The sequence below is a fragment of the Diuraphis noxia genome, unplaced genomic scaffold (assembly GCF_037042655.1).
Source record: "Diuraphis noxia isolate RWA-SAM2 unplaced genomic scaffold, SU_Dnox_SAM2 contig0001, whole genome shotgun sequence".
Taxonomy (NCBI): Eukaryota; Metazoa; Arthropoda; class Insecta; order Hemiptera; family Aphididae; genus Diuraphis; species Diuraphis noxia.
Genome location: NW_028301711.1, coordinates 22,781,416 through 22,853,504, shown reverse-complemented (window position 1 = coordinate 22,853,504; position 72,089 = coordinate 22,781,416). Strand labels below are relative to the sequence as shown.

The window sequence follows — 72,089 nt, the reverse complement described above, 5'->3', positions numbered from 1 at the left end:
GTGTAGCCAGAATTCATTAGTTATGTTTTATTCACCAGAATCTCTTATTGTGTGAGAGGGAGACATATATAATATATATATATAGTAATAGCAAACTCGTTGGGATCTTCGCCCCATCCATACATTCTGCACATATACATTTTTATAACTCTAACTCTCCACACATCATTACAATTTACAGTTCATTATTATGTATAAAAATTAACTAAATTAAATATTATGAATAATACCGTAGTATATAGATATCACGATACACGTCTAATGAGACATATTGTACAACAAGTTGTGAAAAACAACGGACTATATACGAAGAGGTGCGTTTACAGTATTCGTACATCGTACAAGTACAACCAGTAGTCGGAGTACTAATAACTCAGCCTTCGCCCGAAAGTTTTAGAATTAATTTTTTTTATTACGAGAAAACTAAAATTTAGTGTGACATGTCAATTAAAAATAATAACATGAATAAAAATTAATGGTCTATTAAAATGCATAATATATTTTGTTATGTTCAGGTGTCGGGTCATCAAATATGAAAAAATTAACCCCAAATTTAGGTCTAAGTACGCCACAGTATACAACAAATTAAAAATGTAGAATTCGAGTCAAATTTCTTAATAATGTGTAGGTATTAGGGTTAATAAATCAATATTGAAGATGACGATTAATGTGAATGTGAAATTGATAATTTATTTATTTTGACTGAATTTATACATATTCTGGCAAAATAGCGTAAGTAATAATTGTAAATTTAATTTTTAGAAAAATGTCGATGGTTAAAAAGTTTATTGTAGTCAATTTATTTCTATTTTAATGTTTTTTAAAATATCAAAATTTTTTGGTAAGTACATATAATATTAATTTGGAACCTAAATATCTAATAACTTTTTTTCAAAATACTCTTTTTGGAAATTTTAAAACAAAAATAAATCTATATTATTCAATTTTTCTTATAATTTTCATACGTTAACTATCATACATATGAAAAAAATGATCTTCCTAATGTCATCACTAATTCTAATATCCTTCTATTTGCTGATGATGCAAAATTAGTAAAAATTATTAAATCAGAACAAGACGCTTTTAATTTGCAATTAGACATTAATAACCTTATTTTTGTGGTGTAATGAGAATAATATATTTTTAAATATACAAATATGTAAATTTATGAAATTTTACCTAATTAAAAATCCCGTTAACTCTCATTACTCAATTTCTAGCACAAATGTCGAGCTTGTTAATCAATTTAAAGATTGGGGTATAATGTTTGATCGTAAATTAAATTTTTCTCTACACACTGAAATGATTAAAAATAAAGCTTTTCGTAACTTGGGGACTTGGGGTTTATTAAACGTACTTGTGCTGCATTTTCAGATGCTATTCCCTTAAAAATCCTTTACATCTCTCTGTCCGTTCTAATCTAGAGTAGGTATATACTGCCCACTCATCTGGATAAAATAGTACGTCGAAACAAGCTCTTACGCTGGAATCTGTCCAAAAAATTTTTTTACGTTTATCTCATTTAAATCATAAGCAGACCTACCCACGGCACATATAATAATGTTTTAAATTTTCTTAATATTTCTCTACTCTCTGACTGTCGTACACTTTTACTCTCAACATTTTTACAAAAATTAATATTAGGTTCAATAGATTGTCCTGAAATTCTTTCTTTAATCCGTTTTAAAATTAATTACCTTAATACTAAAGATCCAAAACCCTTTTTATTCACTTCTTTCAACAACAAATTATACCTTGAATTCTCCTGCTAACCTTCTTATGACTGCAGGTAATACTTTTGTCTTTAATTATATTTTTAATATTAATTTGTACATTTGATTTGTATTCTATATCTACTTTATCATTATTAGTTTACTCAGTCTCTAATTTTAAGTATATATTTAACTATAAATTATGTTTTACGTATAAATACGTACGTTTTTCACGCACAATGTAATACTATTATGTTTTAGGACTGAAGTCCGTTTATATATTAAATACATATTTAATTTGTCAAGTCATCTGTTTCATCCGTTATATTATGATATTAACTATACAATATAAGTTGATTGGAGGTTAATTCTCCAATTCTCTTAGGTTAATAAGAGCAGATTTTCTTGAAAAGTGGCCAATAACAGATAAACAGCTATATAGGTACCTATATTATTTTTGTTTAAGAAAAAGTGAACTGAGGTCACTTTAATGATATATGTTATGTCTGTACTGTAACTATAACTGGCTGACCTGCTACTTTAAAAATTCTATGCGTACATGTAGGATGAAGCTCGGCTACTTTTCAACAAATCTTATTGTTTAATCGGGTGGTTCAATTTTCCTCCAAAAACGAGATACCGTTTTCCTCTACAAAAGAAGGTTGGTTTTCATTTTTCTTCACATTATTTTTGACTAAAATTATGACTATTTTCCTCCAATATTTTAGCCAGTTTTGTAGTAATGTAGTATTACGCTCCACATTATAAAGACATAGTACCTAAAGCTAGGATCACAGTTTGCGCTTATTGGTTGATGATTATATTCAAGTATCAACTATCTATACCAGCTATCAAAAAACGCTAGTCCGAGCAATTACAAAAAGTAAAATAATTATTCATATTATATCTAATTTTTCTTTTCTTTAAACAGGTATTCATTTGTGGCTGAAATGTTCTATAATTATAAAAAAATATTACATTACAATCGATTTATTTTTGCTACGTATAAATTATTTATACTGAATATTTTACTATTTTATTTATTATTTATTAGAGAAAAATGGTCAAGAAATATTTTTTGAAGGAAAATGGCTACGGCTGTTTAATCTTGATCCTAGAAATAGGTACCTATCTAAAAATTGGAATATTGGTTTTCAGCATAGGTATATATACCTATCAATATTTTAATTTGTTTTCATTGATGATTTAATTTATAGTTAATTAATGACAATGGAAATACTGCATAAGAATACTTACTTGTATTGTATCTTTGTATCTTATGTACATTTTTTTTTACCAATGAATCCGTGCATATGTCCTTAATTTATATTATTATTGTATTTATTTTTTTGTCTTTAATATAACTTACCTATAAGCTAAACTTTAAGTAAAATAACTATTAAATGAGAAACGTAATTCCGCATATTATGTATGTGTTTCTGCTAGCGATTAGTTACGACACGACAGCATACATCAATGATCATTTTACTACCGTAATACTACCACTGATAATATTATTAATATTAAATAGGTATTTTTGAAATTTATTTTTATGTTTTTATAAATTTACAATACATATTGTGTATATACGAGTGGTGAAAACGTATTTGATTATAATATTATGTATAACGTTCTAACTGTTATTTTTCAAAGAATTTTTTTTGTCATGGGTTGCCAATAATAAAAATAAAAAATTACAATTACGGCAATCTCACAAAATAATAGATCATTTTTAAATGTAACTATAACAAAATTAAATTTCAATTCAAATTATAAAGATCTGAAGTCATCGATGATGATATATTTATGTAATTTTGAGCATTTTCAAAAATACGTAACCTAATAGGTACAAACCAATCGAAATATGAAATAGCAGTAAATATTAAAAACTTTTATTTAGCTTGAAATATTTGAAATAATACTAAATTATATTTATTCAACACTATCCAGAAACCTGAAACAATTGAAACTTGTAAAATTAGGAAGAGCATAATAAAAAGTTAGAATTATGAATTGAATTTCACGTCTTTCCTATCTATTATATAACGCTCCTCAATGTACACACATACTCGTAATAGCCGCTCACCGCTCGCCGAGCGTCGCCACCACTGACGCTGCCGCTCGACGCTCGCCGCTCGCCAATGTACACGCGGCCTTATGTTACACTTGCGTTATTAGAAAAAACAGTTACATAATATGACTAAAAACTAACAATATCTCCAGTGACATCATCTGATAAAAGACGTACACATCAACCACAAAAAAATGCAACAATGTAACATTCATTTAATTACTATAACTATAGTCATTAAGCGGATGAGAATCAAATTAAACTAAAATAACTAAACTAACATTAATAATTGTGATACATTAGGTACCTAATTCGATAAACATTTTCTCCACAATAGTATGAATATATGATTAATGACATTCATTCTACAGAGTGATTCTTTTAAGTGGGTAGGTACAGAGGCGTATTTAGGCACAGGCCCTATAGGCCCGGGCCTAGAGCGGCAAATTTCAACAATGATTTTTTACAAAATTATAAAAAGTATTTTTCATTTGATGAAATCCAACTCAACTAATTTTTGTTCGCTCAAAATGAATCAACTATATATCTACATGTATCTCAATGTATCTTTTTTAGTATAATATTATAATATAATAAATTGTATATTTAAATATGTTTTATAAATAATTATAGGAAGGATGAAGGAGGGAGGAAGGCGGCGAATTGGAAAGTGCCTAGAGGCGGAAAACCTTAAATACGCCACTGGGTAGGTACACTAATTATCTCGAAAAGTATTTACTTTTTTCAAAATATTTTTTACATGGTTTCAAGTTGTTAAAAAACAAAAGTTTTTATTAAAAAATTATATTTTTAAATATTTTTTATCCTTATAATTTTTTAAGTTTTTTACTTTTTTGAATGACAACATAGAGTTTTAATTTCACTTTCCTAAGCAAAAATCGAATTTAGGACGAGTAGTTTATGAGTTATAAGTATTTAAAGTTTAGACAAGCGGAGTAGTGGACAAACATTTTGCGGGGTAACCCCGTACCACTCCACTCTGCTAATCTAAACTTAAATACTTATAACTCAAAAACTACTAGCCCTAAATTTGATTTTTATGAATCAAAATACTTAGAAAAATATTCTGCTTTGGAATATGAAATTAAAACTTTATGTTATCATTCAAAAAAGTAAAACACTTAAAAAATGATAAGGGTAAAAAATATTTAAAAAAATTTTTTTTTAAATAAACACGTTGGTTTTTTAACAAATTGAAACCATGTAAAAAATATTTTGAAAAAAGTAAATACTTTTCGAGATAATTAGTGTACCTACTTAAAAGAATCACCATGTATATATAGTTTCAAAACTCAACGAATAAAATAACTGGACCTTCTTAGACATAGTGTACCACCTTAAACAAATAAAACATAAAAGTATAATATGTAAAAAGTCACTACAAATGCTATATTACATACAACATACCTTAATACCTACCAATCTATATTTATAGGTACGATATTTTGTATTCTTATATATTATAAGTATAACCAACAGTAGGATAAAAAAGAGAGTTCAAACACCTCACCCTCACCATCACCCTCACCCTGACCCTCACCCTCACCCTCACCCTCACCATCACCCTCACCCTGACCCTCACCCTCACCCTGACCCTCACCATCATCCGAGTGCGCCGCCGCCGGATCGCGTACGTGTGAGACGTATATTATCGTTATCATTTATTATGTTATCACTTATCAGTTATCATATAATTGTTATCACTTATCACTTATCATTAAGATATTTACATATCATACATACGCCCGCCGCCGCCACCGCCACCGCCACCACCGCCACCACCGCCACCACCGCCACCACCGCCACCGCCACCACCGCCACCGACGCCGCCACCGCCTGACACTAGCGCTACCAATGTTTCCCACTTTATATTGTCGATCAAAATCGTTAGTAGTTGAGTATCCGTTCTAGCAGCAAGTCGTTTAAAAGTGTGTTTTAGTGTTTAAAAATTATTTTAATCATGGCTGGATCAATCAGAAACATGGAAACAATTTACCAGAAGAAGAATTTTACATATATTCCACCAACACCGCCTGCAGAGCTCATCGACTGTAGCAATTTTACACTAGACTTCACCGGCCGTAAGTTTTTGAATGTAGGTCTTGATCCTACAGATGATTTCAACACTATAGTGCAAATAATAACACCTTCACGATATGTAAATATGTCTACCGAATTTCTAAAACGTATTTTCTCACTTATGGGAAATATATTGTCGTTTATACTCGAGCAACCTAAAAAATACAAGCGAAATTTATTTCTGGAAACAGAAATTATTTCGCTATCTAACATGACGTATCAAGGAGAAAATGTGTTAGTGATTGAGTCGAAAAGACAAGCCGGGTGTCGAATATTGTTAAATAGGACAGATTTAATGAAAATGCAATATTTAGAATGGTCAATTCATGAAACGGTCGTTCGAAAGTCAACCATCATACGGCCAGTTGTCTTACAACAGTTTGAGGTTATTGGAAATTATTTGGACCAGGAATTCACCAATGTGAAATCACCACCGAAAAACAACGATGAAATGATCGTTTTTATCAAAAATTTAAATGACGATAAAATAATTGGATCAACTCCTAAAGGAGACATGAACTTCATCAGTCAGCTCAAAATAAATGCTACTACTCAATTAGCTGAACAATGGGCGCAACGATGGAATGGTGAAACGTCACCCGAGGTAAACCTTTAAATTATATCGTTTGTAAAAATATTTAACGTGTAATTATTATTTTATAGTTATTCACCGAATCCGAAGTGAGGCTCATTTCACCTCCGAGATACTCAGCCATGTCTCCAATGCTATCACAAGCAGGGGTAATTTATAACTTATTTATATTGAAATAATACAAGTATTAATTATAATAATTATTTTAGGCAGCTGACGAGGATCGTGGTATAGATGATTTTTTAAACCAAATCAACCTTACACAGGCAACATGGGCACCAGCCAAGTCATTGGTAACATTTAATTTTTAAAATAAATATATATATATTAACAAATTATTATTTTTGTATAGCCTATTTATGATCCTGGCAGTCTACCACCGTCGATCACAGACACTCTTCCCCAATACTTTGATCCAGCGCCTCAATATATTGAATCTAGCCCTACAGTTGATGAGAACGACGGTCCGACGTCTTTTAACCACTCGCCATCTCTTCTCGGCTTCACGGGTCAAAAGTTGACAAAAAAATCAACCAAGCGGAACGCTAAACGCAAATTATTTGAATAATATTGTTTAAATAATTTTTGTGTAAAATAAAAACAAGCGTGATACTTAAACAAGTTTTTTCATTTATTAGATTAAGGTTTACAATTTATATTTAAAACAAGATATTTATAAAGTATATAAAAAAATTACAAAATATATACAAGGTTTACAATTTTCTAACATCTCCACTAAACGGATTGTAAGTTATAATCTGGTCATGTAGTATTAAACAATAAGCTGCAGTCTTTTCTGGAATGACGGTGTCCGTTTCAAAGTCTATTCGTAGGTCCACGGTCGATGATTTCACGTTATCATTCTGGTACGACAAATCAACAACGACGATTGGCACATAGTTTTGAAAAATATGTTTTGATAACAATGGTTCACAATAATCTCTCTCGTAATACGATTTTTGAAAGTCTGTATAAGCTTTGTAGAGTATGCTGGTGGTATTATTTTTAAAATCAGCTCGAAAGTCTTCATATGGATACACCTCGGAGTTTAAGTGTACTTTAAGATTTTTTAGTTGACAGTGATCAAATCGCCCAGCGTCGACTTCGATATTGTTTTTTCTACTTGTTTGTAATCCAAACAAAACAAATCTAGGTTTTTCGAGTAAGCTGCTAGACTTTACAGTCCACGAATGAGAAGTGTTTCTAGGGAGCACGGGATACTCGCATAGATCCCAGGTCCTGAACGCACACGACAGTGTTTTACGAGAATCTAATACTTTCAATAACTTTAATTTTTCTTTATCACTGACTTTGATAATAGGCATCTTCCAAGTCACCTTAGTCAGTTCAATAGTAATTTTCTTATTTTTCTCAACGTTTTCGGTGGCTCCGGTACCCACAACATGTATCGCATCGAGGTCGGTAGATGCGCGATTTAAAATCAGTTGCTGATTGCAATTGAGTAATATTTTCTTATAATCTTCGCAAAACCCAAATACATGTTTTAGTGGAATGCATCCAGAAAATACATTGTTGGTCATAAAATTTTTATTATCTTCGCTGTCCATTGCCGAGTCCCAAGCCGCGTTCTCTAACGCATTCAAATCGTTCGGAGTATACGAGCAGTATGCTTTCAAACATGATGACACTCCAGGTGATTTCAATTTCTGTATTTCTATCCCGTTTATTTCATATCGCATCTCAGAGAATAAAAATGCCAATCCGTTATTTGAAAAACGAACTTCACCAACTGCATCGGCAGGTTTATTTATTTTCCCCTCGATGTAAATATAACTCTCACACGGCAAAGTGTAAGAATCCATGTTTTGAACATTAATTCTAATTTCTTCATTGTACGATAGAGCGGCGCTTGAATACGGTGTGAACGAATGGTAACTCTTTTGAGTTATTTTACAATCGTCGACATAGTCGGCCGTCACGTCTAAATATGAGTCATCCATCATTGTAAAGAACGAAGAAAATTTAAATTATTTTTCGTGAGCTTGATATTTTTCGGTTTAGATGTAGACTTCTTAACGGCAGGCAGTATACTGATAGGTTTTTTGATTGAAGCTCTTTTTATATTAAATTTGAGCGCCATATCCACGCGTTATTTGTAAACGAATTGTTATCGGTTCACCACGCAGATTAATCAGACAATCGTTCTGATCTTTTAGCACGATATTTACTTTAGTTATTGAAGTCGTGTTGAGGCCGTAGAAAACTGGATGCCTAGGTACCTCGACGATTTTATATCCCGCAGGTACAGTAGGATAAAGCTCGTGTATGATCTGGCTCGGTTCTCCGTCACAGAATGAGCCGGTGATTAAATTACACTCTACTTTTATACAGTTTATTTTCATTATGTTGACTATATTTTCAGATTCGTGAGTAGCACCAGTAGTATATAGTACATTTCTAAATCCTAGCAATTTCGCTATGCTATTCTCGACTCCTAAATCGACTTCATGGCTGCACGATATCATACACTTTAATGTTCTGCTGTTTGCTTTTAATTCAAAAAAACTGACATAGTCGGGCATCATTTTTTGTATAATAGACTCTAACTGATCCAACTCATACGTCCCCGTAGGTATAATTACGTACTCATTGTTATTGATCAAATTACGGAAGGCAATAGTATTGCAACCAGGTTCTATGTTTGGTATAGAATTATTTGTCTGTAAGCTTAAAAGACATATCTGTGCAGTATTTTCTACTTCCAGCGGAGGAAAGATCTCGCATGACAAATCACTAGAGTTTCCGTTTAACGTTAATGTGAACATGACAAAAATTTTAAACACAAGTGTCCACAGTTTGTAGTATTATATTTCTGCTCTTTGCTGTAATTGAAATGTATGTTGCATCCGTGAAAATATGTTTGTACTTCTAGTGGAGGTGGTAAATTTCCAAAGCTGTCGTAATATACGACTTTTTTTCCGATTTTTTTATACGCTACCCAATGCGTTCCCGTACCGGTTTCCGCGTCCAAATTAATAATCGCTGATTCCTGATGTTTAGGACGTAGAGGCAACTTATCTCTGGTAAACACGCCGATGAAATGAGGTAATTTCATCATACGAGCATATTTTATAAGTTCGTAATCGTACAACGCTCTACTGGGTAACGTGGCAATTAGTTTTTTGACTTTCTATACTTTTTCGCTTTTGGACCACTTTTATGCGGTGTTTCTATTTTATACGAGTTGCCTTTATACGGCGTGAGATATAAACCTTTACCCAAATGGGATGGAGTGTTTCTATTAAACTCATTGGCAACCTTCACAACGTTGGCTACGCCGCCAGTCAGGGCACCTAGAGCTGACAACCCGGCGAAAATCGGTATGAGTGGTAGCACACCGCCTTTTTTCGGAATATTTATTGTTCGTGGAACTTTGGTCTTCTTAATTTTGAATGTTTTTCGCGCAACGGCTACACATTTTTTAGTCAATTTCATCAAGTTTTTTTCACCGACATTTTTCTTGATAACATTTTTAGTGGCTTTAAGTGCTGCTTTAAAACCACAACCACCACCTACTTTACGTTTTGCTTTCATGGCGGTAGTTACGCCCCAAGCCACAGCTTTTTCTTTTAGACTGGAATCTTTTGACTTGAATCTATCCCAGGCACGCTGCTCTAATATATAATCAGCTTTGTTACGATCTGCGATAGATTTACTATGTTCGTACGCAATATCGTGGTCTCTACAAGCAGAGTCCAGTGGGTTTATACCTTTATCACCGCGAGCTAATCGTTTTTTTAAATTTGTACCAGGTCCACAGTATTGATAACCTACAAAGAAATATTATTATTATTTAAAATAAAAATTATTATTATTATTTAAAATTCTGGACTTACCAGGCACGTGAACTTCCAACGGCAATTTGTTTATAAGCGTGTTGATCAGACCACTGCCTTTATTCTTGTTGCTTCTTCGAGCGAGTGACATTGTGTACTGATTACATTCTCGTCGTTGCTCAGTTATTTATAATGAAGTTCATCAAACAAGGAATAAAACTCACAGTTGAAAACGTGGATCCACCTACAACGTTTATGAAACAAAGACATGGAGCGCTTCTACCTAATACGATACGTGCGCTTATCGTGGGCCCTTCTGGCTGTGGGAAAACTAATTTAATATTTACCTTATTAACGCATATAAACGGAATACGATTTCACAACGTATACATATATTCAAAAACATTGGATCAACCTAAATATAAAATGCTAAGTGATATACTATCAGATATTGATGGTATAAAATTATTTACATTCTATGAAAACGAACAAGTTATTGAACCTGAGAAAGCTTTACCGAACTCTGTGTTTATTTTCGACGATATTATTACTGAAAACCAAAAGATTGCGAGAACTTACTTCTCCAGAGGTCGTCATAATTTAGTCGATGTTTTCTATCTGGCTCAGAGTTATTCAAAAGTGCCAAAACAACTTTTGCGCGATAATGCTAATTTTATTGTATTATTCAAACAAGATGAGACTAATTTAAAGCATGTATACAATGAGCATTGCTCTGGTGACATGTCATACTCGGAGTTTAAAGACTTTTGCACTTCGTGTTGGCGTCTGGGGAGATTTGAGTTTATCGTGATAAACAAAGACTGTGAACGCGACAATGGACGATATCGTCATGGTTTTGACACATTTGTAGTTATATAAAGTGATGTCATTGTAGAAATGATTCATTCACAGTCATGGCTGCCAGTGGTGATGTACTCGGAGAACTGGTTAAAGCCAAAGAAAATATTAAACGCAAGTATACGGCATTAAAACAAGGAAAAGCAGAAATTCATTCATTAGTATCGGAAACATTAAGTCCGATTATCGAGCCATTGAAACAACGTTTCGATCCATCAACATTTCAAGCTCCATCCGTTAATGAAGACAGCATAGAACATAGTGTTGGGGATTCATTCAAAATAAACGACTGGTATAAGTCTTACGATATAGACAAAACGTATGGGCCTAAAATACAAACAAATGGAAGTGTACACTTGGGTAAAAAAGATATTAAACTCGTTGATAATACGCTAACTATTGAAGATATGTCATATCCACTAACACAAGGACTTGGTAATTTAATATTTTCAAAAAACCCTAAGCTGTATACCAAAAACGATTTAAAAACATATAAATCAATATTAATTCAAACGTCGGCCCATCTCACAGCAGACGGGACAAAAATTAAAAGAGGTGGGAATAAATACACGGATTTAATCCAAAATCTGTTTCCATCGGGCGCTGGACTGTCAGTCAAATTACAAAAACATAATTTAGTATACTGGAACGACCCTAACGAGCTAGTCGAAAGGTTGAAGTTACTATTAGCGTCAAAAGCAGCTGGTAATACAGGAGTTTCAAACGAAATACTCTCGATTTTCGAAGAATTGCGTGAAGCAGGGATAATAAAACATATTCCAAATGTCTAAACGTGAAATCTCAGTCGAATTACACAAACCAGCTAGAAAAAATTATACAAGGCGTAGGGTTAATGTTTATGGCAAAAACGATCTATGGCAAGCCGACTTGGTCGAAATGATACCATATTCGAAAAAAAATAAAGGGTACAAGTATATTTTATGTGTTATAGACTGTTTTACTAAATTTGCATGGGCAATAGCGTTAAAATCCAAAACTGCTAAAGAAGTTTCCAGTGCAATGTCTAAAATACTGCTCAAACGCTCACCAAAACTATTACAGCTCGATAATGGTAAAGAATTTTACAATTCAACATTTGACGCGTTGATGGGGAAGCACAAAATACACAAGTATTCTACGTACAGTACTATGAAGGCTTGTATTGTAGAACGTTTCAACCGCACATTGAAAGAAAAAATGTTCAGAGAGTTTACGGCACGAGGTTCACACGAATGGGTTTCTATTTTACCTTCATTGATTAACGAATACAACAATTCAAAACACAGGACCATAGGCATGACACCAGTGCAAGCTGATGCTAATCCTACGTCAGTAAAAATTAAACAAAGAAAAATTATTACTGGAAAAATTAAATTTAACGTTGGTGATAATGTTCGTGTAAGCACATATAAAGGTGTATTTGCAAAAGGCTATTTACCGAGCTGGTCTACAGAAATATTTAAAATTGTTAAAATTAATGAAACATTACCTACTACTTATCAGCTACAAGATTATACTGGAAAACCAATTGCTATTATAAGATAAATTAAAATATACAATTAAAAACTTACTCTATAGAGTAGTGACCGTGAGCCAGTGTATGTATTTTATCATCTAGTACCACTCTTTTGTCATCATAGTTGTTGTATGTCAATTTATTTGTTTTGATTGTCATTAGCTGGTGTTTAAAGGAGCGTATGGAGACATTTTCTGTATATTTATCGAGACTTTCATCTCCGAACAAACACTTAACATGATCCTCCATCGTCATACGGTTTTTAACCACATGCTGTTTTACACCCTTCGCCTTGATCTGTTCTCTCACCACATCCTCTTCTCCTGTATATATGTTGTACGCATATGATTTTGCACGTAGTGCACAAAACTCTGTCATTATATGTCCTTTTGCTTCATCAGAGAAAAACCCGGGCACCTTCTTCCTAGCTGTAGTGTAGCACGGATGGATAGGAGGCAAGTCCGCCGTGTCTAATCTATCCATCAATATGGGATTCTCAATCAAGTCTTTGTAAAAATCTTCAGTTTTAATATGGTATACCAACGAATCTAGAAAAAGAATGTTAAATTAATATATTATATACTTGAAATTAGTTTTAATATATTTACCAGTATCAGTATACATAATTTTGATATTATCACCATAGTGCTTCTGCATTACGTTGTAGTGATAATCGTACATCATCGTCTTGGAAATGTCAAGTACAGCAAATCCTATACAAAATATAATATATAATATAGTGACTAATAGAAAATTTAAAGTATATTTACCGATATAGATAGGTTTATCAAATTTAATAATTTTGTTCTCAAGCTCCACAGCGTTGAGATTATCATTATACCTAGTACAGTGCTTGAATGTAGTCTTATTGATCAACTTCTGCAACCTCCTCTCACACGATACTAGCTCCATCTTCATTTGCTTGCGTTTTGATTCCATAGTTTTCCCTGTACAAAGTAAAATTTTAATGTTTTTATATGTTTAGAATGTTTATTAGTAACCTACCAAATACAGCGTTATTCATTAGCTTAAAGAAATCCCTCTCAAAATCGTTACCAGCCTTCTTCCTCATCTCAGTGTTAAGTTTAATATAATCTGCCAACCACGCTGACTGGTTAAACTGTATCACTCTATGTACCTATAAAAAATAAGAGAAATGTTAAAAACCTGTTTGAAATCTTATAAAATGCAGATATTTACTTTTTCAACTATTAAACCGTTTTTAATCGCCTGCTGCAGGTTTCTATAGTGTATAACGTAGTTTGTTTTCTTTTCAAATGTAGCCATCAGTTTTCGTACCTTTGATCCACGCGGTATACTATTTTGTGGTAGGAAAGGCAGGTCATTATGGTTATCGTGCAACTCTTTCGGATAGGATACATCTACTTCATATACCCGTCCTATATCCGATGTTGCTGTCAAACCGTCCAAACCATCCAAGTTGGGTTCAACCCAGTTGAACCCACCATACGGCATGTATTGAGACATTGCCCATCCGTACAAGTTGTTACCTATAAAGTTTATAAAAGTTATAAAATATTTTTAAAAAATAAAATATTTATACTTACAGTCCTGGTATATCAACCACGATTTCTCCTTCGTCTCATCATAACCAGGTGTCTTAGCATTGTTGGCCTTGGCATACCGCATGCTGGCCTGTACCAATCCACCACGGATACCTAAAAAAATACAATATTATTATTATATTCATATTTTATAAATAATATACTGACCATTCTCATACATCAAGAGCATATCGTAATCTGTCAGAAGTTCCAACTTCTTACCCGTATACTTCAACATTGCGTGGAAACTTAAACCGGGTGCAGTGAAGTAGTAAGCGGCATCCAGGTTATAAGTCCTCATACAAACATCGCGAAAGTTTTCAAAAACGTCCGCCAACAGTAAGACGTCGATTTTTAGGTATAAATCACTGTAATCACCTAAAGTCTTGCAATTGAAGTGGTTCCAGACCTGTAAAACACAATAATTTTAAAATATAGATCTAAATAAGCGCAAATCGTATAACATACCTCCTTGGCGTGATCGAACTCTTCCTCCTTTATCCCCGACTCAGTCAATGTGCTGTAAAAGTCTCTCTTCCGTGGTAATAGCCTATCGTTCAACTTGTCCCAGCTATCGGTGTACTCATACGGGTACACCCCTTTCCGCGTCACGAGTGGCATATCATCTTCAGTGAATACTTTGGCGGTTTCTCGAAAGTTTTCAAGAGCTGGTGTTATCAGATTTTTAGCGAGTGAAGATAGACTCGTTGCCATGAAACGGAAAGTATCAATAAACCGAATCGAAAATTTGCTTGACACATATTTCGTAAACGAAATATATTTCTCCTCACTGTTGGGTATTACTTTTATAGTTTGGGTGTCATGACCAAGTTCTGTGACTATCAGGTGTGCGTCGTAGTTGGACAAGTTGTGGAAAAATATCGGCACAAAGTTTTGTGTTTGCAATTTTTGGTTGCATACATTACAAAGTGCTTGACGATATTTTCCTGTGAGATGGCAATGGTCAGCTGTCTTGCGATATAGTATCTCCGAGGGTGGGCTAAACTCTATTTTACATAAATTGCAATGCGTTGCTGCTTCGTGAGTCTGGACGTCATCCGCGGACATGTTTATGGCTATATTGGTCTTTAGTAATTTTTCAATCTTTAACGATATATCCGTCACGGTATCGACGAAATGTCTTGCCACATCAGGTCGACTCTCACTTCCTCGGTAGATAACTGGTGCTGTTGGTATCTCGTGTCTCGCTAATAGCTCTGTCGGTACATCTTCACTCGCCTTCACAATGAGCCCATAGCTCATCGCTTCATGTTTGTGAACAATCTTCGTATTTCCCCCCTTCACTTCGTCCTTCTTAACTAGCAGTGTCTCAAAATCAGCATAGATGGCAAATGGGTGTCTCTCTGTGTTTTTCCACGCATCAAATTGCAGACACTCACCTTCTTTCGGCATCACCGGTAATATGGGCTTATGTATTCCACATATTAGTTTATGCTGATTCATAGCCTCCTGCCCGCTCAACTTGTGTTTATATATTTGATTGTCGAAACTCGTGAAACACCGCTTACAAAAAACAACTTGACCGTTATGTCTAGTTTTTTGATGTCTCATAAGTCGTGAAAAATTTGATATAAACACGTAGTGTGTGTTGTCGTCGTCCGTCACCGACAACAAGTCGAAATGGTTCGCCTTCTCTTCATCGACTACGCGTAGCGGGTACACCTCGTATGTCGGATATTTCTTAGGTGGTTGAAACTTATTTTCGAGGCCGTAAACATTGACAGACACGTTCGGATTATTTCTTTCAAAAATCTTTACTTGGTGAAGAGGTGTCGGGAAGGTGATACCATCAAAATTATATTTTCCTTCGTGTTGACGATAATTTTCATTGACACGAAATTTATTTTCTCCTACAACATGTTTTGCTAATATAGCCCACTTGAAACATTGCTGATCTGAGTTTTGAGGGTTAATAGTAGCCCGTTTATATTCAATACATGGTGGTAGTTGAATAAACGAAGAGCCTGACAATGGAGAATATTTATATATTCCCAACAAAATGCCGTCGATGTTTTGGAAAGAAAATCCAGAGCCCTTACTGGTATATTCCTCCTCCTCACGTTTCAATTTATTAAAACAATCTTCTAAAATTGACGATAAATCGCTATCTGCAAAAATCTCCCTGGCTGAGGTTTTAAAAGCTCTATTCTCGGAAGAATTTTCTACGTTAGGTCTATTATATGTAGCCTCTATTTTCAAATTAAATTTAATCGGCAAGCAATGTTTGTTAATGGTCTCTACTAATGCGGATTTGATGGACTTGAAGAATTTTGAATAATTGTGTACATTATTAATATTTTTATAATAATACCACACAACCTTACGGTTGTGTGTCGATTGAATTTCTATGAAACCTAAATTGGTTACTGCTTGAAGTCTAACTTTTTTTAATTTCACTGCAGTTTCAGTATTTTCTGCATGTATACGTTTATTTCCTAGCTGTGTATAATAACCTAAAATTATAAATATATTGATATACATCATTATATAGTTAAAAAAAAAAAAAACTTACCTTGGATATCATACAGTCCAAGATTTTCAACGTTATCAAGCACTTCCAAACACATCTCGTCGTCATCATCGTTGACTGCTGATGTACCGGCCGGGACATCGGGAACAAATATTTGCGGTGCTATCTGGATCTGAGGAGCGACAGGAGGCGCAACCTGAATAACGCTCTCTCCTGGAGCGGGTTGACGAAGTATGGGTACGTTTACGATATCTTGGAAAAATTAATATTATGAATGATTAAAAATAATATTATATAAATACGTACCATGAAAATTTTTATGGTGTCTATGAAGATGTGACTTGTATGAAAATGTCGATGGACAAACAGCGCACGGGAAACGTATACCAGTATGTGTTTTTCCGTGTCTAACCAAATTGTCCTTACGCGTAAACGTAGATGCACACTGATCGCACTTAAACATTTTAAAATTTTATAAAGTAAGAGCGAATGAAAGAAAAAATAAATAAAAACACAGTGTTAGGTGGAAATAATGCTTAAAAATTAATACGCAAAGAAATAAACACTGAAAAAAATACTTTTAAATTCACAAAAATTTATAAAGACGGAGCGTATACGTGAGCAACGGTTTAAGGCAGCAGACGGACTAAACGCCAAACGGCTCTTTTAGTCAGTAGTCACTATAATATGTGGTGGGCATTTTTCAATATTAATGGATTTTCTGGAATGTAATAAATTGATTGAAACTTAATGTCAATACATCTATCAATATAAATAGTTTTACAGTGTGTAGTATATTTTTATTTAAATAAGGATACCTATATAAGTGTCTTTCAATATAAACGCCCATTGTGGCTATTAACGACATCCTGGCGACTAAATCGATCATTACTAAGTTATTCACTAATAGGTATTTTAATATCGAATAATCCAAATGACAGGAAATATACGGCGGTGGCGGTGGTGACAGCGGTGGCGGTGGTGGTGGTGGTGGTGGTGGTGGTGGTGGTGGTGGTGGTGGTGGTGGCTAGCGGCTATTAAGAGTCCGCGACATCCAGGCGACCGATAGGGCACATTAAGAAGGCATTTATTTGTGATTATTACTGCCATTTGGCAGGAAAAAATCACTAATGTCCAGGTGGAATGATTTAATTGAATACGGATAATATATCTATTATTGTAAATAATCGAAACAGCGCTAAAATATACCTACTTAATGTATCTTATTGTTAATACGACGCCCAACGTGCTTAATTTACTAGTAGAAACGGCTATAGCATATTTCAATAATAATGTATAACATTCGATTTCCACTGGGTTAAATAAAAATATAACTGATAACTGATAACAAATGATAAATATAACAATTTATTTGATAACCGTGGGAGAACGGCGATGTGATAACGGCGGTAAAAGATAATCATCGTATATGATAACAATAATATGTGATAACAAATGATAACTGGTTAAATGTATCTCACGTACGCGATCGGGCGGCGGCGCACTCGGATGATGGTGAGGGTCAGGGTGAGGGTGAGGTTTTTGAACCTAACCGTCATATATCAATTTCACACTTGTTCGGATATATATGATAACAATAATATGATAAGTGATAACATGATAAGTGATAAGTGATAACAATTATATGATAACTGATAAGTGATAACATAATAAATGATAACGATAATATACGTCTCACACGTACGCGATCCGGCGGCGGCGCACTCGGATGATGGTGAGGGTCAGGGTGAGGGTGAGGGTCAGGGTGAGGGTGATGGTGAGGGTGAGGGTGAGGGTGAGGGTCAGGGTGAGGGTGATGGTGAGGGTGAGGTGTTTGAACTCTCTTTTTTATCCTACTACCAACGTTTTAATTTATTTGTAACTTTATTTAAGAAGATCCTAGATTTTTTTCTATACTCGCCTAATTTTTTCATTATTGTAATCTCGTTAAAACCGAACAATATTTTTTGTGTGGTTATATTTTAATGGGATCTTTATTAAATGTTAATTTATACTTTCCCGGATATTTTATTTATTTATTTATTTTTATGAACATCATTATAAAGGATATTATTTTATTATTATTATTTTATTTTTTAATTTTTTGTTAAGCATCAACTGCACAGGTTTAAGCTTTTTACAAAAATTTCACATTTTTACAATTTACATTTTATTATACAAATCGATATTTTTTAGTTATAAGATTATATTATGGTAGTTGGAAAATGGACCATTACTTCGTACAGGCTGTCAGGGATGTCGAAGTGTTTCCTAGCTTCATTGAAGTTTGGGCAGTGGACGATGATATATTTGAAGGAGTAGTTTTCATTGCATGTTGGGCATAGGGATTGATCTGTCTTTGCCATAAGGTGTCCATGTGTAAATTTCGTGTGTCCAATTCTGAATCTATGAAGAATTACCTAAAGGATATTATTATGATGATTACAGTTAATGAAATAAACAAACAGCAACGATAACACATTTTCGAGGCGTTGTGCAAAATATGATTGCTTAATTTTAAAATACGAATAACAATAAGAACGGGTTAATACTAGTACTTAAGACAACAGAATGGGAGTGTATCAAATAAAAATAAACATTTTTTTCAACCAGAAAACGTATACCGAGGTGGATAATATATAGGTAATATTGATTTCGATTAAATGTTAATTTATTATATTATAAATTAATGAACCAGAAACGGACAAACAGCATGTGTGTGAACATAACAGGCGTGTTACATAAATAAGATAAGAAATGGATTACGTAGTAAAGGTATATTTATATATTTTACTATTACTATTTTCGAAAATAAAAAAAAGTCACGTATTGTTTTTAGTTTATATTCAGAGATTTAAGTTTGAAAAAATAAAAGTTATAATACCTTAGTACTCAAGCTGTTTCTTTTCTTCAACGTCACTTATTAATACATTTTGGTAGGTATTATCAATCTTTTAATTAATTAATTCAAATACCAGATGAATTAAAAATAAATAGTACCTACCTATAAGTCCATTTAAGTATAAAACAATTAAAAATTATTCAATTTTTTAAAATTCCCCTTACAATTACTTGGATTTTTCTTAAATAAAATTGTATACGAATACATGAATTTTGCATTTACACTTAGATATGATTTTTAAAGATTATAAAATCTATGAGCGTTGAACATGAAACTATTATTATATATTATCAGGTACTTAAAAAATAATAATTACATAGTACCTAATAAGTAATATAATATAATAAATTTAGTAAATATTTCTATCATAAATAATATGTATTAAGTATACTATTATAAGTTGGTACATAAACATGTGTATAAAAATATAAAAAATAAATTTTTTTTCAAATATCTACCTAATCAAGGTTCAACTAGGTATTCAAGTGATCTAAAATTTAGAACTTTAAATTTTAATCAATTAATTTAAGAATAACAACTAAAGCTCTGTGGTATATCAGTAACCTTACTTTATATAACGACCTTAAGATCTGCACTATACCAACTCTACTCCACATTTTATTATTCAAACTTCCACGCGAACACACATAATCACCCTAACGGCCTAACCCTCTAATTTCTAAACTTTCTTCTACCACCATTCCTAACAATCCTCTTCGCCGTCTAAAACGTAACTGGTCACGTGGTTTACTTATTTAATTATTCAAAAAATATAAAAAAATTTATTTTTTAAATAGAACATAAAAAAAAGAATTATTATTAAAGTAGTATCAACTCTTCTTTCACGCCCCCAAGTCTTGTAAACATTTCCCTAAAATCTATTTATTGTATTGATTGTATACAGATTGTAAATATTTTCTAATTAAAAAATAAAAATTGGCACGTAATTAATAATATATAAATTCGTTTTTGTGGAATTGTTTCGAAATTAATTATTGACAGTCGATAGGCGCTACCTTGTGGTAGGTACTCCTGCCAATAGTATGATAATATAATGATACAATATTTATAAAACAAAATATGCATATAAATAAAATGCTAAGCAACCATTTAAAATAAAGGCCCCTATATATTTTTGATTTTTATGCAATTGATATTTGTTAATTATAATTTATGAAAGTATATTTATTTATTTAAATTTAATATAGCCTAGAGGTTGAAGTCAGTATACGTTTTATTTTAACGAGAAAATACATAATGGTAAGATATTTATTTGTTTGGTATGGGTGTATGGCGCAACGAACACTAATTTAAATATTGCAGTAAAGTGTATAAAGTAGAAACATAAAATTAAACACTGAATACCTGTAAAAATCACGCTCATATGCATGCCATAATTTAAATCGTGTAAATTATATTTAACATTCATTATTTCACCATAACGAAACATTAAATATTTTCACAAGGTGGCATTTAATTTTAATAGGTTTTCTTTCATAAAACGGATGTATTAAATATTTCGGTAGACCTAGTTTTTGATAAAAGTTAAACAATTTTGGAGCAATTTAAAAATGTTCCGTATGCGTGCAGCGAGCACATATAAAAGTTGACTCGAGTAATCTACTTTTATCGGATTTCGTTATTTCGCACCTACTTACATACCTAGTGGGAATATCATTAATTGCATTTGTTTTTTATCAGTGATACTAAAACAATCAAAATATATACAATTTATGTGTGTAATTTATACTGTCGTGTAGCCCATATATTGTTTGTGTTTAATAGTAAAATGTTTAATTCCATGACAACCGACATAGTTAAGTAAGACAATAGTTATACTACTTAAGACACTCTTCTGAGACGATTTTTCCCTTTTTTCGTTTCATAGTTGTGTTAATTTTGACCATGAAGTAAATTCGGTTCTTAAAAAACATAAAAGGAATCCTTATTTGCAGATTATAATAAATATTAATTAGGAACTCATGCAAACATTTTTTTCAAACCCATTTTTACTAAATTTTCTTATGTCAATAAAAATTCCACCAAAAGAAAATGAATTAGCATATTAATTGATATACATAAATAAACTAATAATTATTATAATTTATATTAAAGTATTTTTTTCAAGTATCTAATATATTTTTTATAATACATTTAAAATGAATACCTAATAACTAATTTGCAATGTTGGGTAAGTTATTGAAAATAATTAACTGTTGCAAGTTAAATAAATTAAATCCTTCGATTAAAACTGAAGAGTTATCAGAAAATAAATTAATAATAATTATAAAGTTAAGGTGGAAAACAAAACTAACTAAACTTAATTAAAAAAAAATTTATTTATTTTTAAGCTAGAATATTTTTAAGACATAAAACGCCCTAGTTTATACTTTGCACGAAAATTCACCAAGATTTTTAACACTGTTCAAATATTTAAATGAAAAAAAAAATCGAATAAGAGTCAACGAATCAGTAATAGTGTCTTGGTTTTGCATGATACGAAAAGAAAATTAAGTTAACAGCACAATAATGATAATTAACTATAAAATGTAAGATTACCAAAAAAACAATTTTTAATTGAATGAGTTTATAAGTACAAAATAAAAATAATTTACTAGTTAAGACTGTTAAGTTAACAAGATAAAAATTAATTTTTTAACGTAAGAAACTTTCTTTTTGACTACCTAGTTAATGTCCACTTTTGCTAATTGAATGAATTATATTATTATGTCAAGGATACTAGTGATGACGAAAGCGATGAAAACATAGAAGATATTAATGGAATGAAAATATATTTAAATAATTTAATGAAAAATGTTAACGAAACGGTATTGATTGATATTCGACAAAGCTTTCTGAAATATGTTAATGGAAATGTAAAAGAAAACCAATTATATGATATTTTGAAACCATACAATATAATTTTTTCGAAAAAAAAATTCCACCCAATGTTCTCTAAAATAGATGTAAAAAAAAAAGGTACCGTCAACTTTTTACAATTTATTTCTTATCTAGCATCAGAATTTGAAATAAAGCGTAAATATAAAACATTTTTATCAAACGACGACAATGACTTATCAAAATTAATGCCTAAATTACTACCGAACAAATTGATCGAACACGGAGAAAATCTCATGATTCAGTACATAGATATAGTGTTCTTACCGAAAAAAATAAAACAATCACAAAAAGAACCTGACGATCCGGAATACATAGCTGCTAGTCGATCAGGGAAAATTGTTCGTTACAAATCAGACATGCAATGGAAAAGTACACATCAAGTTGTTTCGGTAATATATATTCAGCTGCAAATTGCAATACCTACTTACAAATATATATGTAGATGCAAATTAGGTATTTATAATTTATATATATTTATTTATATGCTTAAGAACCGAGAAAAATGCACAAAGAATATCATTATAGGCTTATTTTTCACAATCACCAACGGACCTTGATCATTTTACCTAACCTATGAATGTTAAAATATAAAAGATTTTTTCTACCTGTTAGCTTATTAGTATAGAGCTAGATTCTGTTTTAACTAGTTTCTGATTTTTATGTAAAAAATATTAATTGTTATGTAGGTGTGTGGAAAAAAATAATTGTTTTTGCATATTTGGATACCTAAATAAAACGCGTATTTTGCAATTTTATATTGCATATGAATACTAGCTCTGATTATAACTATTATAAGAAACAAATTTTATAAAATAATTATTATTTGTTTTTTATCCAGAACTCACGGTATCTATTTATATGTTCAGATTTCATGATGCATACGATACATATATATATATATATATATATATTCCAGCTCGCTTAGTGCGGCGTGTTTCCGTCTAGGACTCCGACCTTGAATTAGTCCTTGGTTAGTAATCTCCAATTTCTCAATAAATACATAGATTAAAAAGAAATAATGTCAACAAGCTTAATTATTATTTTAATATTACTGATTTTTCATCAAACCGATTAGAAAATTATAATCTTGCGGAAAACATGATTTTTAAATTGTTTATTTTTGTTCTTTATATAGTCACCGATTAAAACTAAAAATTAAAACTAACAGTCTCGGCAGACACAACATAGATACACTAAACGATTTTAGTTTTTACTTAAATCAATAATTGTGTTGCATTCTGTAAGCTTGGCTGACACAGTTCTTATAAACGTGACTCTATTTGATTTTTTATTGTCCAGCTTATCTATTACGTGATCACTCATCTGTTAAAATAAGAAATTATGTGAGTTAATAATTAATTTATTGACCATTAGTGACCCTAGCGTCTATTTCATGCATTAGTCATTGTACAACGTAATTAATTATTTAATTATCTTATAAAATACCAAAGAGGAGGCTACTTTGATAACTACCCTAGAAACCCTAAGATTATCTTATATTAAAATTTTTTATATAAACAGCACGTCCACCATGTAGGTCACCCGAAAATGTTTCTTTTCATATTCATGCTTTAATAATTTCACATTTAAATACTTTACTAATAAAACTCGATTTTTTTGGGGGGGTTTAGTTACGTAGAAAAAAAATAATTTTATCAATTTAGCATAAATTGAATATTTCGTCACATAAATCACGTCGCCTGCCATGCAGCCGCCGGCGGCCTCAAGAATATTTATCATGGGTACGCCAAAGACATTTTTCAGTGTCATTAATCATTATATATATACTATTGAATTTGAAAAAAAATTAAAAAAATTAAAATTATGTTTATTACATCAAAAAAATTGCAATATTATTCCCACTACGCCACAGCGTATTTTCAAGATCATTATTGTAGCACCACGGAAAAGTTAATAATATAAATCCAAATTAATTTACGGCAGCCCGCGATCATATGGCCTCCTATACGAATGATATGGTGCGGCGGTCTAAGAATTATCAATACCTAATTATTATTATACGGACGCCGGCGGCCGCATGGCAGTCAACGTGTTTTTAAAACTCATAGAATTACACGATATTTCGCTCGAATTCCATTGCGCCCCCCCCCCCCCCCCCCGGAAATAACGACCAAGTCCCGGTCTACCGTCATCACAAATCTAAAAACATCGTTTTCTGTAAACACAATTCAAACGACAAACATTACATTGTTATAATACAACAGAATGTATCGCCGATCGTGGTCAACGGTCTAGTTGGCATGCCCGAGTTCAGCGTCATTTGCTTGTCGTTCGTGGGCGGCCAATTGATGTTCTACGACATTTCGTCGGGCCAATTCAAGCTGTGCCTCATCGTCGAATTGTGGGCATGCACGTTGGCCACACATCTCGCGTACGTGCACACGTTCTGCGAACGCAAGAAGATCGGTACGTCGAAGATAGCGGTCGGTGACGGCCACGGCAGCGTGAGCGTGATCGAGTTCATATCGTCCGAAAAGTGGAACCCGTTCAAGGGCAAGTCGGGCGACGCAAACGAGACGCCTACGTACAACTTCGAACGGCTCGTTGAGGGGACGCAACCAACGGCGCCGACCACGGGACCGTCGGCCAAGCGCCCGCCACTGATCCGCGGGTACAGCTATCAGGAGCTGCACACCAAGCAAGTCGAGCAAGTCGTGTTCTACAACGACGGCAGATCGTTCGCGTCCGTGTCGATGGCGAATCACAAGTCGATGGCCCAATGTCTCATGCAGCCGGAACAATGCGAACCACGCGGTTCGTCGCGGCCACCGACGCGGGCGACTAATGCCTTTCCGTCCATCCATTACACGTCGAACGTTATGGGGTTCGCTTGCGTGTGCGCGATCCGTGACACGCACTTGGCCACCGGCAGCATGGACCGGACCGTGAGGCTGTGGAACGTCACCGGCCGCCATGCGTCGGGCCCCGTAGACTGCACCGCGCTGCTCGGCCACAGTTGGGGCGTTCAACGCGTCTCTTACAACACGGCCAACGGACACCTGTACTCCGTGTCCACGGAGTGCGTGATCAAGGTGTGGGATCTGCGCAGGACCACGTGCCTGTTGACGTTTACCGGGCTTACGATGGCCGCTGAACCGAATAACAGTCAACAATGGCCGTTCGCCGTGATGCACTTCAACTGGTACGATCAGAACATCGTGGCCGTGGGCAGAGATAACCAGTCGTTCATGACCGTCGAGTGTACCAGACCGCTGGTGACCGATCAAGAGGTGTCTCGCCCACACGACGATAAGTCACACGACACGGCCGTGGTCAGGACGCTGTACAACGCGCTGTACCAGGTACTGATATCCGTATCATCCACCGACTCTTCCATATCCGTGTGGAACTTACGTACCGGCGAAGTGATCATAAAATGGTCTATGGCGCACACCGAGGAGGTGTACTGCGAGGTTCTGCCGGTCGAAATCACCGTCGCCAATTTCGACCCATCCGGAGGGTTGCTCGTCACCGGTGCGGTGAACGGTAGCGTTCACATGTGGGACCCAAACAACGGCGTATGTCTGAACCGACTGCGGATCCCGTCCGGAGGCCGGATATCTGAAGTATTCTGGTTGCCCGATAAGGTGTGTATTATAGTAAAATAAATTGTATACCATTATATTGTTATAAATTAGACTTATTCTTATCTTTTTTTGATATATTTGTGAAAAGTTGTATAGAGAAGATTTTTCTTAATGACCCCTGCCCATTTCTCAAACTTGCGTTCAAGCTTCACTAATATATATATATATATATATATTTATATCTCGGTATCGCAATTCCATCAACAACATTTCAAAACTATAAAATAAAATATTGACAGAGTAAATGATTCGCCTAAGCTACAAATAGTACCGTGGAAATAATTTTGTAATTAGCTAAGAGTATATTATACTTATACAATTTTGTTCGCACTCTGTTGTCACAGATACTGGTGACCGGTTCAGATCGACGGGTGACCGAATTCAATGACCCACTGTTACTGTCTAAAGGAAAGGTGTGGCTGTCCGGCCATGAAGAGGCAGTGTTGAGCGCATGCATCAAGCTACCGTCGCTGTTTGTGACTACGTCCCAGGCGGGCGTGATGGGTTTCTGGCGGCTGGAGACGGGACAGCTGATCAAAAAATACAAGGCACGTATGAGACCAGACACCCGGAAATCTAGAAACTCATCATCGGCGAGCAAAAGCCAGATGGCCTCATCTACGGTGGCGAGCAAGAGCCAGATTAGTTCCACATCGTACGTTGGCAGCCGAGTAGGAGAAACTGGCGGCCTGGAAACCAGGGAAGAGAAGCTCAAGAGATTGGATATCAAACATACGCCCCGTGAGCATTACGCCGCGGTCGCCACACACTTCCTGCGGGCTCGGCCAGAAGCCTCCAACGTCGGAACCCTACTTTTGGCCACACGTAATGGCGTGGTGCAGATATGGTGTACGTACAAAGTGCCCAAATACATTAGCCAGTTCACTGCCATACACATCACCGATGATTACGTCACATCAATGGTGTCGGACAAAAACAGCAAATACTTGATCACAAGCTTAGAAAGCGGCTATATTAAGACGTGGTTGGTGGACAACTTTGGTCAGCCGAGACACAAGATCTGCAGCGTGGACATGCCATCTCTTAGGCTGCGTTTTCCGTACCTAATAAATATGTTCTTCATGGGTCGAGCCGAACGTGCTGCCTCGAAAAACATGAATGGCCCACTGTTGGTCAGTGCGTATAGGGCGCACTTGCAGCGTATCAGTCACATTGATTACATCGAAAAACTTGAGCTTGTAGTTAGTAGCAGTGTGGACAAGATGATTCGTATCTGGACATTGGCTGGTCATTACGTAGGGACTTTGGGTAAGTGCATCGTGGTGAGTTATACTATATGATGACTTTAACGCGACTATAGGAAAGGTATTCTAGTTATAAATTAGATAACTGGAGAAGGTAGTTAAATCTTATAAACGTACTTATATATAAATTAATATAATATATATATGCGGTGGTGAGCGTGGCTAGGAGTAGGATCTTATATTTATTTAAATAACAAGATCTCAACTCTTAGTTTCAATTAACAATACGTTTTATTCCTCACTGACGATTTACCAATAGTATTAGGTACTTACAACGCATAAAATGAATAAGATTTATATTTTAAGTAGCTAAACATAAATCTAAATGTATGAAAAATGATAATATGAAAAATATTTCAATGTTAAAAATCTCTCAATTTATGTATTTTGTATTACAAAGCTGGATAATTCGTTATTTTACATGAAAAATGCCAACTGTGTAAATATTTGAACTTAAATCGCTCATAAAAAGTGTAATACCTACGAATTCACGCTAAACTATTTTATCATTCAAGCACCCTGCAGAAGTGTTTTTTTTCTTTTTAGATTCTGGCCGGAGCGAAAGAACGTATTGGTTTTTACAATGATGGCTGTTTTTTTGTTTTTTCTGTCTACAATCACCTTTTAGGGGGTAAAAAGTAAGAATACTCATTATAGTAGTATTAAAATGTGTCGAACAAAATAAAATAAATAAAATTAGAATTTTGTGTAACTTAAAAACAAAAAATTTGGATAGGTAGGTACTCAACATTTTCACAAATGTTTAAACCTATGACCATTAAAAAAAAAATTTAACTCTTTATTAGTTATTAAATTTATAGCAATGATAATTTTTCAATTATTGTTTGTAAATAGATTTTGCAGTATCAAAAGCTTAAAGATTTTATTTAAAAGTTTTTTAAGTATCAGTTCGAAAACATTTAAGGCGTGTATGGATGATATTTTTTTATAATGATTTTAATTTTGAATTTTGATTTACATAAAATTCATTAAAATAACAAAAACTTGAAAATTATTTTATATAGAATAACAATTTAAGTTATTTGTTTTTAATTTAAAAAACATTATTCGTTGGTTCTTGAAACTATTCTATTACCTATTACAAATTAAAATTTTTGACAACAATTAACAATTAACAATTAATGAAAACTTCTGTGTTACTAATCGTAACAAAATAAATCACATTATAAGCAATAATAATATCACAAGATATAGGTATACTTATATAATATTATAGGCGACAGACCTTCACTTAAAACCGTTATTGGTATACAATGATTTTTTATTATTGAATTCAAATTTGACACATTTACAATGATTCACGCGATACCTAATGTACAGGCGTACAGCAAAGCTGTACCTACTTTCTCATCTTCTTTCGTGGATATAAGAATTATTAGTCATTTTTTTTTTTTTTACTATAAATGATTTAAAATAGGGGAAAAAATAGTTCAATTTACAAATTCAAGGGTGACTTATGATACCAAATGTGATATAGCTAAAAATGTAAATATTAACTATAATATAGTTGTATTAAATGTTCAATCATAATATGTGACTAAAACTGACTATACATTGTTAATTTTAAACTAATATTTGTGATTTTGATGATTTTTTTGGACAATTAAACTTTAAACACTAACAAAAAAATATTGTGCATATTATTTACTTTTAATATTTTTAAATAGTTAAAAAACAACTTATTTGTGGAATCTTGTATAACATTTCAAACTATTTTCCCTATCCAAACATAAAAAAAAAAAAGAATTTATTCAAATTCTAAGGTATGCTATTGATAATGTAGGTAACTTACATAATATTTAAAAAAAAAGTAATTTATACTGAGATTTATTGATTTATATATACTTTGATTGCACATCACGAGGGAATAAATAAATAAATTTAGCAATTTAAAAGATAGTGGAATATCTCAAGTTTTTATAATTATTGAATTAAAAAAAAAAAAATAATAATTTGAGAAAAAATTGTTGATAAATAAGTCAATAGTGATTCAGTTTCGGAAAAGTTAGAACGTCAATCGTTTATAAAAAATGTAAGCCGCTTTTGGCTAAACTTCTTTTAATTTATAGTGCAAAGAACTTTTATCCTATCTATTTTATAAAATATATTCTATTTCATATTCAAACCTGAGGTGTTAAAACTAATAATGGTATGACTTTTTAATGACAATTAAATAATTTATGTATTTTCATGGTTTGACAAATTTCGTACAAATATGAAATTTAAATAATTCCTATAAAAACATTTTGACTGTACATTTTATAACTACCAAACAATTTATGAAACTTTAATTTTCAAGTCCTTACAAGCAACAATTATAAGAAATGTTTATAAAAACTATTCCCTACCTTACAATATGTCACTTAAAAAAGTACAATTAGAATTCATACCACAAGCAGTAAATACGTTTTTCTTAATTTATTTTTTGTTTTCGCCGTTTATTTTGAAACCTACTGAGAATTTACTTTTCGGCTTTTGCACGCCCTCTTCGCTTAAAAATGTGTCAACTATATCAATTTTATTGCCATGAACCACCCTAAACAGCAAACGCTAAAGATATTGAAGCTATTTATTGCTAAGAAAATGAGATACAGACACTAAAAAAACACATTTAATAAATTAATCATGAAACCAATTCATTTATCTCCTCACTCAACAATATCTAAAATTGAAGTTCTCGGTATCTCGCTTTTCGAAAAAAAAATTGCTTGTGCATGCGCAAAATACATTTGAGTTACAGATCAGTAGTACATATTGAATTTTAAGTTAAAAATTAAATCAGAAAAATGAATTCCTCAGAGTCTAGTTTCATATACAGAAAACCGAATTCAAAATAATTTCCGCGGTTACATGGAATATAAATATAAAATAATAAAATAAATGAATGTATATGTTACATATTTAGGAATGACATGGCCACACATACCGAAAACCCGTCCGGTGAATGTTTTACAATTTAAGATACCTGCGGACATTCAACGGGAAGCGTCATTCACTACGATACAAGTTTTAAAGGATGGCGTCAATTCAAGCTTACGGTCACCAGCAGTATGGGACAAACTCGAATTGTTAAGACAGCAACGAGACATACGAGGTAAAAAAGGCAAGAGGAAACTACACGACGAAAAATGCCCAGATCTACCATTACATGATATATACAACGACTATGTAAAAACTAAAACTACTTCGATCAGACGCCCAGTAGTGATAAAGATAGACGAAACAAAGCCTAGAATAAAAATTCATAAACATGTTCCGTTGTGCGATCTTGATACTATCCCACAAATATCCAAATTGGAAAAAACGAAACAAGAATCTACCGCTCATAGAGCAAAACTAGTTTTTTTCAAAAAATAGTTTTACGTATGTATTTATTTTTATTTATTTTTTATATATTTATGGCACCAAACTTATTTTTTTTTTTTAAATGTATTTCTGCAATAAAATCACAATTAAATAAAGTAATTAAAAATTAATTTCAAGAAGGACTTGTTAAGCTCAAATAATTTCAGAACTCAGAAAATTATGACTCTATTATGTCGGATGAAATTGTTTTAAATGGATAATTACTTAAGGAGTAGATTAAGTAAATATACATTGAGGAAAATGTACATGAAAATGTACACAAAACAAATGAGTTTATGGTGTGAAAGATACCTAATAGATATTATTTTGAAGTTCAAATATATAAATAAAATCTTATATGATTAAAAAAAAAATAGATCTATTTATAAGGACAATAGTACTTACACAAATAAACATCATGTAACGTGGTTTATTAATTTAATTTAAAAACAAATTTCTTCATATTTTCAAGATTTAATCGCTCAAATTAGAACAATAACTTGACATTTAAAAAATTTGTTTACTAAATATTAGAATTCATTTAAATAATAATCAATTGAAAAATGTGTTAAGCGATTATAAATTGTAATGAGTATTTTATTTTTTTCTATACATGTCATGGAGGTCGGCGTTTTTATTAAGGGGCAATATGTAGGCAATATGCAATATCGTGACTGTCGACCATATTATGACATTTGTGTTAGTCGCGTCATTCGTCAATGATTATTGCATAGTGTGAATGTGTAACGATATTTATAGTTGACTGACTCGTCGTTTATGCCGCACTTGGTAAATTTGCTTAGGTTAACAGAACATATAAAGGAATGTAGAGAACGAGCAAAATATTATATATTTGAATATTCTGCAGATTGAACCACAGGTGGAAACTATCATAATATAACAGTCGAGAATTTATTTTCAAACAATATTATTAATATTTGAATTTACTAAAGGTATAACAACCATTAACCAACCTCATATATAAATCATAATAATTCAGTTGTTCAACTCGTTGCTACTCCTGTGATCTTCAATATATTACCCGACTCGAGAACAGGGTTGCTCGGTTACTCAGACGTACTCGGTGTACTGTAGTATAATACAATTATTATTCATTCAATTAATAAACCTTTTATACGTTTCCATATCGTGTTCAATTTTATTAGTTTATGAACGCAGGTCATAATTTCCTAGGACTTTTCCTAAACTTTATAATTGTATCGATCCAACAACCTGGTTCTCAAGATCGGTTCGCGTAGTAGGAATAGCCTACCCGACTACTCCCTAACTGGATAGGATTTGGTTTAAATATCGACAGCCACTTGGTTTGAATAACCGAGGTAGGCGACAGGCGTGCTGCAAGTATGACGTATGCAGGAACCGAGATATCCTCGCTTGCGCCACATGGTCACAGTCATGTCAAAACGGCATCGCCGACAAAAATGAAACGCGTGAATTTTTGCTCAAAACATGACATAATATGCTTTACAGTAACAATGATCGTACATCGTAAAGTAATTCTGATTTTGTTTTATATTTTTGTTAAAAAAAAAATATTATAATTTTCTACAGGGCGCATTGGACTCCGATTTTTAATTTCGTTGTTTAAAATAACCATGATAAAAAAAATAAAATAAAAAAGGCTTGTGAAAATTGACCAAATTCAAAATCGTAGGTATTATATGATGGTTTAAGAAAAAAATTTTGAAAATCCAAGTCCAATGCACTATGTAAGTAGTGTACCTCTTATAAAAAAAATTCTTCGAAATCGGATTACTCTACGAGTTTGAGTTTTTCCTGTAAAGTACATTTTTTACCTAATTTCTTTTTGATAAAATCTATTTAGTTATTTATACATTTGATTCGAATATTTATTCAAGTGTACCTACTAGGCTGACACATCATCTCGGCTCAAAATGTTTTTCGTATTCAATGATTTATCATGGAATTCAACACATCCATTACAATGACATACTTGGCAATAACCTACTGGCTACTATACAGCATAATGGTACCCACTTGTTCATCTTATTTTTTTTTTACTTTTGAAGTTTTAATTCAATGCGAAATTGGATACTAATATATAATACTAATACATAAAAAATAATGATTTTAGTTAATATAATTCAAAAATATAAACTGTAAAGGTATGAAACTTTCACCATTATGTAAATAATTAATTTATATACATGACGTCATGATGACAAAATATACACAATGTAATTTTTTAATAAACAATTTAATATACAAACAAAAGTGGCAATTTATTAACAATAATATAGTATGATAAATTATTATAATATATGTAGGCGTGGATGAATTTTTTAGTCAAAATTAGTTCAACCTACCACATGCAAAGTTTTAAGACAAATTACTGATATGAAAATAAACCAATATAGTCTCCTATTCAGCTTTAACATTTTTATTGTCATTTTAATGCAATTTTTTTAGGCATTTTAGTTAATCTACAAGAATACAAAAGTGAAAAGAAAAACAATGATAGCACAATACAATACATAAAACAGAAACGTTAGATATCATATTATGTCAGACTAATGGATATTTAATAAGTAATAAGTAGTAACTGCAATGAAATAACTTATCATAGTATAGTACCGAAATCAAAAATTTGAACACATTTCAAATATATTTGTGACATAACCTATATTTTTTTTCGGTATAAAGTCCAAAAACGCGTTATAACACATTTTAATGCCTGTTTGGCTGTTCCTATCTAAAAATAAAGATAAAAATTAAAAATATCGTAAAGACTAATAAAAACGATATTTTATGATCGTGGTAATAAACTAATAAAACTTATTATCGTTTTTCCACCGCGCCGCATCGTACCTATACGCACTGGTGCATATTATTATCGGACATTTTATCACATTACACTATTTCAGGGGTGACCAACATGGGTCATGGATACGTCTACGAGCCACATGGATGAATACAATGATATAAAGAGCCAAAATGTTTAAAAATACTTTCTATAATTTTTATAATTTTATCGTTAATAAGTAAATATTGGTATTTTTTAAATAAATACGACTATGACGAGAGCTGCTAGTTAGCCATCCCTGCACTATATCATCATTTATGATTTATCACGGAATAATGAATAACATGGATGAGTTTTTGATTAATTTAATAATTTAAATTATAATGTACCTACTACCTATATAACATACAGGATACAACTACATTCCAAAATTCATATAGAAGAAGTTATAGGTACTTATCTTGTTAGGTACCTATCTACTCAACAGTCGTGGTATATATTTAAAATAAATTTATTAGCGATATCGTTAAATTTTTATTCTTCAGAGGCCATGGCACATAATAATACAATAAATTGAGTTCCACCCTGCGTGCACAGGCCAACAGCTGAACAGCACACTAGCAGTATTAGCACACATGGCAATTTTGATTATGTGCAATATTTCTATTGTAATAGTTAATGAGTACTGCTAATCTAATGTAAATGTGTCATTTGAACCTTTTTTTCGGTTTATTTAAATTCAATCAAAATAACCTATACCTGCATAATATCAATATGATATTATATTGTATTTAATTATATTATTAAAATATATAATTTTTAATTCTTAGAAAAATATGAAATATTATATAATGATGAATCAAATTACCGTGATTAAGTTTTTCAAATGTTATACAAAATTAAAATCTAAATTACGTGTTAAGCTTTAAAGTTTGAGTAGCAGCACAAAATATACAAATAATTTTTTTTTTATTTGAAAGAATGTTCAATATTGTAAGGACTAAGAATAATATGGGTTTGACATTTCTACTCACATCATTAAATTAATCTATGACTATATAGGTAGTAATGAGGAATTTAAAAAAAAAATGTGACGTCATTGCCACTCATTGGGCCAGGTTAGTAGTATTGCTTATCTTATATAGGTACGTGCAAATGTTCTCTGCATCTTACGCACAATAATTTTCCTTCCTTTAAAGTATATTTTCTTATTTTTGTTGTACGTAGTGATGTGTTTTTGTGTGCTGAAAATGTAAGTTAAACTGGAATTTTTCAGTGTTAAGGTTTTTTTTTTTGAAATATTTAAAATGTGCATCAAAATAAATCGATGCGTTACATCGTTGTAACTACATTATGTAGGTACGTCTCAAAAAATACCTCTTTTAGTATTTTTAAATTTAAAAAAAAAAAACTTTTATACTTAAATACTGATACCTCTATCGTATTTAGCATAACAAATCACGTATTTCAACATAAACTAAACATAAAAAAGGTTTAGATTGGTAAATTATTGTATAAAGAGAGTCACTTTTACATGCGTATAAGATTTGCGATTATGCCGAGTCTGGCTCAATCGTGTCACGTAATTATTCCATATTTTCCAATACCTATCTTCTTAAATAATATTATTTTTAGATTGAAAATTGTTTTTAATGTCATGTGCTCATTTAAGGCTTTACCCATTTCATTTACCTAAGTCAAAACTATTTTATTATTTAACAATTCTTCCTTAATGTTTTTATAATGTAAGTATAATAATATAAAAAATATCGTATATGTTTACAATGTGTAATTACATATTTAAATAACAGTCAAACACTTGAGCTACTACATTTAAACATATCTACATATCTATATGAAATACTGAATACAGATGTAATATATTATGTATATTGTATATTACGAGTATATAAAAATCATTGTCAATTCATCTGATTTGATAGAAAATAATTAAGACACCACCAGACCACCTATTCAAGGTTAAAGTCAAGAAAAATAATTAAATTATTGAAAACATCACATATATGTATTTAGGTATATAATATTTCCTTTAATTGTTAATATATTTCTAAATAAGTCTTCATATTAAATCTATAAAATTTGTATATTTAAGTCTCTAGCGATTTTTTGACCATCTGTGTATAACCACTTAAGTATATCGCATTTATATGTAGGTATTTATTGTTAAATATGTATACAAAAACAAATAATATTAGTAGTAGGTAGGTACACGATACAAAATTAAAGCTACGTCATTTTTTGGATTTTGTTTATTTTTTGCTTTGTGAAACTATCTTAACCAATACCTGATTAATATATTTTAATTATATGATAAAAATAAATATTTGTCTTATAGTAAATAGTTTTCAAGTTATAACTTTTTCTTACCTATATATTATATAACATAAATACTTGTCAAACAATAAAATATTAATAGATAATACAATTATTATAGGTACTATCACATATTATCTCTTTATTTAAAAACTATGTACTATATAATACGATTATTGATGAGGTTTTAATTTATTAATCTATGCTATATATTGTTATAAAGAGATAAAATTGTTTATTTGTAATGGATAAATCCTAAAACTATTTAACTGAATTCAAAAATTATTTCACCTATATACAAAGCTAAGACTGTAAAAAATATTTATAGATCCTTATGAAAATAAAAATAACACAGTGTGAATCAATATTTAACTTACGAATAAATAATATATTTTTGTTTATTATAGGGCTGCTATTTATTGGCTATAGAAAATAAAGTAGTTATTATGATTGAATTTAATTTTAGACTTGTATTTTATATTTGGTAAAACCCATCAAGATCACTGTGTTAAAATATCTTCAATGGCTATGAAGGTGCGAGATAAATTTACGGACATTAATAAATTAACTGCAGGAAACGGTTTATTTCAATATATTATAGTGGCTGGATATAATTTGAAATAATGTACTACAAAAACATCAGTCATCAATAGATTTTAAAAAAAAGTCAAGTGTACAATACACCAAACTTTTATATTAAAGCCATAATAGATCAATATAATAAGTATAAAATTACAATATGTACCTACAGATGTACAATAAAAACAAATAAAAATCAAAGTTAAACTTTCATAATTTTTTTAAGTTCTGAAAATCACTACAGCGGATATTATGTAAGGAATTTAACATAAAGTTTGAATTATCTAAGTAGTACCTAACGTTTTTTATTGGCAACGACGTCAACGGTGGACAGCTATTTTATATATATATGTATATATATATATATATATATATATATATATAAGCGAATGTATGTCCGGTCACGATGAAACTTTGGGAAGTAGTTGTCAGTTGAGTACACTATCGCGAAAGTTTCTGGCATATTACAATCAAAATTGGGCTACACCAAAACCGAGATAGGTACACTAATGTAACGCCATGTCTTGTATTGATCGATAATTTTTTCCTGATCGAAGTCAAGTTATACCGACAGCTATAATATCAAAAACCACTGGATGGCATATATTGTATATATTTTGTGTCCAATCGACCGTAGATTGGATTAAGCGAAAACGACAAGCTTTGTATATTTTTGAAACTTAAAAGTTTGAAATTGAATATTTATACGTGTGCACCTCATGGAGTCGGTAGATGTGCTTGATAATTGATAAGTATGGTGTTGTAAGTATCAATAATATTTCAAAAAACGTGAAACATTGAGATTTTTTGTAACACAAAATATTAATAATGATTATTTATCAATAAGCTAACCAAAGCAAACTATCATCGCTAATGAGTATAGTTAGTGATTGTTTTAATGTTTTCCCTAATATTATAAAATTGTGAAAGTAGGTTATGACAATTATAAGTAAAAACAAAACTTATGTTAAAAAAAAAAAATTATTTTAATGCTGAAATATTTTACATATTTAAAATATTTCATAAAATGTTTCACAAATTTATATTTCATGGAAATTTTCAAACACTACTGATAAGTTAAAATAAACTGCTCGCATAATCACAAACTATAGTCTCTGCACGGATAACGGCAGACGGGATGATATATATACAGCAAAACCTCGAAAACGCAAAAAAAAATATCGATTTATCGAAAATTCGACTTACGGAAGTTCACACGTATCATATATATATTGTAAGACGGGAACCAAGGCATCCTTTCGAGTTATAGAAAATTCGACTTATAGAGGTTCGAGTCATCGATGTTCCACTGTATCAGCTATAATATAATTGAACGTGGCTTGACTAACTCATCGGCAGATCAACGTAGAGCCTAGAGCCTATACACAATGATAGCTTGAGGTTTGTAATTTTCACGGTCCCTATACCCTTCGTACTCGCGTGTATATTTATGTGCACTTGGAAAGCATTTTTCAAAGTTTTCAATTTTTAATTGGTGCTTGTACAAGTTCTTTTTATTGAGATCCAATAGGGCCGTTGAAAAGTTTTAAATGTTGAACATGATTACACCGAATATTAAATAACAAATTGAACTAAGTTTCAATCATATAATAGAATTAGCGTTTTTAACAGGCAACGAAGTGCACGGGTTTTCAACTATTTTTTATCTAAAATATTGAATAGGTATATAACTTAGCATTAAAACATTATATAAATTCGTAAATAATTATATAGCCTATAGGTTTAATGGCTTAAATAAGTCATGAATTATATATTTACCGACGGGGTTTGTTGATTTTTCTTTCACTTTATTAAGATATGTACCTATAGTATAGGAATTAGTATAATTCATACCTAACAAGAAAAGTTAAGTTGTCATTATGTATACGTATAGGCTATATTATATAGGTATTATAGGTATATCGTACATCTAGTCTGAATTTATAATAATTGGTACGTCATTTATACTTCAAATCTTTTGTTGTTGTATTTAAATTAATAATGATTAATTAATGTTGTCCCGAAGATTAGAACCAGCCGTGCATAATTTACGACGAAATTTTGATTTTTTTTTTTATGTAAAACATCCGTTGGCCGTCGCGATACATATATTTAAAGTAAAAACTGTAAAAATACTACAACAGTTGTGTTTATGTGCTGAAAAACACACATCAAAACATATTGAAGCACAAGTTAATCACGCATATAAAGCATGTATGAGTATATAATATATCATTAGGTGTACATTACGCAAAGGTTGACTTGGGGGGGGGTAGGATTGAGTACCTCATCTAATATTTTGGATACGCTAGCGTACCCCTACTTCTTCTTTAAAGGGGAACACATGGGACGGATTGTTATGTAAACTTTTAACTTACCTATTAATTAAAATTAAATACAAAATTGTATTTGAAAATGTGAATTGTAATTTTATTGTATTGATATTTGATATCTAATTCTAATATGAAATGAACCTTAGCTACACGGTTATTACACCTAATAAATTATGATTCATTGATACGTGTTTCTTAATAATTTATTATGCTTCTTAAAAGGGACCATAAAGGGTGGTGTGGGGTGACCCCCCCCCCACCAGAATGGTTATGTAAGTTGTATTAAAATGCTAGGGACGCTACATATATACATATATATATATATATACGCAAACATATATGATAGGTAATATATACAAAATACAAATATACCTATAAATGCTAGCAATAAAATATTAGTTAGATAGGTAATAATTATTATTAATCACCAAAGCCGATTTGCCACATTCAAATAATAGTAGGTATAATTATGTTATTAACGAAATATGTAGGTAAATTTCAGTCAACTGTTACTTTTGACACCACAACTAATTCTACGACTATATAATATGTATGTATATATGCGTCATTGTCTCCAAATGTAAACGCTAATCAATGACAAACATTATCAGAAATCAGAGTAATTTATTGTAATAAATACATCAAAATTATTGTTGACGGCAGTCGGGAACGGTTTGTTCATATTTCTGCTTCAAATTGTATTGTTTTTAATTCTGCGTGGGCTCAGGACTTCAGGTGCTATACAGGACTTTAAAATATGCAATTAAATATGCGTCATTGATGTTATCATACTATTATGTAGAGAAATATAATATATGCAATAACAGTATAACACAACTAGCATGACAGCGTATTTAGTATAAAAAACATTTTTTTTTTTTTTAAATATTCATATAAATCTTAAGCTATTTTTCGACAAACCTATATAATTTGTTCTATACATTTAATAACTTTAATAATATTAAAATAATGTTTAGTTAATAAATAATAAATATATGATAAATTAATAACTAATAAGTTTATACGATTTGATTTTGACAAAATCGGTTAACTTATCGTATATTACTAACAGAAAAATTACTATTTCTCCAAATCTGAGCAAATGTTGTTTATATCTTCGGTTTGTTTTTTTATTTATACAGTTAAATAAATAATGAATGTTATAAAACGTTTTATGATGATGAAAATTACATATATCATGATTCACCAATCAATAATCATGCATTTTTAAACATTTAAAAAATATGTTTTTGCTACTTGAGTGTGATCACCCTTATTTTTTAGAGTTTTAAGTTTTAAATACTCAAAGATCATTGTTTTAAATTCTTGGATTATTTTGTACTACTTAATGAATGACTTGTGGTAACACAAACTTCTATTTTTTAAATGAGAATCCCCCTCCTCCTTCGACTATAAATTATTTACAAAATAATTTTTCTGAACAATTTGACGTGTCTGAATCAAACAAGAAATTTTTGAATTATTTGACACTGTATACTAACGATAAAAGGTCCGTGATAAATGATAATGGATCATGACATGAATTTGTAATATAATATAATATGGGAGCTATGGTGATTCAAACATTTTTTTTTAAGCAGAATAAATACTAGAATAACTAGATCAAACATAACATATTTTTATTTTTTTTTAAATCCACTTTAAAGAACTATTATATCTTTATAATAAATATATTTATAACTAAGAATCTACTCATTTGAATTATAGATTACCTATCTCAAAATTTTCAAAAAAATGATCCGCTAAATAATTTTTAGTAAAGTGGGGGAGGTTCTCGTTTGAAAAACAAACAGTTTGTATAGCCACAGTATACTCCTTAGTAGCACAAAAAAATTCAAGAATTTGATAAAATTGTATGAGTATTATTTAAAAATTTAAAAAATTGTAATTTGAATGATTTAATTATTAAAGCAAAAATGGGTTACTGGGCATACTTGATGAATTAACTATGGTAAAATTGCGTTTAGTAAATTTCGTAGTATTATTTTTATATAGACAATCAAATATGAATTCCATTTAAATAAAAAAACATTGATAAGTGTATATAAATATAATATAGAGGTTATTTTTTAGGAGAGCTTCAATCTTTAGTGTATTATACTTACTATATAGGTACTCTAATAATATATTATAGTGACATTGCGTAAACACTTTGTATAACTCTGTAGCTTATTCTTATTCAGTATTCAGAGTTGAAAAATAATGTAAATAAATGAATTGCAGTTACCTTATTAATCTGTACCATCATGGTAGTTCCGACTAGTCTATATATATATATATATATCATAATATATTATACACTATATGTATACACTTTTTGACAGTAGGTCAACCCGCCTTACGTATCACGAACATAAAAATGAAATTTATTTATTTATATAACTCGTTTATCGTTCAAATCCAATTACCTACCACATGAAAAATAAATTTTAGTTATTTCATACTATAAAAATTCGATTATAATGAAAACTATCTCGATTTATTTTGTATTTGTGAAGTAATTATGCTACAGTTATACCATAATTATACAATTTTTGTATAGTTAACGTTGGTGAGGTAAATAAGTAGGTAGGTACTTTATTAATTATAATTTTTCAGGTTAATCCTATTTTTCATTTTTCAAATGTTCTTTTGCGTATTAAAACTATAAAAAAGTATCATAATAAGCAGGCTGAGTGAATTTGTAATTTATATATACAATATACTTTTATAATAAACCAATGGTGTGGTGAACTAAAGAATTTTCAGAGGCAAATATATTTTTCTATGGCCACCCACCTACGAGCATCTATTCGTATTCTTAAACAATGAACATTGCAGGGTTTATATCACCCTCTTAACAGTGTCCTATAAAAAATCATTACATGTGGAAATTGCCTCTCTTAGGCAATTTTAGAACCATATTATAAGACTAATTAACATAATATTAAATGTTATTTTTAAAAATTACCCCCTTCGCCACGCCACTGTATACACCATATAATTATTGTTATGATTGTAAATAAATAAATATATAGTAATATAGTATATATCATTATATACCAAATATCAACATTTGATATTGAATTATGGACAATGGTGTACTAAAAATTGAGTAGTAAAAAATAATACATTACTTCAAAAAGTTTTTAAAAAATCGCTGTTTACACGTTCAGTAGAAAAAGGAACGTAAATTGTGCAAATATATTAAACGATTCAAAAGGTTTGAAACATAATAAAACCTTGCATATTTTAACTAAATATAGCATAAAATATAGATAGTATAACTATACCTACTTATTATTCATAATAATTATTTAATATTAACAATAAATGCTTAAATTATATGAGAATAATAATAATAAGGTTGTGTTTTATTTTCAGATTCTGAACGAAGTGATGAATGTATTGATTTTACAATGATGTGTGTTTTTTTTGTGTGTGTACTCTGTGTCTCTGTGTACAGCATAACTAGTCGAAATAATGCTTTGGTTTCAAACTTTGGGGGGGGGGGAGGGTTTCCGATGTAAAAGTGAATATCCTTGGTGCATTATACAGGTCAAAAGTAAACATTTTCCAACAGTTTTCAACAAAATCGAGAAAAACAAAAAAAAAATGACAGAAAAAAGGGAATTTTTACGCAAAACCAGTTTTCGACCAAATCGATTTTTTATATGGTTGTAATTCAAAAACTAATCATTATAAATACTTGAAATTTTCGATTTTTTGAGAATGTTTTTTTGAAGTGTCGGTAAAAAATGTTGGACGACCAAAAAAACTTGAAAATTTAACACAAGGTTCCTTATAAGTTGTTCTTATTGTAGCTAAAAAAAATTAAAAATCGTTAGTCACAATTTTTTTTTATAACCGTTTATACTTCAAATTTTTACGAAATATGTCGAAAACGCGAAAATTTGCAAGTAATTTTGAAGTTTAAAAATCATTAAATTTTTTCTGTTAATAACTAAGGATTAAATATATAACACTAAGTTTTCCATAAGTTTTCCTTCAAATAGCTATAGTAAAAACTCGAAGCGTCGTTATAGGAAAAATTTTAAGTGCGTTTGAATTTTAAATTTTTTCGAAATAGCGAACGATAACGATATATCCTCAAACGATTTTAAACATTTGTTATTATTCAAAAAGTATAAGTCGTAGATACTTGGAAATTTTACCAGTTATTTAGATTGGCATTTTCTTTACATGATTTAATTTTAAAAATATTTTGACTTTATTTGAGGTATTTATATAGACAGAATCAAAAATTTTTTTGGCCCTATGAAAATACTTGAAAATTTAATACAAAGTTCCTCATAAGTTATTCATATAGTGATTAAAAAATTATAAAAATACATAGGCACGATTTTTTTAAATTATGATTTGAAGTTCAAATATTGACTTAATACGTAAAAATTACGGCAATTTTCAAATTATCTTAGATCGAAATTCATAAAATTCATAAATGTTTTTATTTTTAATTCTAAGATTTGAGAATTTAATACAAGGCTCATAATATATTTTTACAATAGCAGTTGAAAATAAAATAAATGTATAGCCACAATTTTTATTTTACATGTATTCAAATTTTAATTTTGACAACATACGTAAAAATCACGAAAATTGGTAAATTATTTTATTCTAGAAATTCATAAAAATTTATCTTTTTATAGTTAAGATTTGAAAATTTAATACAAGGCTCCCAAAATATTTTTACAATAGCAGTTGAAAAATCAAGAAATGTATAGTCACATTTTTTTTTTAAAAGCATTTAAAGTTCAAATTTTGTCTAAATACGTAAAAATTACGAAAATTCGCAAATTATTATAAGCTAGAAATTCATAAAAAATTTTCTTTTTAAATCTAAGCTTTGAAAATTTAATACAAGATTCTTTACAAATTTGTCAATCTTTATCACAAAAAAAATGTCCACCGGAAATTCAAATTAAATTTTTATTTGAATTTGAATCATTTGAATTTCAAATATTGACAAAAATTCGTCAAAACCATGAATATTTGCAAATTATTTTGTAGTTCAAAATTCATAATATTGTTTGTATTTATATCTAAGGTTATAAAATTTAACACCAAGTTTTCCATAAGTTTTGCTTCAAATAGCTATAGAGAAAATTTGAAGCGTCATTATAGGAAAAATGTTTTGAGCGTTTGAGTTTTAAATTTTTATGAAATCGCGTAATGATATCGATTTATCCTCAAACGTGTCAAACGAATTTAAATATTATTTGTTATACTTCAAAAATTATAAGTCGTAGATACTTGAAAATTTCACCAGATATTTAGATCGGAAATTGAAAATTTGTTCAATAATTGTACCACAGATTATAACACATATATATTAGACGAGATGATTATATTGTGATTACGAAATGTTTTCATGGATATTAGAGAAGAATTTGTTTGAAAATTTAATACAAAGTTCCTCATAAGTTATTCTTATAGTGATTAAAAAATTATAAGAATACATAGGCACACATTTTTACGAAATCTGTCGAAAATGCGAAAATTTGCAAGTAATTTTGAAGTTTAAAAATCATAAAATTGTTTGCGTTTATAACTAAGGATTGAAAATATAACACTAAGTTTTCCATATGTTTTCCTTCAAGTAGCTATAGAGAAATCTCGAAGCGTCATTATAGGAAAAATTTGAGGTGCGTTTGAATTTTAAATTTTTACGAAATAGCGTTACAATAACGATTTATCCTGAAACGATTTTAAATATTTGTTATTATTCAAAAAGTATAAGTCGTAGATACGTGAAAATTTTATCAGTTATTAAGATTGGCATTTTCTTTAAATGATTTAATTTTAAAAATATTTTGACTTTTTTGAGATATTAATAGACAACTGAAATTTTCAATTTTTCTGAAAATTTTTTTTGAAGGGTTGATAAAATTTTTTCGGCCCTATCAAAATACTTGAAAATTTAATACAAAGTTCCTCATAAGTTATTCTTATAGTAATTAAAAATTATAAAAATACGTAGGCACAATTTTTTTTTATTATCATTTGAAGTTCAAATATTGACTAAATACGTAAAAATTACGAAAATTCGCAAATTATTTTAAGCTAGAAATTTATACAAAATTTTCTTTTTAAATCAAAGATTTGAAAATTTTTAATTATCTATAATATATCTTAGATTGACAAATCATCTTCGTTCAGAATCGTTTTTTGTATACATTGATACCTATCATATTGCATTCAAATCTAGCATATACCTATATATACACTTGTATGAATAATAAAATTTGATAAATTGAAAAATCAAATATATTTCATATTCTCATGATGGGCCAAAAATATAAATAACGTTATTTCCAGAAAACTCTTTTTTTGTTAAAATTAGAAGAGGTTGCATAGGATCTTCCGTTAACATTTCTGATTTTGGCAATAAAACAATAAATTGCAGTTTGAAAAAATGTTTCCTTAATATTCTGCTATCAAAAAACCTTACGAGGAACCTCGAATTCAATTTTCAATGTTTTTGCGGAATAAAAAAGTTTTTAAGGACAATAATAATAATAAAAAAAAATATTAAAATTTAGAAAGTTTATCGTGGCTATAAAGTATAAATAGAAGTGATGAGCAACAATATCAATAATTCCATATCAATACGTGTCAAATTCTTGATATTGATATTTTGTAATACATCGAAATTTTAATACTTATTTTATTTGTAGGTCTTATAGTTAATGGATAATATGATGAATTGTATCGTATACTGCAGTGTGATAAATAATAATAAATAGGTATATCGTCCGATAACATTTGGTGTCAGTGTTCAAAGTCAAAAGATTCAAATGTCTATAAAAAAGCTCAAAAAAGCGGATTAGTAGATGTCATTCTGCTGTACTGTATAGTTTATAAGTAATAATGGATAGTATTAAATTTGAATTCAATGATATACTATCATTCATATTAATTATTGTAAATTAATTAATTATCAGATTTACTTATTAACATAGATTGTAAATATATTCTTTTAGTAAAAAAAAAATTGTTAACCACCAAAGACTGTAAATTTTCATAATATTTTGAACAAATGTTGTCAAAATTTGAACTTCAAATTTAGTTGTAAAAACGTTACAATGTATTTTTAATGTTTTCCAACTACTATAATATTATAATATATTAACTTATGGAGAACTTGTATTAAATTTTCAAGTTTTATGATCCAACGAATAAAATTTTATTGAAATGTATACAATAAATCAAAAAAACGGAAAATTTCAAAGGTTTATATAAATAATTCAAAAATGTTTGAAAATATAGAAATTTATAAAATAAACATATGGTGTAAATTTAAAGTTTCTATAGTTATTAGTTTTTGAATAACAACAAAATAAGAATATTGGTACAAGATAAATTGGGTGAATATCCAATATTGTTATCCAAATGCTCATAAAAATTTAATTTGACTTTCCGGTAAACATTTTTCATTTGATAAAAGTAGACAAATTCATGAAGAATCTTGTATTGAATTTTCAAACCTTAAATTTAAAAAGATAAATTTTTATGAATTTCTAACTTAAAATAAATTGCAAATTTACGTGATTTTTACATATTTTGTTCAAATTCTAACTTTCAATGATTATTAAAAATAATTGTGACCATGTATTTTTAACTGGCATTGAAACAATATATTAGGAGCCTTGTATTAAATTTTGAGGCTTTTTACCAAAATAATAAAAAATTTTTGTTAGGTATTTATAAAAAAAAAAAAACTAAAAAGATCGAAAATTTCAAATGTCGATAAATAACTTTAAATTTTTTTAAATATTATGAAAATTTTATCAAGTAAAGATAATGCCAATAAAACATTCAATGAAAATTGAATGTGTCTATGGTAATTTGTTTTAAAATTACACCAAAATTAAGATCCAATTTAGCGTAAAAATTCCCGTTTTTCCTTAATTTTTTTTCTGTTTTTCCAGGTGATTTTGAAAACTACTGGGAAATTCAAAATTTGACCTCCGCAATACCAAAAGCGAACCAACTAGATTCACTTCACAATCAGAAAAGCTACTGAAATTGAAAACGAAGCATTATTTCTACAACTATCATGTACAGACACACAAAAAAAACACAACATTGTAAAATCAATACACTCATCGCTCCGCTCAGAATCTAAAATAACCAAAATGTTTTAAATATTATATCATGTTTAGGAAATTTGATATTTGAATATAATAATTGTTGCTAATAATTTCAAGTATACCTACATTTATTCGATTTTGAATTGCAACCTAAAACAAAATCAATTTTGTCTGTAAGTATTTATTTCTGTTCTTCCGTATTTTTTTGGTTGTTCTTTCCTTAACCTTTTCGATAATTTGAAATTTTTTGTCCAAATGTCCAACATGAAACCAAAGCTTAAAATTGAAGCTTGTTTTCGTATCTGATTACGGGGACATTTGAGACCACGGATTAATTGTATATAGTGCTAGTATATTATACTCGCGATTGTACTACATCTACACGCCCACACACACACACACACATAAATAACCAGCCGATACCTACTCATCTGTCCACTCGGATCTAAAACACAAAACTATGTTAAAAATTCTTTAGCAAGTAGATGCCTACAATAACAATACGTCGTGAGCAGAATGGCTTCAAATGATATTAGACACGTCTCATTATTATTTTCCTTCTGTTGTACCTACGTCGACATTCGGAGCATTCACTATAATGTAGTATTATTATAGTGCATCTGCGCAACGCCTCGAGTTATATTTTATTACGTGTATTATGGGGGTCCGACGACTGAAGAATATCATAAATATTTAACGAATTTATAGCCGAACAGGGCCCCATTGAAAATTATAATACTGTGGTCGTGTGCCGGGGACGTTGGCGAGTCAGGCCGACAAAATTGAATTTAATATACAACATACACGATGATGATATGAATATTGCAATATTATAATCATAATATTATTATAACTTGCTGTCGGCATTTTAATGTTTGGAATTTTTAGACATTTCGACGGCGACGAGAATGTTTTCGAGTTCATACTTCATACAAAATGATCAGATAACGGCGACATCACAATAAAATTAATAATAGTAGTATTATATACTGATTTATTAATAGTAAAGTTGTTCGTACGTACATTTTAATAATACAAAATATTATGCACACGTTTTGCGTTATCGCAACAACCGGGGAATGAGTAGACGAGTAGAGTAATAACTTATGAGAAACAATCAAAACTAGGTAGATTCTAAGTATGTAGGAACTCAAGTACGCCTCGATGCAATACCAATATTACTACTACTACTACTAATAATAATAATAATATCTATAGTATTCCACTATAACATTGTGTCAATAAAAATGGTATTGGAATCGTGAAATGCGTTACGATTTGTATAAAATAACAATATTATTATTACGACACCAATAATAATAACTCGTGTACTTTAGTCAAACATAATATTTTAGCCGGTGTACGACACGCGTGCAAGTGGGTGTATTATAAATTGTAAATTTCCGATCTTCTTCATCGACACTGGGCTGATTGCCGATGTTTTAGAACCCGCTTACCCATTATTGTAATAATTTATAAAATTATCGTAACAAACAGTAATTTCGATCGTAATCCAACATAACATCATGGTTACGATATTTCGACGTACGTTACTTATTGCGAGTTCGCCGGTGGCCTATATATAGGTAAAATATATCCAGTACGCGATAATACGCGGTCTCGGTCGGTGAGCGGGTAGACATGTGAAAACGACGACGACGGAGTAGGAGAAATCCGTCGAATGTTTTCCAAGGTAAACGCATTCGGCAGCAATACGAACGCAATTAATTCTATTTTACCTAGGTACTGATTGTTATCGAACGCCGGAGAACAGCTGTCCGTCAGTCTAATAATTAACGGTCTAAATATACACGCCTTTTTGCGAAAACCTACGGGTTTAGTAAGGTTTTGGCGAGTTAAGAGTTTGTGACTTTCGTCGGTCCGTAATATTATACCGTACGCTGCTCCAAAAGTAGTACGCCACTTGGGTGAAGCCCGAGTTCCGACTGGTAAGTGCACGGGTAACCCAAGTTGAGTGAGCCAAAGTGCGTCGTCGACGTAAGCATTTCCCGCGGTGACGAGTCGTGCACCGCGAACCGTGCGCACTATGCAATACAATATATTGTACGTTGTGTCGGTGGACGTGTGCTCAGTGTACAAAGACAAACTGTTCGTTGCAGGCGGTCGCGTATATTATATACTATACGTATCGCCTGTTAGTCCGTACAACAGGAAGATTAGGATAAAAAAATAACCAGAAACAATGAAAAAAAAAATCGTAATACGCTACGAGTCTACGACGATCGAGGCGGTCAAAAGAAACCGAGACAGACACACGGTAATGGACCGCGCCCGCCGTGGCAGCACTGCGGCAAGCTTCGAACAACACATTGTACTCTTCGGTATACCGTCTCATGCCGACCACCAGTTATTAAACATTTCGCCGCCGAACTCGTCGGTACGCCGATTCACACGTCCCGACGAACGCCGTGCGCAATCACCCACCGCCGCTACTCGTCACCAGACACCACCACTGTGCCACTACCCGACTCCCGACATCGCCACCGCTCTTCCCCCCCGTACCACTGTAGCACACCTCCCACCACCTCAAACACGGTAGTACGCTAAAAATGGCGTCCGCCGCCGTCTGATCGTCGTTGTCGCCGCCGCCACCAACGTCGCACCACGCAGCCTCATTCATGTTGTGAGTATAACAATATTACGGTCCTTCTAATATTTATTAATTTATTATTGTCGTGGAAATATTCCATGTAATAATAATTGCTATACGCGTATTGAAGCCGCGTCCTCCCATGTGATTTTTTGCTAAAAAATTGTACATTCATTTCCTCCCTACACAAGAATATTGTGTTTTAAACAACAGTACTATCGCTATCGCCGTCGCCACTCGCCACTACCGCGCTTATCGCGGCAAATGATTAACCATACTTGCACCTCACCCTCCTCCAACACCACACCACCACCACACCGACGGCCGACTAATATCCGTCACGCGTATTGCGTTCACCTTCACCTTCATGCTCCGTCACCGTACTCACCAGTCACCACTATTATTATTATTATTATTATTATTATTATTATTATTATTGTTATTTCCGACGCCGTCGTACTTACTACAACAGCTGGTGGTCGGGGAAGTCGGTGCTGCTCTCAAGCATCGCCGTCGAATCATTTTCATTCCCCTCCGAACATTAACAAAAAATTCTCGTAGATTTTACCATCCGCGTCTAACGATTAGGGCATCAGGCGACCATTTTGAACGTTCATTATGACAAAAAAAATTTATAGAACACGCGCTTTTTTTTCTTTACTTCAAATCCAAATTTCTCCTTCGTAGGCACTCGACCACCACTAACGTTTGTCTTCCGGACATCGGCTTCCGGTAGGTCGTTATTCCGATGCCCGGAGGCTGGTCGTCGTCTTTACTTCAATCATGTTGTTTTTTGTGGTGGGTAACACTTACCGATCGGATCCGGTCTCAATGCTTAGCAATAGTTCGCACTTTATCGTTATCGTTACTAGTTGTTATTGGTTATTTTATTGTTTAATTGTTACGACCATTAAACAATAAAGCTTGGCTAGTGTTATTATCACTTACCCGTGACAAGGAGCAGTGGGCAACCGCTGAACCGCCTAGGTGTTTGATGTTCCGAGAATTCGTTTTAAACGAAATTTTACATTCGTTGTGGGGGACCGGAATTCCGAAATCGAATAGCTAGGTACTTGCAATTGGTCTTAAGACGAGTTTTGTTTTGTTGGAACTGTGTTCTTATTCATTATAATATGGAAAAAGTACCAGTTTTGTAATTTTGTGTGATGAGTAAATAGATATTCAGAAATTCGTAAAAATAATTTATTATTCCTTTTAAATTTTAACACATGCCTAGAATTTAGAATGTACTAAATTAATTGGTTCTCTCTTAATAATATTAATTACTTAACACAGCACATCATATTTTTATTATTTTCTCTTTAAGAAGGTTTGAAACTTTTTTTTACATAAAAAAGAACTCCATGGATACCTATTAACATAAAAATCCATGAACATATTTATTAATGAATACATTTTTGCCAATACCTGTCTTTAAGATTACATTTAAAAACATTCCACTACATAGATACCTACCAATTAATGAATAATAATACTTTATAGAATAATATGTTGTAATGGATTACTTATTTATTAATGTAACAACTACCTAGACAATACATTTAAATTACTTATCTATTTTAATAGTTAATAATTGATATATACTTACAACTTTATTCAATCCATTAATTGATGTCTTTCAACTGAAAATCTTACCATAAACAAATTTAAACTAATGTTTAGGTATGTTATTATAGTATTTTAGTCACTATTAATATGTTTAATATTTTATGTGGGCATGCATCCAAATTGGTACCCGATTGTGTAAGACTCAAAAAGGTTATGAGATATCATAATCACAATATTTTTTATAACTTTAATACCTATCATGTCATTCCAGTTAAACATGTACATAAATTATCCAATTTACTTATTGTGATGTTAAACACAGATTGTAAATATCATTATTTTAAATAAAAAAAAAGAACCAAAAAAAACTTTAATACCCAATTTAAGTGTTTTTTTTTATTTCCACAACTTGTAAGTACCTATATATTACAGTGATTAATTGAACAGTTTTATAAATTGGATACATATATTATATTTGAACATTTGCCGTCCAGAATACATAAAACATTTTAACAAAATGCATGACAATATTACCAGCCTTTCTGTAAATAATAATCATACAAATTAGTTACGTTGATCATTTAGTATTTATTAATATAATGTTTGATTTGAATTTATCCAAACTGAATAAAATTAGTTTTTTAAGATTAGCCACAGTCCATAGCTTCGCAAGATACCTCCCAAGTTCTTTACGTTTCAGTTTGCCACTAATTTTGGCATTCAGCCATTTTAATTGTTTTAAACTTTATTTATACCAATAAAATCAAACAGTTATTTATACAACTATACCATTTACATGTTTTCAGTAAATATAAACTACATGTATTGATTTTATTGTCCCTCAAATTTTCGTTTTTTATTTTTTGACTTCAATTTTCTTTATCAAAGCTAATATTTATCATTCCTTTTTTTTTTAGTTTACTTAAACTATTTAACATAAAGTATAAAAATAACGCATAAATCTGCTAATGAATACAAAATTTGTGTTGATATCCGTTCAATTATTACTATTTTCTTGCATTTTAATTCAAAATATTTTTCAAATTATACCATGCATAGAAAATGCTAATATAAACAGTCAATGAAAATTTGAATTATGTATCGTTATTCATATTTTAATCACAACAGATTAAGAAAATTATTATTTTTACGAGAAATCTAGTGATTATTCAACGAAGTCGTACAAATTTAAATTTCAGACGCTCATAAAAAAATGAGTGTGAATTTCTACTTAAACTATTTTTTTAAATTACATTACATTCAGAATCTAAAATGCGAAAAGTCGTTTTGCTATTGCTCATGTATGTTGGATAGAGATAATAAAATATGTTTTCATGGATATTCTAGTACGAGTATACAAGTGTACAACATATGAGTACACCTTTTTTAAGGGGTTCTAAATAGGCAATTTTATTGATTATTTTTAAATGAACGTAACAAATAAAATTTATTTAAAAATGGTATTGTGTGAGTGTAGATTGATTTGCTAATATTTTTTTGCGACATAACTGGTAACGAAATTATTTATTAAATATGTTTATTTAGGTAGATTGGTAGGTACATAATCATTATGACGTTATCGTTATCGTATTTTTATTTTTATTTTATTTATCAAACAATGATCTCGAAAACCAACAAATTTGTTTTTTTTTTTAAATACCTATAAAAATGAATTATTAAATATGATAATGTTCTTGACATAATAAAAATGCTAAATGACGTTTAATAAATTACCTTCTATTCATGATTTAAATGTAGTTATTCTATTATGAATATAAACTGAGAGGTGGAGTGTATAGCGGTTCGCGCACATCAAATGAATAGTGTATTATGCTATAGTGTCATACTGCCATACTCACGAGACTTACGTATTACTCTCACTTAAGTGAATGTGTTCACACAAATTACGATTTGATACAAATAACAATAAAGTTACGATTAATAATTTGTAAAGATAAAACCTAAGGTTAGATACGTATCAAATTATACAAGTGATTTGATATAAAGATGAAAATGTATTTTTGTACAATTTAGAAAAACAACGTTATGTTCTTATGACCTATATAATAAATAAGTAAACACAAATGTTTAAGCTGATTTTGTCAATATCTTGGACATTTATGTACATATAAAAAACATTAATTCATTGAAATTCACGACTTTGACTTGTGTATAATATTGATACTTGAGCATTCAAAACATCGTGACTATCTATTCAGTAGTATTATTATACATTTATATAGGAATAAACTTTAAAATATATTATATTTTCGATTGTAAGCAGAGCTATTGATTTTAGTCATTTTACAACGATGTGTCTTTTTTTTTGTGTGTTATAATCACCTTTTGGGCAAGTAAAAATACTTAGATTTTCTATTTCAGCATCTTTTATGGTATTAAACTAGATCTTATTGGTACTCGGGCAGTCAAGAGTAAAAATTTCATGTTAAAATTTAAAATTTCCATAAGTTTCAAAAGTGTTAGTTAACACAAAAAAAAAATTATCAAGGAAAACAGATTTTTATGCAATGCTGGTTTACGATAAAATCGATTTTGATTTTTGGTGTAACATAAAAAATTACCCCATACACATGACATTTTTATAGTGTTCATTTTAGCTTATTCTATACACCGTGAAATTTTATCAAAATATTCTGATTCTTTTTAAGCTATATATAAGCATAAGAAAATGTTGATTTTTATTAGGTCTCGTTTAACTATTATCAATAAACAAGTGGCAGGGAGATAAATTTTATATGGTGTACTTGCGCCCGATAACAGACAAGTAGAGATAAAAATTTCATTCGTCCAAGAAATTCGAAAATTTAATTCAAGAATCCTTATAAGTTGTTGTTAGTGGAAATTAAAAAAAAAATTAAACATTAATCCAAAATAATTTTTTATGGGTGTTTATGTAAATTACAAAAATTTGCGAATTATTTAGATAGAAATTCATAAAGAATTTTATAGATAAATCTAAGTTTTAAAATACAATACAAAATACCTCATCAATTTTCCTACTTAAAACAAAAATGTGCACATTTGAACTTCAAATTTTTTACAACAATATTTTTTGATATCGCCGGATATTTCATAGAATGATTTTCTGATTTGTTGTAATTTAAAAACTATCAACCACAGTAGATTATTATATTTTTATTTTTTTTTATTATTTATTATTATTATATTTTTATTAAATGTCTATATTATCATTTTCTATACATGGAATGATTTTATTAATCAAAATATTTTGACTCGCTTTAATCTATTTATTACAACTACCAATTACATATCATATCTTATAATATGTTAATGTATTATTATTGTCATAATAAAATTTGTAATATGTCAATAATTCCTTTGTTGAATCTAAGTTTTCAGTCTTGTAATATGTACATTTGTATTTTACCTATCTTATTTGAAAAGAAACGAATACTAAATAATAATTAATACTATTTTCTTTTTTAACTGAATTAATTAATTATAGTTATTGTTTTAGTGTGATACATACATTTTTTAACAGTACAATTATTTTTTGATTTTAGGCTTATAATGGCGACTAAAACTGAAGTTGAGAATGAAAAAATTGAAAACCCACATGACAATCAAGATTTTAATACAGTTTGTACAAATTTGCAGTATTGTGATGAACAAATTAATCTACACTCAAGAAAACGATGCGTCAGCACATCAATTCTTATAAGCTCATCGCCAAAGAAAAAAAAAAAAGAAGGTCAAAATATAATACCACCTAAAAAGTTTTTGCTCGGTGGTAGCATGTCTGATCCTCTCAATTTAAATAGTCTTCAGAATGAAGATATTAATAAGTAAATTAAAATATAGACATATTGTATACTGTTATTTATTTTAAATTTTGTTAATGCATAATTTTTAAATTTTAGGGCAATGAATAAAACTCCGAAATCATCTCCATTACACTCAAATACAGAGAACATTAAAAAAGATCAAGTAAATGTTTTAATTCCTCGGAATTTATCTGATCCATTGGAACTTAGTAAATGTGTTAAAGCCACAGCTATTGAATGTTCTGGCATAGATTCATTAAAACCGAAAACTCCTCAAAAATGTAAATCTTTAATACCACTGTCAAAATCTGATACTGGTTTAATTACTGAGAACACCACAGAAAAAGAGTAAGTGTAAGCTAGTTATAAAATTGAATTAAAATGAGTTGTGGTCAAGCCTTGATTAAGGATCAATTGAGCCCTAGGACACCATTCTCTTAGTTGGCCCCCTTTCAACTTTAACTTAAAATAATAGTATAACTACATTTTGTACTATATAAATAAAATATACATAAGGCTGATAAATAATAATTTATTTTACACATTGAGTCTGAGTTGTTCTGTACTTATTTTTATTTGGAAAATAATCAGCAGAACAATTGTCCTATAATAAAGATTATCATTTTATATACATTATATACTTCATCCACATCCATATTATTTGCAGACTTCTATATAGAAATCAGTGACTATAAAACTACTCATATATCATATTATTATTAATTATTAAAATATAAATTTAAAAGTATTTTCATTTAGTATCTTTTTGTGATTTAAAATTAAGAAAATATTTATATTTTATAATTAGTAATAAATGACCCACTTAAATATTTTGTCATAATATTTTATATTACATCACTATTTAAAATTAATCTCAGCAATATTGTCTAAACCTATATTATTCTTACTATTATTTATTAATAGCAATTTTTTATTTTTTTTATTTAGTCATAAACCAGCATGTAATAATGAAATGAAAAGACAATTAGAAGAAGACATTACTTCTTCGCCACCTAATAAAAAATTAAAAACTGAATTACCTGAAACCTGTATGTCCAAGTCCGAGAATAATAAAGTATCATGTGAAATAATTGAAGTCATAGAAACTATCATAGATATATTAGTGCAAGAAGTTCTAGTTCAGTCATTAGATGAATATAATATTCCAATTCCAAAAGATCCTGTTGAAGTGGTTGTTGAAAAGATACCCGAGCCATGCAAAACACTGTCACCATTGCCTGAAAAAAAAGTTGAAGACGGTAAGAAAACACAAGAGCAGCGCGAAAAAGTTAAGTCCAAAAGATGTGTAGTAAGTCCGGTTGTTATGCAGCCCTCATTGTCGGAGAAACACAACGTACATCAGCAGGTCGTTGTTATGACAGCTAAACCAAAACAAAAGGTTAATAAAAAGTTCAAAGAAAAAAATGCATTGTTTAAATATGGAAATTATACGAGGTAAGACTAAATGTTATTGGAAAATCCGAAAATGATTTACCCTATACACCATGTATTTTAACGTAGTTAGAAATCCAATCGGAAACACTCTTTAAACACTTTAAATGGATCAAAGGAGTAAGGACTGTACCTTTCAATAAATAGCTGGGTATGATCTAGATTCTACATAAACTTCTTTTTTGTGGCACCACTACATGGGAACTAAATTGTTCTTTGTTTACATTGTTTAGTTCCAAGTATAAACTGATATTATGATAATTATTATTGCTATCATATAAAATATACTATTTTATATAATTATGGATTTTTTTTTGACAAGTATAATAATTGCAGTTATTATAATTTATGAGAGTTGATAATTTGTTTTGTTTTAATTATTATGCCCTTTTAATAAATACAATATTTACAATTTGAACAATACATAAGACTTATATAACATTGATAAGCATCTATCTTTTAAAAATATTATTTTAGTCATTCTTATATAAAAATAGTGTATAGTTTAGTTCCTCCTAACTCATTTTTATTTTTATGTCGGATCATTTAAACTTAATATTAATTATCACAATAATATCTTTACCTAGAAGAATTAAAATAACATTCTTTATTATAAAAAGAACATGTTACATTATTATTTGACATCAATTCAAAATTGTATATTTCATTAATTCTGAGTGAAAATTAACCTCGTTATGAAGTATTTTTACCATTGTAACACTGTTATCTACTAAGGTGTATATTATATACATTGTAATATTTTACCTTATTGAGCGTTGATTCACATCTTTACAAAATAAATAATTGAACACATTAGATTGTGTAAATCAATGATTTACTGTATCTAAGATTTTTTTTTTATAATTATTGGTTAATATATTATGGAAGTAATAGTTTGACTAAAAATTTCAGTAAATCTTGAATAGAAATAAATATGAAAGCATTAATCAATCAAATACTGTTTTAGTTTAAAATTATTATCAATCTACATAAATATAATTTCAAACATACATATTTACGGGCATATTTACAAAAAAAAATTATATATTTTGATGCAAATAAATGTTTATTTACATTTATGTTGTGTATATATTTGTCAAACTTATTGTTTTTAAACCAAATGTTTTATGTTTTAGATATTATGGTTATCGTAATCCAGATGATGAAGATAATAGACTGAAAGTCTTAGGTGAACGTATGGATTTATTTTATGGCAAGGACGTGTTGGACATTGGCTGCAATATTGGTCATGTTACTTTCAGTGTTGCCAGAGATTTTGGTGCAAAGTCTGTCGTAGGAATGGATATTGACCGTAAACTAATAAATATTGCACGCAAAAATGTACAGTATTACATTAATGATACAGCACAGACTTCCTCACATCTATCTTCAAATTACCATTTTAAAGATTTTGCTTCAAGAAACAGTAATGATCCAGACTGTGATATAATTGAATCATTTCCTATATCATTACCTATGTTATATGGTCCAATTAATTTAGCTGGTTTAACACTATCTGGAAGATTTCCTTACAACGTCTCTTTTGTACAGGTTAGTTAAACAAAAAATGAGTAGTAATTTCACAAATCCAAGTTTTTCACAAAATCAATGTTTCAGGGAAATTATGTATTAGAATCTGATTTTTTACTTTCATTGGAAACGTGTAAGTTCGACGTTATTCTTTGTTTAAGTATTACCAAATGGCTTCACTTGAACTGGGGCGATGATGGTTTGAAACGAGCATTTAAACGTATGTTTGCCCAATTGCGACCCGGTGGAATACTTGTGGTGGAGCCTCAGCCGTGGAAATCTTACAGTCGCAGGAAAACATTGACGGTAAATGTGATGATGATGTTAATAATATTAATAGAATCTTTACTGATTTTGTTTAATGTATAATTTTAGGAAACCATTTGGAGAAATTACAAAAACATTCTGTTGAAACCTCCAATGTTTACAGACTATCTGTTGAACGAAGTTGGTTTTGCCAACTGTGAAACCCTTACTATGCCTTATAATCCATCTAAAGGATTTCAGCGTCCACTCAAGTTATATAGAAAACCTAAAATATTAATAACTAGAAATAAACCAAAGTGTACGATAGTTCAACCAAATGAAACCCAAAAATCATAAACATGGTATTTAAATAATCATTGAACTTATTTAAGACAATTTAAGTATAAAATATTTATGTTTTTAGCACTGTAATTTAGAAACTGGACCACGTTATTGACTTTATTACCAAATTGTTATTTAATATTTTTTATTTCTCATAATAGGTAATGCATAATACAAATTCTATTCATTGTACTATTTGTGAGATGAATAAATATTTTTTTATTGTTGAAAATGTATTGACTATACTTTATTTTATTTTTTCTGTTGTTTTGTATAAATTTATACAGATTATTTCTTATAATATAATATTATTATACTATTATAAAAAATTATTTATATAGTTAACTTATAAAAATTACAACGATATCATACTGCTATTTGGTTTTATTGATACGTGTTATTAAGATGACCATCATTCAATATTTTAATCTGATATGATTTATGATTTAAGAACTAATTCTTTGAATTAATATAATCACATAATAATGACTATTTTTAAACAACCATCAGTCATGTATTCATGTTATGTATAATGCACACGTTTTAATTTTATTACAGTTTAAAAGTACCTACACTAGAAAAAATATTCAATTTTACAGCACTATTTTTAGTATGAAAAAATGTATAAACAAAATTAAGTTAGTTTAAATAATAATTATTTATTTTAGTTTAATATTTATATTGACTGACTACAGTTAAATAAAAGACAACACCCTTAAATGTTTTAGCTTAATACATTGGTTTGTCACATATGAATACAAAAGTGTGGAACCAAAAATATAAGCTTCTGAAAATCACACAACTTATGAATAAAATAATATGTAGTTGATACAGACATATTTATTAGTATTTATAATTACAGAAGTATATGAGAAAATTTTAATGTAAAACATTCATTACCTTGGGTGTGTTTGAGCGCAGGTAATTAACACAAACAGTTGCAGACAGGTTTAAGTGAAACACTGATACACACTTGTAATATGGAATATTATGAAGTTCATTCAATAGCCAAAATTAAAGTTTATTATCAAGTGCACCAAAAACACTTAAGAGGACGCTACACACATATTTGTTGTTTCCATCTTACTAGTGGATAGGTAAGGTAGCATATCAAATTTACGCTTAGTAGATCACGTTTAATTCCATTAGTTTAAAAATTAGATAAAACTAACCGATTATTAAACTTGATGGAAAGAACTTTATCTGTATTTTTAAGTGAGTTTTTTACAATAACTTAGTTTTTAAGTGAGTTATGCGGATTTTTAATTTACACTTTTTTATAAACGCATAATTTGTAACAACATTGAACTATCATACAAAACCTACAAACAAACACAGATAATGTTCTTTCCATTAAGTTTCATCATAAGTCGAATCACTTTAATTTGTAAAGTAACGGATCTAAACGTAATTTGCTGAGCGTAAATTTGCTATGTTAAGTACTTGACACTTGTGAGACGGAGACCAACAAACAACAAATAGTTGTATACAGTCTTGAGTCTTCTTAACTGAAACTGACGAAGATAATATATTAATCATGACTAAATACACTGGTATGTTCTCAACTTCGTTCTGCGCATGTATGCTACCTCACTGTCCACATTATGCGAGAATGCGCGCCAAAATTTAAATTAATATAGTATTATGGTAGGTTCACTTGACCATTGATTAAGTATACTTAATCAATGACTTGACGATCACTGTCAAATAGTCAAATAGAAAATTGAGTGTAATTAAATCCGTGTGTAATACTTTTAATTTATAATATTTAATGATACCAGTAGGTATAACATATAAGATAATATTGATTTTTTAATGTAACATTTACCGTAACTAGAAAATTGAGTATAATTAAATTTGTAATGTGAAATTTTTGTAATTTATAATAAATCATGATGGCGGTATAAGATATGAATAATTTAACATGTAAAACGTAATTAGTGAATTGAGTGTTAGTAAATTTGTTTTTTTCCGGATACATTTTTTCAGTGGACTTTTTTTCCGGCACCGGTTTAGTCTAGCGAATTAGTAGCAAGTGTCCAGTGTCCACCACAAAAAGCAGACAGGCTACGTCATATCACATGGAATAAATAACTAAAAGATTTTTATTCCATAATAAATACTGGCTGCGCCGACTGCATGATATTTTATCCAAGTTGAGAACATACCAGTTTATTTAGCCATGATTTTAATATAACTAAACCGTCGAGAAAGTCGTTCAGTAATATGGATACTGGGTAGAAACATTTTAGTTTTAAACTTTTAACAGTTAATACCTACTTTTGAGTTTTGACCTACCGAAATTATCTGCAAAATGATTTTTATTCACGATTTTTAGTTAACCATTCGCTCTAGGTTCTCCACGCAAAAACTTGTTTATTGTCATTTTTATCAATATTTGATAAAATGATAACAAACTTTTGGTGGGAAAAATTTTGTTTATCGTTTTGATAATATCGAGAAAATCTTAAAAATCTAAAGTAGTAAATAGTAATGCTATTGGATTTCAATAGATTTGATTAGATACTATACTTACCCCGACTTACCGTAGTATTATGTTGTTGTTGTTACAGTGATTAACATTCAACATTTTAACATTACCCAAATCGCAAACCAAGATCATAGTTATTAGTTTGTGCCTTAAATTTATCAGCCGTCTGTCCTACACATATTTTGCATAGTCCAGTTGTTATGCCTAAACTAAAAGGTAAAGAAAAAAATGGATTGTTTCAATATGGAAATTATTGCAGGTAAGATTAAATGTTATTGGCTTATCCGAAAATGATTTACTTTATTTCACCATACATTTTAACGAGGTTAAAAAAAAGATGCCTAAACAGAGAAAAAACTCTTTAAATCGTTTAAAATGAATCAAAGGAATGTCAATGATCTTTCAATGAATTTCTGGGTATGATCTAAATTCTAGATAAACTAATATAATGTTACGTTGACGACATTATACTATTATGAATTGTTTTAGACTAGTATAATTGTATTTGTTATAATTAATGAGAGTTAAGAATATATTTTGGTTCAATTATTATACTCTTTGAATAGGTAAATACAAATTTTCCAATTGTTGATCATCTTAACATAATTCATTTAAAAAAATGTGTTTTGCTCTCAAATTTTAACTATGTTTGTAAAAATAATTATTTTAGTTTTTTTTATATAAACTAGTGTATAGTTCAGTTCCTTCAAATACATTTTTTCTACAAATGATTGTTAATACTTAATACTAGTTATTATAAAAATCTCACTATCTACAACTCGTAACTTCAACATTTTTGCAGTGCATATTATGTACATAGTATATAATTTAACTCCGCAGATGTTAAAAGCTCTTGTTGAAGATTAATTAAACATTGTATATTCAATGCATAGGCGTATCTTGGCGGGTGAATGCGGGCAACTGCCCCCATGACCAAAAATTTATGAGGGCATTGCTCACCAACTGAACTATACTATTGGTCAATTGCAGGCTGTTCTGAGGCAGTGAGACGCGTAACACACTCACACATGATATTAAGTTGATTTGTAACACATATATAGCTAAATATAATAGTAAATGAATGTAGTGAGATTCACAAAAATTATTTTTGCTCACTCATAAAAAGAGTCAAAGTTACACCTATGATTTAGTGAATGCTGAATGAAATATAGAGTGGTTATTAATGTCATAATTAAGTATTTTTACTGTTGTAACATTGTAGACCGAGGTCCTGAAAGCCAGGCTGGTATAAGTTTTTCAAACTAGCAAACAAGTAACACATGTCACAATGATAATATTATAAAATTAATATAAAACTTGCTTAATTTAATATTATTTATACTAATTGTTAATTTATAAGGGAAGTCACGGACTCATAGATTTAAAGTTTACCTACAGATTTTGATAAAAAAATATATTTTACTAAACCATTGAACAATTAAAATGTGATCATTTTCTTTAAAATCTTCAATTTTAGCGGAGTGCCTAACATTTTACAAAAATAACAAAAATAACATGCAAACATTTTTTTATTAACATTTAACATTAAAAAAAAAAAATGCGGATGTGAATGGTTACAATTACAAATATTAAGAAAAATAAAATATTCTTAAAAAGATATCTATATAGAACTATCCTAGGAAAAAAAATAAGTATTTAATTGTATAATTTTGAGTTTTGGGTATACAAACACATCATTGTGTCATAAACTAATTTTGAAATGATCAGAATTTAGAATAGTAATAAACTTCACAGTAGAAAATAGTAAATACAATGAATTTGGAGAATATTCATAATTGATAATATTGGTTGAACTATTATAGAAATTCAATAATAAAATATAGATAAGAATAAAATTTTACGATACCATATGTATCGAAATGCTTATTACATGATTCCAACTGTTTTATTTTTGTAAATTGTGTTGTGTCCTTTGTTTTTGACCATCAGTGACGATTACGATGTGGCATTAAAAAAAAAAAAAAAATGTTTGAGGCCAAACATAACATTTTTTGAGACTCTAAGTGGTTATGGTCACCTACCTGCCCTACTAATCCACCCCTGATTGTAGTACTCATAAAAGTAAAAAAATGTATGTAATATTTTACCTTATTCAGCATTGTTCTACGTCGTAATAAAATACATAATTTCACTTATTACTTCTTCAATCAACAAAATATAGGTAATTCATTACATTTTCAGTGAAATATATTTTTTTTTCATAAAACTTTAATTTTCAACCTTGACAAAAATATTTAAATGGCAATGCTGATAGATGCTAAATACTTTTAAAAATGATAATATATCAAATAATCAGTTGCATTTGTCCGTTCAATATACAAGGTCATATCGATAATAAATTATTTTTTTAACCACAAAATAATTTCCAAATAATGTTTTTGACTTTGGTATATTTTGTTAAAATTTGAACTTCAATTAATGCTTATGAAAGAAATTTTTTAACCTGCTATTATTACAACTTATGAGGAATTTTGTTTTAAATTTTCAAGTTTTATGACCATGCAACAATGATTTTTAAGAAAAAACCTTTAAAAATCAAAAATTTCTTATGGCTATGAAAATGTTTTTGAAATGTTATGGAAAATAGATAAATGCCAATGTAAATATTCAGTATAATTCCTTTAACAGTATTTATTTTTTTTACTACACCAAGAAAAAATAAAATCGATTGTATTGATACTGGTTTTACGTAAAAATGGTTTTCTTTTAATTATTGTTTGTTTATCCAGAGTCTTGAAAACAACTGTGAATTTTCCGTTTCGACAGCTCAAAAGTTCAAACTAGGATCACATTCTCACCAGAAAGATACTTAAGTTAAAAATTGAAGCATTATTTCTATTACTTTTCGTGTATACTTATACAAAATAACAAATCATCGTTAAAAAAAATTAAAATTGATACATTCATTGCTCTGCTGAAAATCTAAAACCGTTGAGAATTCCACTGCTATTGAATTTTTAAACATTGTTCAATCTGAATGTATGTGGTAAAATGATCATGGTGAGACATAATTGTATTGAAGTTCAATGTTCTGTTTTAATTTATAATAACTGGTCTACATACTTAATTATTATTTCAAATAAATACCTATGTCACTTCTTAAAATTATTTGTATTTTCCTAACCTTGATTTTAAATTTGAAAAAATTGTTTGAATATAGACATGTGACTTATATACTTATTTATATTTATGTTGTAGATATTATGGTTATCGTAATCCAGATGATGAAGACAATAGATTGAAAGTATTAGCTGAACGTATGAATTTATTTCTTGACAAGGACGTGTTGGACATTGGCTGTAATATTGGTCATATTACTTTCAGCGTTGCTAGAGATTTTGGTGCAAAGTCAGTTGTAGGAATGGATATTGACCGTAAATTAATAAATATTGCACGCAAAAATGTACAGTATTACATTAACGATTCAGCTCCATCTTCTTCCTCACACCCGACATCAAACCATCACTTTAAAGATTCTGCTTTAAGTAATAGTAATGATCTAAACTGTGATAATTTAAACAAATCATTACCTATGCAGTATCGTCCTATTAAATCAGTTGGTTTGACATTATCCGAAAGGTTTCCCCACAATGTCTCTTTTGTGCAGGTTAGTTAAATATAATATTATGTTTGGTGATTTCAAAAATTTAGATTTATAACTAACACATATGTTTCAGGGAAACTATGTTTTAGAATCCGATATTTTACTTTCATTGGAAACGTGTAAGTTCGACATTATTCTTTGTTTAAGCATTACCAAATGGCTTCACTTGAACTGGGGTGATGACGGTTTGAAACGTGCATTTAAACGTATGTTTGCACAGTTGCGACCTGGTGGGACACTTGTAGTAGAACCTCAGCCATGGAAATCTTACAGTCGTAGGAAAACATTGACGGTAAATATAATGATATTGTTTATAATGTTAATAAATAATAAAATATTAATCAATTGTTTGATTTATAATTTTAGGAAACCATTAGTCAAAATTACAAAAACATTCTACTGAAACCTCCAATGTTTACTGACTATCTGTTGAACGAAGTTGGTTTTTCCAACTGTGAAACGCTTTCAATGCCTCATAATCCATCTAAAGGGTTTCAGCGTCCACTTAAGTTGTATAAAAAACCTAACATATCAGTGACTAGCAAGGGCTAAGAATTGAATCTTAGTCCGTGGTTACTAGAAACAAACTAATTTGTATAATATTTCAACTCAGTAAAACCTAAAAATCATAAATATAGTATTGAAATACTCATGTAATTTTTTAATGAATGAAGTCTTAAATATTTATGTTAATGTTTGTAGCTTTGTAATTAGCAATTGGATCATGAGTATATTATATTATATACCATATTTACATATTATTATATAAATTGTTGTTTATTTTTTTTTAATTGGCGTTATATTTATGAATCTTTCAGTAGGGCTCATTATCTTTCTGAAAAAATTAAAAAAATTGAAAAAAGTTCATGAAATCATTTTAGTAGAAAAATTACTTTAACAAATAAATTGATGAATTATGGAAAATTGTTAAAATTAATGTTTTTAAATGTATGAGTAATATACTCTATATTGGTACTTCGTTACTATAATACTATATTAGTAATATATTTTATGATTGTACATTATGTATTATTCATTAAAATTCAAAATTTTAAAAATTTAAAAATCATTTAAAGTTGTTTCTAAGTTTAATTAAAATAAATGTGAAGTATAGAAAAATAAATTAAAAATATTATGGATAACAGTTTTGTCATTTTAACATCTTTTTTATTTGAAAAATCAGTTAAAAACTTATATTAGACAGATAGTATGTGCATAAAAATATTAGCATGATAGAAATTATAAATATGCATCACTCAATTTATTGTTGTTAAATAAATAGTTGACTGCAAAGATAACAATAAATATTTGCGTTAAATAATATTGAGTTTTATATTCTATATTATTATTAAAATACATAGAATACCCATTTTAAACTTGCCATTGCATAGCTTGGATTTTTAGCTCTGTCTGCTATAACTTCAAGAGCATATTATAGAGTAATATGCAACTCCCAAAACTATTATACACTATTATAATTTGCTACATTTTAACTGTAATTTTTAATATATAATTGTAATTTTAATCATAATTATTTTTGCAATAGATATATTGTTAACTGTCTGACACACATTGCTTTACCACAAACTAATAGCTAGCATAGATAGCTGGTAAGTAAGTTATAGTATTCGTCCTAACTGATGTTGATAAATTTATGAAATCCTATACAAGTATCAGAAAATAAGAAAATAGTTACCAGATCATTGACCTGTGTCTTCCTGAGATTATTTTAACCATTGAAACATTGTGCATTCAGAAACACATCATAATAATATAGTTATAGCAAACCATACTATTAGATTAGTGACCAGTCCACCGGTCCACGTTCACACTGTCCAATTTATTTCAATACTATTAACCTATGAACTTGAATTTCATTAACAAAATAAATGAGGATTATATCAAGCATTAAATTCAACTAAAACTGTTACATATTACCATTAATTTAATAATATCTCTTATTATACTCAATGATATGGTATCTACGATACATGAGAGTTTTTCATGTAAATCGTGTATTTTGATTGAAAATCCACCCTTTAAATTTTTGATCGACGGTGCCGTGGACATGACGTGTGGATGTGCAGCGCGTGCGAGGATAGCCGGTAACCGCAATCATACTCACACTATTCATCATTTGCGACCAACACAAATGCCGTGGTCCATGGCAACAAGATTGCATATTGCCTAACTATTTCCTCTTAATAAGAGTAGCTCAGTCGCCCTGGATCCTCCCACAATTCAACCACTGTTTCTGACCAACATAGATGAAATGCCGTCATCTAAAATCATTGTTTATGGTGTTTGAGTAATCTTAGAGTATCTATTACAAAAATTAAAGATGATAATATTTTTGCGGGTATGACATCTATCTTGGTTTTATTTTTGATCATTATTTTGCTTTGTATTCGACTTTTAAAATAAACATTTTTTTTTTTTATAAATTAAAATGATATTTAAATTTATTTAGAGACAGTATTTAGACAAATTGATTAATTTTAATAGTATATTAAACATTTACATTTTTAGAACTAATATTTTTGTCTGGGTATGCATACTAGTATACTACATACTGTACTTATATATACAGTATATGTGTGAATGTATAAAGTATATTATAATATACAGCATAAAATAATTTGCGAATGTTCGTGATTTTTACGTATGTTGTCGAAATTCAAACTTTGAATGCTTATAAAAAAAAATTGTGATTATTAATGTCTTTTATTTTTTAACTGCTATTGTACAAATATGCTAGGATAATTGTATTAAATTTTCAAATCTTAGATTCAAAAAGAAAAACTTTTATGAATTTTTATGTAAGAAAGATAATTTGAATATTGCCGTAATTTTTACGTATTTAGTCAAAATTTGAACTTTAAATGCTTATCGTGCCTATGCATTTTTAATATTTTTCAACTGCTGTTGTAACAATGTGTTTAAGTGTCTTGAATTAAATTTTCAAGCTTCTCTATCAAAAAATACATTTTTATCGATATTAATTTTAATAAATAATAATGATCGAAAATTGCATATGCCTATAAATAGTTCAACTTAAGTCGACATTTTTTGAAAATTTCATGGTGGATAGAATATACTTGTATAAACATTCGGTGAAAATTTCATGTATCTATGGTAATTTGTTTTAAAGTTACATCAAAAACCAAAAAGTTGAAAACTGATTGTGCGTAAAATTTCACGTTTTTTCCTTAATTTTTAGTTTGTTTATTCCGATTATTTAGAAAAATATTGAGAATTTGTTCTTTCGACCCCCCCCCCCCTAAAATACCAAATAGATTCACTTTCTGATCGAACCAGGCACTGAAGTCGAAAATCGAAGCACTTTTACTGTCCTAAAACATGATGACAGACACAAAAAAAAAAACCACACATGGTAAAATCAATACATTCTTCGCTCTGCTCAGAATCTAAAAGCAATTGGTATTAAAAAATAGCCATCATAGTATTAAAGTTCATTAAAGATAATATTTACGTTATTCAAGAATATGAACATTTTGATTTTTCGTGTAACTCTAAAAAAAAAAAGCGGGTAAGTCGTGGATGTCGCTCTGCTGTACTGTAGGTTACTGTAATGGATGGGATTAAATTTGAATGCAATGATAGGTATCATTGTATACGAAAAACGATTCTGAACGGAGATGATTTGTCAGTCTAGGATAAATTATATTTAAATGTTGTCATATATTCTATTTTGAAACAAATATTTCATTTTTCAATTAAGACGCATTTTGCATATGGCTAGATTAATCAATTAGTGTAGTTATCATAATTCATAATACCTTATATATACGAATACCTGGTTTGAGGAAAAATCGTTATCATTACGCGATTTCATAAAAATTTAAATCTCAAACGCTCAACACATTTTTCCTATAATGACGCTTCAAATTTTCTCTATAGCTGTTTGAAGCAAAACTTATGGAAAACTTAGTGTTAAATTTTATAACCTTAGATATAAATACAAACAATATTATGAATTTTGAACTACAAAATAATTTGCAAATATTCATGGTTTTGACAAATTTCTGTCAATATTTGAAATTCAAATGCTAATAAAAATTTAATTTGAATTTCCGGTGGACATTTTTTTTGTGATTAAAGTTTGACAAATTTGAAAGGAATCTTGTATTAAATTTTCAAATCTTAAATTTAAAAAGAAAATTTTTTATGAATTTCTAGCTTATAATAATTTGCGAATTTTCGTGATTTTTACGTATGTTGTCAAAATTAAAATTTAAATGCTTGTAAAAAGAAAATGTGACTATACATTTCTTGTATTTTTCAACTGCTATTGTAAAAATATTTTAGGATCCTTGTATTAAATTTTCAAATCTTAGGTATAAAAGGAAATTTTTTTATGAATTTCTAGGATAAAATAATTTACGAATTTTTGTGATTTTTACGTATGTTGTCAAAATTAAAATTTGAATACATGTAAAATAAAAATTGTGGCTATACATTTATTTTATTTTTCAACTGCTATTGTAAAACTATATTACGAGCCTTGTATTAAATTCTCAAATCTTAGAATTAAAAAGAAAAACTTTTATGAATTTCGATCTAAGATAATTTGAAAATTGCCGTAATTTTTACGTATTAAGTCAATATTTGAACTTCAAATGCTAATAAAAAAAAATCGTGCCTATGTATTCTTATAATTTTTTAATCACTATAAGAATAACTTATGAGGAACTTTGTATTAAATTTTCAAGTATTTTGATAGGGCCAAAATATTTTTATCGACACTTCAAAAATACGAAAACATACGTAAAAATCACAAAAATTCGTAAATTATTTTATCCTAGAAATTCATAAAAAATTTTCCTTTTATACCTAAGATTTGAAAATTTAATACAAGGATCCTAAAATAGTTTTACAATAGCATTTGAAAAATAAAAGAAATATATAGTCACACATTTTTTTTATAAGCATTTACAGTTCAAATTTTGACTAAATACATAAAAATTACGGCAATGTTCAAATTATCTTAGATCAAAATTCATAAAAGTTTTTCTTTTTAATTCTAAGATTTGAGAATTTAATACAAGGCTCATAATATAGTTTTGTAATAGCAGTTGAAAAATAAAAGAAACATATAGCCACATTTTTTTTTACATGCATTCAAATTTCAATTTTGACAACATACGTAAAAATCACGAAAATTCGTAAATTATTTTATTCTAGAAATTCATAAAAAATTTTCCTTTTATACCTAAGATTTGAAAATTTAATACAAGGATCCTAAAATATTTTTACAATAGCAGTTGAAAAATACAAGAAATGTATAGTCACATTTTCTTTTTACAAGCATTTAAATTTTAATTTTGACAACATACGTAAAAATCACGAAAATTCGCAAATTATTATAAGCTAGAAATTCATAAAAAATTTTCTTTTTAAATTTAAGATTTGAAAATTTAATACAAGATTCCTTTCAAATTTGTCAAACTTTAATCACAAAAAAAATGTCCACCGGAAATTCAAATTAAATTTTTATTAGCATTTGAATTTCAAATATTGACAGAAATTTGTCAAAACCATGAATATTTGCAAATTATTTTGTAGTTCAAAATTCATAATATTGTTTGTATTTATATCTAAGGTTATAAAATTTAACACTAAGTTTTCCATAAGTTTTGCTTCAAACAGCTATAGAGAAAATTTGAAGCGTCATTATAGGAAAAATGTGTTGAGCGTTTGAGATTTAAATTTTTATGAAATCGCGTAATGATAACGATTTTTCCTCAAACCAGGTATTCGTATATATAAGGTATTATGAATTATGATAACTACATGATAACTATACTAATTGATTAACCTAGCCATATGCAAAATGCGTCTTAATTGAAATATAAAATATTTGTTTCAAAATAGAATATATGACAATATTTAAATATAATATTATATTATAATATTATATCCTAGACTGACAAATCATCTCCGTTCAGAATCGTTTTCGTATACAATGATACCTATCATTGCATTCAAATTTAATCCCATCCATTACAGTAACCTACCGTACAGCAGAGTGACATCCACGACTTACCCGCTTTTGTTTTTTAAATTCTTACTGTAAAATAATTTCTGAATTTCCGGGATATTGACGAATTTCATCGAAATCCTAATTTCGGAAATTCATAAAAATGTAGTATGGTTCAGCTTATATTTTCAATAGCTAGATTATTTACAACTTACGTGGAACATTATATTGTATTTTATTTTCAAGTTTTTCGATTGAGGAAAACGAAAAAATCTATCGATAATGATTGAAATTTTCTCATGGCTGTAAATAGTTCAAAAAGAGTGAAAATATTCATAGTAAAATAAATAAGAATTATGCTCGACTGATAACAGTGCGCATATTTTGTAAGAGGCATTGAGTAGGCAATAAAAATAAAGTCAAGTGACGTCACGCGTTTTGCATTATAACAGTACAATAAATATTATTACAAATAATAATAATATTACATAATATAAAAATATTATTAGATATTATTATTTTACAAATTTCTGTATTTTTTTTTTCTTTTGTTGATTGATGGTATTTAGTTTTTGATTTTGTTTTTTATTTATTTCCCTAATTCTAAAGAATATTCTTGTTTGAATAATTGAATTCAGGACCTCATCTGGTATCATGTATGTTGATTGTCGACATGCATCTTTTGTCATTGTCCTTAATTCAAATATAAGTCCTGCTGTTTTTTTAATGTCATCTAAAAAGTTACTTTAATATCAAACATTTAGATTTATACAACAAATATAAGTCCTTAATTATAATGATATTTATAAACAGTTCAAATTTGTAAAAGTGTAAAACAACAACATTAAGTGGTTATATTTAAAATTGGATTTTGAATATTTATTTTATTATGATATGAATGCCCATGGGGTGTATAGTATAAATTAATAAAAAATATTAAATATTTTTTTCAATTAAATTTAAATTTGGTTCATACAAATAAAAACTTATTCAGAAAATATTTGAACTGAATATTGCATACATATTTAGATATTTTCAAAACTAAAAATCCTTAGTCTTAATGATGATTTATTACATCAATTCAATTACTCTCTGTTAATATTATTTTTGATCAAAATTTGTCTATCAACATTCAACATCCTTAAGTATAAATCAATGTAATCATATAACTTTACCATTTGATTTTGCCCTGCAATTATGAACTGCACATGCAGGCATTATTTTAAATATGTATAGAGTTCAAAAAACACTTGACTAACTAATTAAAAATAAAAGAGGATTCTAGAGTAGGTACGTAAGGAATGAATAAATAACACCAGTTTTGTGAATTTAGAATTTAGAATATTTTTATTTCTCTTTGACATGTACAGCCAGGTTAATACACAGCAAAACATCACATTTTAATGTATATGTCACCGGCAATATAGACAATTCAGGTATTTTGCAAACTACCTAGGCATTATACATATTGGCGGTAACATATACAATAAAACAACAGACATATTATTATTGAAATATACAATAAGT

At 29.6% G+C, this 72,089-nt stretch overlaps 6 protein-coding genes and 1 long non-coding RNA gene across 10 annotated transcripts; 4 read left to right on the top strand and 3 right to left on the bottom strand.

The window, feature by feature from the left end:
• The first annotated feature begins 5,637 nt into the window (after window positions 1-5,637).
• On the top strand, window positions 5,638-7,090 carry LOC149060344 (uncharacterized). Its single transcript, XM_089215770.1, has 4 exons — window positions 5,638-6,487; window positions 6,547-6,624; window positions 6,685-6,768; window positions 6,828-7,090. Exons 1-4 carry the CDS (start codon window positions 5,765-5,767, stop codon window positions 7,041-7,043), a joined length of 1,101 nt encoding a protein of 366 aa, XP_089071896.1. The 5' UTR covers window positions 5,638-5,764; the 3' UTR covers window positions 7,044-7,090.
• Window positions 7,091-7,188: 98 nt separating this feature from the next.
• On the bottom strand, window positions 7,189-8,439 carry LOC149060343 (uncharacterized). Its single transcript, XM_089228759.1, has one exon. The coding sequence runs from the start codon at window positions 8,437-8,439 to the stop codon at window positions 7,189-7,191; it is 1,251 nt and encodes a 416-aa protein (XP_089084885.1).
• Window positions 8,440-12,674: 4,235 nt separating this feature from the next.
• Window positions 12,675-16,668, bottom strand: LOC149060342 (uncharacterized). The gene is made up of 8 exons (XM_089217194.1): window positions 14,680-16,668; window positions 14,380-14,620; window positions 14,215-14,325; window positions 13,847-14,157; window positions 13,652-13,784; window positions 13,417-13,593; window positions 13,255-13,359; window positions 12,675-13,194 (listed from the first exon to the last, which is right to left on the bottom strand). Exons 1-8 carry the CDS (start codon window positions 15,781-15,783, stop codon window positions 12,698-12,700), a joined length of 2,679 nt encoding a protein of 892 aa, XP_089073320.1. The 5' UTR covers window positions 15,784-16,668; the 3' UTR covers window positions 12,675-12,697.
• A 2,259-nt stretch (window positions 16,669-18,927) lies between these two features.
• Window positions 18,928-30,799, top strand: WDY (WD repeat-containing protein WDY). Its single transcript, XM_089228751.1, has 5 exons — window positions 18,928-19,020; window positions 22,340-22,894; window positions 24,731-26,113; window positions 26,458-27,382; window positions 30,305-30,799. Exons 1-5 carry the CDS (start codon window positions 18,928-18,930, stop codon window positions 30,754-30,756), a joined length of 3,408 nt encoding a protein of 1,135 aa, XP_089084877.1. The 3' UTR covers window positions 30,757-30,799.
• Window positions 30,800-49,246: 18,447 nt separating this feature from the next.
• LOC107165029 (7SK snRNA methylphosphate capping enzyme-like) lies at window positions 49,247-58,677 on the top strand. The gene is made up of 7 exons (XM_089230816.1): window positions 49,247-49,533; window positions 54,615-54,896; window positions 54,972-55,223; window positions 55,824-56,330; window positions 57,464-57,878; window positions 57,945-58,163; window positions 58,233-58,677. Exons 1-7 carry the CDS (start codon window positions 49,529-49,531, stop codon window positions 58,458-58,460), a joined length of 1,908 nt encoding a protein of 635 aa, XP_089086942.1. The 5' UTR covers window positions 49,247-49,528; the 3' UTR covers window positions 58,461-58,677.
• On the bottom strand, window positions 51,451-56,112 carry LOC149060340 (uncharacterized). The gene is made up of 2 exons (XR_016192473.1): window positions 55,916-56,112; window positions 51,451-51,611 (listed from the first exon to the last, which is right to left on the bottom strand). It is a non-coding gene; the product is annotated as an uncharacterized LOC149060340 (long non-coding RNA).
• Window positions 58,678-60,900: 2,223 nt separating the features above from the next.
• Window positions 60,901-65,352, top strand: LOC149060339 (7SK snRNA methylphosphate capping enzyme-like). 4 transcript variants are annotated; one of them, XM_089230828.1, is made up of 5 exons: window positions 60,902-61,195; window positions 63,687-63,957; window positions 64,156-64,564; window positions 64,635-64,853; window positions 64,928-65,352. In XM_089230828.1, exons 3-5 carry the CDS (start codon window positions 64,217-64,219, stop codon window positions 65,111-65,113), a joined length of 753 nt encoding a protein of 250 aa, XP_089086954.1. In that variant the 5' UTR covers window positions 60,902-61,195; window positions 63,687-63,957; window positions 64,156-64,216; the 3' UTR covers window positions 65,114-65,352. The 4 variants fall into 4 exon arrangements, with proteins under 4 accessions (XP_089086949.1, XP_089086954.1, XP_089086957.1 ...); XM_089230830.1 differs by lacking the exon at window positions 60,902-61,195 and adding an exon at window positions 63,424-63,556; XM_089230823.1 differs by lacking the exon at window positions 63,687-63,957 and having other exon boundaries at window positions 60,901-61,195.
• Window positions 65,353-72,089: the final 6,737 nt, after the last annotated feature.

Bases quoted from the DNA above. Each gene is read 5' to 3' on its own strand.
- LOC149060344 (XM_089215770.1), top strand. From the start codon at position 5,765: ATGGCTGGATCAATCAGAAACATGGAAACAATTTACCAGAAGAAGAAT. The intron at 6,625-6,684 runs GTAATTTATAAC...TAATTATTTTAG, and splicing joins CAATGCTATCACAAGCAGGG to GCAGCTGACGAGGATCGTGG. The intron at 6,769-6,827 runs GTAACATTTAAT...ATTTTTGTATAG, and splicing joins GGGCACCAGCCAAGTCATTG to CCTATTTATGATCCTGGCAG.
- LOC149060343 (XM_089228759.1), bottom strand. From the start codon at position 8,439: ATGATGGATGACTCATATTTAGACGTGACGGCCGACTATGTCGACGAT.
- LOC149060342 (XM_089217194.1), bottom strand. From the start codon at position 15,783: ATGAGACATCAAAAAACTAGACATAACGGTCAAGTTGTTTTTTGTAAG. The intron at 14,621-14,679 runs GTATGTTATACG...TGTGTTTTACAG, and splicing joins AGTTCGATCACGCCAAGGAG to GTCTGGAACCACTTCAATTG. The intron at 13,360-13,416 runs GTAAATATACTT...TATTTTGTATAG, and splicing joins TGATAAACCTATCTATATCG to GATTTGCTGTACTTGACATT.
- WDY (XM_089228751.1), top strand. From the start codon at position 18,928: ATGGACCATTACTTCGTACAGGCTGTCAGGGATGTCGAAGTGTTTCCT. The intron at 22,895-24,730 runs GTAATATATATT...ATAATACAACAG, and splicing joins GTACACATCAAGTTGTTTCG to AATGTATCGCCGATCGTGGT. The intron at 27,383-30,304 runs GTAAGTGCATCG...TTACATATTTAG, and splicing joins TCATTACGTAGGGACTTTGG to GAATGACATGGCCACACATA.
- LOC107165029 (XM_089230816.1), top strand. The intron at 57,879-57,944 runs GTTAGTTAAACA...TCAATGTTTCAG, and splicing joins ACAACGTCTCTTTTGTACAG to GGAAATTATGTATTAGAATC. The intron at 58,164-58,232 runs GTAAATGTGATG...GTATAATTTTAG, and splicing joins GTCGCAGGAAAACATTGACG to GAAACCATTTGGAGAAATTA.
- LOC149060339 (XM_089230823.1), top strand. From the start codon at position 61,137: ATGCCTAAACTAAAAGGTAAAGAAAAAAATGGATTGTTTCAATATGGA. The intron at 61,196-64,155 runs GTAAGATTAAAT...TTTATGTTGTAG, and splicing joins CAATATGGAAATTATTGCAG to ATATTATGGTTATCGTAATC. The intron at 64,565-64,634 runs GTTAGTTAAATA...CATATGTTTCAG, and splicing joins ACAATGTCTCTTTTGTGCAG to GGAAACTATGTTTTAGAATC.